Consider the following 72,089-nt stretch of genomic DNA (forward strand, 5'->3'; position numbering starts at 1 on the left):
ACATCTGTCTATCTGCAAAGTAGAGCAGGCATAAGCATTGTCCTAGCAACGGGGCGCCTCCTGGAGAACGCACTGATGTACTGTCAGGCCAGTGACACGTGACACGTGTCTATATAGAATGCAGAACATCATAGTTATTCGAATGAAATAAATGAATATACTGTATTGTTCAAGCATTTACATGTCTATAGCAAAACAATCTCTGTTCTGTCACGTGAGTCAGATGTTTCAGTGGCGTCATGATCCTATATAAAATATCATATCTTTCTTTTGTTTATCTGTTGTTTATTGTCGCACTCAGCAACGACCCGACTATATGACGACAGTCTGTAAATAATCGAGTCTGAACCAGAGAATCCAGTGATTGACATCATGAACATTTGGGATACGATGACATGCATCAACAAAGTCAGCGAGCCTGACCACCGATGCCTACAGTCGTCTCTTACAACGAGTATGGCTATTCACGGGTCAATCAGTGGTTTGTCTGAGAGAGAGTTGCTATTAGATTAACACATAGCTCAATTTTGCATCTTTAAATGTTGTATCTTCTATCTATAGTACTTACGGTTTTAACATCACTCCATGCTTGTCAGTATTAGTGATCCTCCGTGTGGAATATTAATGATCACTCCTACAATTAACACCGACGGTATTAAACTCTCGCGCAACGTGTCAACCCTTGAGGTCAGTGTTGCGTGACGACAAGTAGATTCAGCAGTACTCGGTGTCAATTAACGTCAATCTATTTGTGACAACCTGGAAATAGATCCCGTTAAGTATCAATGTACAGATCACACAGCCATCACTGTCAGTCTGGCTGTGACATAATCCGTTATATTTCCCGCCCGGGACACAATGGGGTATATATCAGAGCTGTCAATCAGCCTGTCAATCATTGTGATATATACATGACCAGTGATGTGACTCTCGTGGGAGAAGAGTAGCCACTATAGTGTCGGCAGATTCGAACATACACGCAGACAAGGCTAAACGCCGCATTGTTGTCGAGTCTGGACCAGATAAGCCACTGATTGACATCCTGAGCATCGATCTACGAAATTGAAATACGATGACATACATCGACCACGTCAGCGAGCCTGACCACCCGATCCCGTTAGTCGCCTCTCGGGACAAGCATAGTCGCCTTTTACAGCAAGCATGGGTTGCTGAAGACCTGTTCTAATCCGGATCTTCACGGGAACAGTGACGATTGACCCATTGACGATATGACCTGTAATATGCGTGTATTGTATATTTAACATAAACAGTGTTTTAGAGATTAAGGTCAATCACTCTATAAGATCTGTTTAATACTCGAGGCACCGAACACCTGTTGCAAACAATAGTAGTGTGTATTTTGTATTTACAACTGATGTCACTATCGCCACCGACAGTGTCGGAAATGCGAGTTATAGTGATTGTTTAGCCATCAACGTTCTGTAGCGAAACCAAAGTTTGTGTTGACGTTCTATGGTACAGGAAACTTTGGTCAGTGTGATGTCAAAATAATGTTACAAGCTGTCTGCTTTACAAGAGTGAGTGAGTGAGTTGGGTTTAACGCCGCTGTTAACATTATTCCAGTTATATCACGGCGTGTCAGCTTCATGTGGGAGGAAAGCCCGAAGTGATGGAGGTCTCAGACGTTTACCACTTCGGTGAAAACCACGAGCACGGGTATGGTGTTGACAAACCTAGAAACACAATCGGGGCGAACTGGGATTCGATCCCACAATCATAGGTTTCTGGCGTGCCCAAGGAACGCAACTCTGCACAGCGAATCGCGGCGCCTTAGACGACTTGGCCACCCGTGCCCAAAAGAGACAAGAGACTTGTTATTGTACAGATTCATTCAAAAATTGCCAAAGATGTCCAAAACGGTTTTGAACTTTCTTTTCAAAGTGTTATTATTTAAACAAAAACAAGCTGGAGGAAGCGATGTGTGGTGCGCGGAAACACTGTGTGCACTGCGCCGCTAGGAGGGGCGCCACCCAGGGAGAAGTCATTGGATCCAAATTCCAAATCAACTGTGCTCAGCCAATGGCCTTGGAGGCAGCGACCAATAGGATGACGACACGTCACTGACGTCTAAGAGTACACATTTTGGGCACTGATTGTTACTGTTTGAGTGGCCTGGGTTAACAAATGTTACAACGCTTGTAACAACCAAGCTGACTAGATTCAATCTGAGTGAACCAGTGGCAATCAAGCATGACGTACAACAAGACCAGCACCCGAAACAACCCATATCACGCAACCAAGATAAATCTAAAATAAATACACTCTAAAAACAAGTGTTTCTGTTTAAACACAGAAACAAACACTGATGATGCAACACTTTATAGACACGTTCACGTGTATATTTATAAACATACGTGTTTATGTAGATACAGGGCCGCTTAAAATTAAATGCACATTGAGACGTTTATAAATAAACAAAAAAACATGTTTATACTCCCTCAACACTTTATAGACACTTATACATGTTTATGTTAGAATACATGTTCAGTGATAAACACTAATGACTGAGTCAGTAAGACTAGGGAGAGTCCAGGGTGAGACGTTTCACGAAAGTGATCCATTTTGTTCCTTTAGGTCCACTGTAGGCGTCTTCCACCACAAACTGCTGCAGCAATCCAAGAGCACGCGTATATATGTCTGGGTAGCTCAGATCAGATACATAATACGCTGCCAGTAGCACAACTGCTGCATCCAAGATAGACGCAGCTTGGCAAACTATCTTCGTCCTGTCCACCACAATGTAGGCTGTCATGAAACTGTTGTCGTCCTTATTGACGACTTATCAGGCGTGGCGAGGTGAATTCCTTGGATTCAAAAAATGTTTCTTTGACAGAAGCCCCACCATCCACCTGAAAGTTTAACATTAAATTAAAGTTTTGGTATAAAAAGCTTTGATAAAATTGTGAAAACGTCTGTATTTTAAAAAAATGATATGATATTTAACTGTTAAAAGCTAAAATTTTAGGGGTCACAGCATACTTTAACCACAGGTGGAAAACAATCCTTAAGGCCCCAGACCACCTTATTATTCAGCATGCTGTTTGAGGGATTGAGAGACGAACCTTATGGACACTAATGATTGACTTGGACTTCTTAGCTCGTCCTTTTTCGACTGCCACAGCCTTTTCCATGCCCACCAGTAAGTCAATTTCTGTTATGTCATCTTTCTGTAATAAGATTCGTAGTTACAGTTAAATTACCCTAATGTCCAGCATCAACATGCTTCAATGTTCTATATTTATCATTTACTTGAAGTGGAGAAAGAACAATAACGATATATCTTGTGGGAGTGATATCGTCACAGACCATAACAATGTTATGAACGTCGTGAAACTGTACAGTGTTTTGATAATAATATTTGGAGACATCATGGACTACCAACAGCATGTTCCTATCATCTGTCACTACTCAGTACTCACATGTTGGCCTTCTGAGAAACAGGGATACGCCTCAATTATGGGCTGGATCGTTCCGTCTGGTAGAGACGTCATCCACCTTTTTCTGTTCTGACGTAGGTGCCGGAGAAGCAGCTTGATGTGAGTGTTACTTGGTTTGGCCTTGTCCCATTCAGCTTGAAGTTCTTTGAGATTGACAGAATATTCTTCTTCAGACAAGAGATCGTCATTAGAAACAGTGACTTCTCTGTGTCGGAAATATTGTGTGAAGGGAGACATACCCACATGACAGTAGACCTGCCTTCACTGAAGACGGAAGGTGAACCTGCAGTTGTTTAGAAACTTTAGGATACACACAACAACAATCTAGGTAGGCCTATATACCAATCTAGGTTCAAACAAGACTTGCGTGAACTCTGATATTGTGTTTTCCACTAGTTAATATAATGTAATTTCACTTCAGTTTTGCAATACTAATTACGTTGAGTAATCTTGCGCAGGAACACTTAGTACAAAATGGCGACAACCACTCAGTATATTGACGTCATCTAGTGACGTCATATATTTTACACCACTGCTGATAGTATATAAACACTGGTGTTAATAAATCAACTCATGTGACCAACCATGAGATAAAGGACCTTACGGGTTAAAAATCACATTTGACTTCTCAACATATATTGATGTATGCGTGGATGTGTTGTTGGATAGATACATGCGGCATGAGGCACACGAAGTAAATCTGCCGATATATACTATTTATGTTAGATACATACCATTCGTAAGAGGTCCATGGAAAAGTATTCAGCTTTCAGATGAGAGATAGATCTAAATAGATAAGCTTAATAGTGTAAATTCAGTTTGTTTATAATAAATTAGAAATAATAGTCGACATAACTATTTCTATTATTTTGATCAAAAATGTAATATCAGTAAACGGATGTACACTTAAAAATACGCGTGTGTGTATCTTGTATCTCAAACTTGTTTTACACCAGTGACATAAAATATGCATTTGCGTCCAGGAACAAACACTTCAACATGTCTGTACTAAAAACTTGTTTGTGGTGGGAAAAAGAACAAACGGGTGTGCATTTATGAATGCACATGTGTGTGCTGGCTGTATGGCAAACTGTGGTGATTATTATGAACCAGTGACGTAAGATATACACTAGCGTTTAGGAACCAGCACTTCAACATGTCTCTACTAAACGTTTGTTTTTAGAGTGTACAATTTTAAATAGAGCAAGCAAAATTTCATGTACCTAGTTTCTACACATCGGCGAAATTTATGAGCAGAAAATTGTCATAAAGTCGCGAAATATATGCACTTCATTCCGAAGGCGACTATGCTTGTCGTAAGAGGCGACTATGCTTGTGGTAAGAGGCGACTATGCTCGTGGTAAGAGGCGACTATGCTCGTGGTAAGAGGCGACTGTGCTTGTGGTAAGAGGCGACTATGCTTGTCGTAAGAGGCAACTATGCTTGTCGAAAGAGGCGACTATGCTTGTCGAAAGAGGCGACTAACGGGATCAGGTCACGCTCGCTGTATCCCTATTGCGAGGATCGACGCTCATGATATCAATCACTGGATTGTCTGGTCCAGATTCGATTATTTACAGACTGCCGTCATATACCTAGAATATTGCGGAGTTCGGCGTTTAACAACAACTTCATTCCGAATACCAGTTTCTACCTTCTGGCCGACGTCTGCGCACGTCACACATTTAACAGTACTCATCACATTTGACAATACTCATCACAATTGTCAGTACTAAACACATTTGACAATACTGAACATATTTGACAGTACTGAAAACATTTGACAATACTGAACACATTTGACAATACTGAACACACTTGACAATACTGAACACATTTGACAATACTGAACACATTTGACAATACTGAGCACATTTGACAGTACTGAACACATTTGACAGTACTGTACACATTTGACAATACCGTACACATTTGACAGTACTGAACACATTTGACAGAAGTGCACACATTTGACAATGCTGAACACATTTGACAGTACTGAACATATTTGACAATACTGAACACATTAGACAATACTGAACACATTTGACAATATTGAAAACGTTTGACAATACTGAACACACTTGACAATACTGAACACATTTGACAATACTGAACACATTTGACAATACTGAGCACATTTGACAGTACTGAACACATTTGACAGTACTGTACACATTTGACAATATTGAAAACGTTTGACAATGTTAAATACATTTTACACTACTGAACATATTTGACAATACTCAACACATTTGACAATATTACACACATTTGACAGTACTGCACACATGACAGTACTGAACACATTTGACAATACTGAACATAGTTGACAGTGCTGCACACATTTGACAATACTGAACATATTTGACAGTACTGAACACATTTGACAATACTGAACACATTTGACAATACTGAACACATTTGACAATACTGAACACATTTGACAGTACTGCACACATTTGACAATGCTGAACACATTTGGCAGTACTGAACATATTTGACAATACTGAACACATTTGACAATACTGCACACATTAGACAATATTGAAAACGTTTGACAATATTAAATACATTTTACACTACTAAACATATTTGACAATACTCAACACATTTGACAGTATTACACACATTTGACAGTACTGCACACATGACAGTATTGAACACATTTGACAATACTGAACATAGTTGACAGTGCTGCACACATTTGACAATACTGAACATATTTGACAGTACTGCACACATTTGACAATACTGAACACATTTGACAGTACTGCACACATATGACAATACTGAAATCATTTCGCCAACGTTTAATGTCCAGTACAACATCCGATGAATAAAAAGAATAATTTGCTGTTTTGATGCTTTTTTTTTTTTTTTTTCTGTTTTGATGTAGCGCAGCAGGCATATAAGACGTCGGTCTGTAAATAACCGAGCCTGGACCAGACAATCAAGTGACTGACATCATCAGCATCGATCTAGGCAACTGGGATACGATGACATGCATCAACCAAGTCAGCAAGCCCGAACAGTTAGTCTCCCCTTACGACAGACTGGGTTGCTGAAGGCCGATTCTCACCCGGACGGAGTTTGACCACGAGTAAAACAAAGGTAAGCATAAGAAAGTGTCACGAATATAACTGTAGAATTAGTTATACAAATACTAGACTGTCGATAGTTTCGTAAAGAAATAAGTACATGTATATACGTACTTAGGGTCCAAATCATTTTTAGTAAATTGCAATGTTATTTGTTTCTTATATTATTTCATATCTATTTCTGTAATCTTTTAAATTGGAATAGCAAAGATACCTTTTTGATACAGAGTTGTACTGGCTTTTGTGCAATCCTATGTGATGTATCATGTCTTGGCTGGTACACATAGCTCACACCATGTTGGCATCCAGAGTGAGAATAGGTTCCCAGCAACAGGTGACAGAATTGGATCGAATAGACAGTGACTTGAGTCTCGCAAGGCTATGCTAGCGTTAGGGCCATCGTGAAGTTTCCAGTGTTGATGACAGTCGTAGCTCAGAGTGGAACGGTGCTCAAGACATCAATTACTGGTTTGTCAGTTTCCAGCGTGACGTATCTAGAATAGTGCAGACATCAAACCAACAGATATTTTACACCCACTTCAGCCAGTAAGTTGTTTCATCGGCCAGGGACTGCGACAGTGTAGGAAGCACCTGTAATACATCTATATATGACAAGGTGAAACAACACTGACCGACGGTACCCGAGGGCGTTGACTTTGTTTTTAACCGTTTGTGTTGTTGAGATTCATATCGACCCGACCCATAAGTCTAGCACAAACAGGCAGGTGTTTGAGACCACGTGATTACGTATGCGCAGGAGTCACACCACAACTGCCATCATGACTAACAACATGGGCGTCAGAGGTGAAACTGTTGTTACATTGAGATCAATTAGAAATACAAAATAAACAACTCTAGTATTTGTAACGCCGCTCTGAGTGAATGGTGTTAAAGACCTGTGACGATCCGGGGTAGAATAGGTCTTCAGCAACCCATGCCTGCCGTAAAAGGCGACCATGCTTGTTAAGAAGCGGGTAACGTCATCAGGTGGTCAGGCTCGCTGACTTGGTTGATGTATGTCATCGATCTCAATTGCATGGATCGATGCTCATGATGTCAATCACTGGATTGTCTGATCCGGACTCGATAATTTTCAGACCGCCGTCATATAAATTGTTTGATAGGCATTAGCTGTAATATGCTAAGTGTGGCGTTAAACAACAAAGAAAAAAACAAGAAGGGTGTTAAACAAAAGATGGTTCGGAATCCCAGATTCACACTGATTATTACTGTGGGTTTGTCAGCACCATACCCGCTCTCGTGGCTCACAACAAAGTGACACACAATCAAGATCTGTATCACCTCCGGCTTAATTATTTCCACATCGCTAATACCCAACATTATCAAGTATGATCTATCGTTGTGTATACTCCGGTCACGTGGCAGTAGAAACTGTGGTAATAGAAACTGTGGTAAATACAAGTGTAGTGACTGTCGGTGGCAGTAGAACGATTGAAGCGCTGTAAAATGCCGTGTGTTGTCGGCGGCAGTGATACGAGTTATCCACCCCTCGTTATTTACAAACATGACAGGCTTGATCTTTCAAGAAGTTTCGGGATGGGACAGTTTCTAGAAAGCTGGCTGTACCGATATTAGAGCGACAAGAAGATAGTTTGAGACATTCTACGACCTGAACTGCGTCTGATGCTAAGTGCGGATGTTTCTGTGCATCAGTTGGGAGAAGCGGTTAGAAATAAGTCACAGCAAAGTATTCTTGTTGCTTATATTTTTGTGTTTGTTTGTTTGTTTGTTGTTTAACGCCGCACTCAGCAATATTCCAGCTATATGACGGCGGTCTGTAAATAATCGAGTCTGGACCAGACAATCCAGTGATTCACATGATAAGCATCGATCCACGCAATTGGGATACGATGCGTGCATCAACCATGTCAGCGAGGCTGACCACCCGATCCCGTCAATCGCCTCTTACGACAAGCATAGCCGCCTTTTACGAGGAGCGTGGGTTGCTGAAGGCCTATTCTACCCCGGATCTTCACGGGTGGAGTATTGTATTGTCACGTCTTAACAAAAAAACGAAGGTAGTTTTCGACAAGCGAAACCCACGTAAGTGTATTATAGGACCAATGACAAATGTTACTACAGTAAGGGGCTTTATAGCTTTGTACATTTCCCCTGATACCTCGAACAAACTGATAATTATTTGTGAACAAGTTCGCTGTGAAAAAAATAAAAATCCTCTCCGTTTCCATTTTATTCCACATTTCTGAAAATGCCTGACATCTCTGTAAACAACGTGTTCAGGAAAGCTGACAGTAAGATTCACATCTACCATGTCAGTCAGAACGTCCTCCAAGTGAAGCGCACGTAAAATGTCTAGTCAGTCAGCAAGTGTACCGGCCTGTCACGCACTGCTGACGTCACGGTGTCACTGATGTGCCGACATCGTAGTGAACAGCCTATAACGTTCTCAGTCTCCACACACTGTAAACAACACTGTAAACAACTTAACAACACGTGTAACGTCATGTGAAACAGTTCTAAAATGTTTTATGGCAAGTGCCACTTCCATTGAAGATTGAGCGGGAGATTATTTGACTTGAATTTATAACACAATGTTATTGGCACAGATAGATTATTCATATGTAAGTTACAGATCCGGCAACTATAAGCGAAGAGAGGTAAGGAGTGCTTTTAACGCCGCACACAGCAATATTCCAGCTTTATACTGGAGGCCAATATAACAAATCGAGTCTGGACCAGACAAACTCGTGGTCGGTATCGGTAGAAACGTCCCACACCGTGAACGACATCACCGCATTAACCGACTAAATTCAGTCGACTCCTACAATAGGTGAATGTGAACCATTTCTACACGAAATCTCCACGGGGCAGGTAACATTCATCTTCCCGAGGCAAGAGCGTCAACTAACCTATTTATCAAAGTGTAAAATCTTGGCTTTGATATAGGCTACTGGACACGCTTGCCTCGGGGAGATGGGCAACTATACACACACACACACACACACCACGTGTCTGTCTGTCTGTGTGTGCGTGCGTGCGTGTGTGTTTGTGTGTGTGTGTGTTTGTGTGTGTGTGCGTGCGTGTTTGTTTGTGTGCGTGTGTTTGTTTGTTTGTGTGTGTGTGGGTGGGTGCGTGTGCGTGTGTGTGTGTGTGTGTGTGTGTGTGTGTGTGCGTGCGTGTTTGTGTGTGTGTGTGTGTGTGTGTGTGTGTGTGTGTGTGTGTGTGTGTGTGTGTGTGTGTGTGTGTGTGTGTGTGTGTGTGTGTGCGTGTGTGTGCGTGTTTGTTTGTGTGCGTGTGGGTGCGTGTGCGTGTGAGTGTGGGTGGGTGGATGGGTGCGTGTGCGTGTGCGTGTGCGTGTGTGTTAAACATCAGCAGAAAGCCGGAGGCATGTAAAGGCAGTTTCAATATTTCAATATATTGATAGGCAAACTATTTCCTCAATACACTTTATGTTGCCATTAGATAGATTCCACGCGTCACTTGGCTGTTGTAACAACAGGTATTAATAGTAACAATGGTATTGTATACAACTTGAAACGTGCAAACACAGAGAAATACTCGGCTTAAATCTCAAGGAAAAGTGACTGTACGTAATCTCTACACATGTACAAGGAAGCTGCAGATTACACAGCTGATCAAAGAACACATTAACACTGCTTTACGGTGTTATCAAACGAATGAATATGAAATGAAACGGGATAGTCTGTGAACATATAAAGCGTCAATGTTGATAGATTAGATCTGCCAGTTATTGTTCATGTCATCCGGCACTTGACAGTTCCGTTCAGAAACACGTCCACGCCTCTCGCCGTACCGTACTTCCTGCAGAAAACATTCATCAACGATTAGCATTTCACATGCTGCTCGGCCACCACTCACGACAATGTCCAGTCAGCGACATTTGAGTGTACGAGTCCGGTGGCTATACAGAACGTAGTGTCTATATGAGGAGCGGACTTCCATGCTACTTTGAGCAGTATTTCAGTTCATGCACGTCGTCTGTCTGTTTGTTTGTTGTTTAACGCTGCACTCAGCAATATTCCAGCTATATGACGGCGGTCTGTATATTATAAATAATCGAGTTTGGACCAGACAATCCAGTGACATCATGAACATCGATCTACGCAATTGGGATACGATGACGTACATCAACCAACTCAGCGAGCCTGACACTCGATTCCCTTAGTCGCCTCTTACGGCAAGCATGGTTGTCTTTTACGGCAAGCATGGGTTGCTGGCCCAGACATTCACGGGTTTCAGCTGGTCGTACATGTATCTAACACCTTTATGTAAACCTAGGAGCATGGTGCCACCAAAACAAGACACGCATTATACAATTATGTGGCAAGTTGCAGCTCATTAAGTGTCTCATCAATGGGCGACCAGTGCCCAGAACCGCACATCAGCCAGGTTCATCCACATCCAGTATGTGTGGGTAAAATGGGGTTCCAACCAACCATCAAACTGGGATAAACTGGGGTTCCAACCAACCATCAGACTGGGATAAACTGGAGTTCCAACCAACCATCAGACTGGGATAAACTGGCTGCTTACCCACTATCAGACTGGGATAAACTGGGTTCCAACTCACGGTCAGTCTGGTATTTACATAACAAGAACCAGTATTGCATTTCAGTTTTTTTTATTATACACAATACAAATCAATACTAAATGTCTAAAATAGTCTATATGAATTACACAAGATTACAAAGCGCTGATAGAGCATCCAGCACAGGCAAGCACAAGTCATGGACTAGCACACAGCACACTGGCCAGCCCATCAGAGTTACCTCCCCTGACAGGAAGCCAGCTAACGTCTCACCAAGCTTCTATACATTTCCAATAAAACAGATGTACCTCGAACATTTCCGGTACATTTAAAATAGACTCCTGTTCCAGACCTGCAGTGAACTCTGAGTATCAAGAAACTGTTGCTTGTCATCTAACAGGTTGCAACTAAAATCTTTCCCCAATGCCACTGTCAGACTGAACACTGGGCCTGGCCGAGGTCCGCCAGCCTCCACATCCAAGTCTGCTCTATGACACTATTGCTTAGTGTTCACCAAATCACTTGATATACCGCTGTACTTTTGCCATACCAAGGTATATTTGTTTTTCAGCGGTCTGACACATATTTTGCAAACGTTAGAAACATTTTTAAAAATCTATGACGATACAAATCTTTTTTCTGGAACTTTAAAGGAAAATAACCCAGATATTAAAAAAGAACAATTCATGTATTTGTCTCTTCGTAGTTACTCTGAAATTACTTATTATATACAAAATATTTTCCTTTCTTCATTTCGGAACTTTTGTCTAAACATTTCGTGAGAAGCCAGCTGGTATTATTTCTATACCTGTATTTTCATTTTAAGTAGTGGCTCACTGTCTCACTTGTTACCTAATTGCTCCACTGTTTATGTCAAGGATACATCCACATCCTCCAGAACACAGTTTACAACACGACACAGGGCCACTTCAGGGTACAGTATACACTGTTGGATTACAAAGCATTTCACAGAATCATATTTGTTCAACTGCAGGTCTGGGTACAATGTCTGATATCTAAACAACTTTTCACGAAAATAGTCTCAGAATCAATTGACTAGAAAATTTAATCTCCTTCCTGAGAGAAAATACAAAATTTAAGAATTTACAAAATACAGATCCAATAGTTTGATCGATATGGAAGCACAATATCGCATGTGATGAATGACCCTGATGACAGAAGACCAAAGAACAGCAAGTACGTATCTTCAGACTTCAAAATATATTCCAAGGCCGTAAACAAGTTCAAACATCTTTATGAGTTAAATGATATCATGATTTTTTTAAACAAAATAATATAAGTATAAAATATAAAGGTCTAAAATAATAAATACAGTATGAATCAAAACATTGCAAACAGCTGTTGCCTTGCCGTCCTGGAGGGCCTGAATTACCAGCAGAAAGCAGCATTCAATGTTAAATCATAAAAGTCTGTTTATGAAAATAAACAAATTTTACACAACAAATAATCACAACATAATATGAAAAAAAAAATTGACTTTCGTAAATTGTGAAACTAAAATAATTTCAAATTTGAAATTAAAAAGAGGTGACCTTTACAAGAAATATATCTGGTGCAGAGGAATCTCATCGCTGTGTGTGACTAGACGTGTGGCAGAAGATGGCTATCATCATGGAACAATGTCTGATAATCTAACACAAGAAATGACCGCTAATGGTTCCGCTGCGTGTATTACAGTTATATGATGATGAATATATGTACATAAGTTGCCATGGTAACCATCTGGGGGTGCAAGTCAGACCAAAAAGACCACAGCAGCACAGGACTTCCCCCATTTCTCATCAAGCCCCATTTCCCCATTTCAATAAACACAAAGCACCAGAATTTATTTTTGTGGAAATCCCAGACAAGCATATCATGGTAGGGGTGTTCCAGGGACCATTTTGTGAAGCACTTTTGTCAATCGAAAGACGTAATTAGCATCATTATGCAACATGAAGTTTTTTGTTTTGCTAAACTGGACAAAAATATTTTGAAATGTAGCTGCTTCAGACAAATCTGATTTTTATTTCCTGTCTCCCACAATCCCGGACTTGCTCCACCTGATGTATGACAACACATTGTGTCGATACTGCCAGCAAGGGGATTAACACATTGTGTCGATACAGCCAGCGTGGGGTGTAACACTTTGTGTCGATACAGCCAGCATGGGGTGTAACACATTGTCGATACAGCCAGCGTGGGGTGTAACACATTGTGTCGATACAGCCAGCGTGGAGTTTAACACTTTGTGTCGATACAGCCAGCATGGGGTGTAACACATTGTCGATACAGCCAGCGTGGGGTGTAACACATTGTGTCGATACAGCCAGCGTGGAGTGTAACACATTGTCGATACAGCCAGCATGGGGTGTAACACATTGTCGATACAGCCAGCGTGGGGTGTAACACATTGTCGATACAGCCAGCATGGGGTGTAACACATTGTGTCAATACAGCCAGCGTGGGGTGTAACACTTTGTGTCGATACTGCCAGCGTGGAGTGTAACACATTGTGTTGATACAGCCAGCTTTGTGTGTAACACTTTGTGTCGATACAGCCAACATGGGGTGTAACACATTGTGTCGATATAGCCAGCGTAGGGTGGAATCTCTCTGATATATATGGCCACTGCCAAGGTGGAGGACACACCTGAACACACGGCTCCAGTGGCTGGTATAAAACACTGACATCCCTCCCAGGCAATCTATGTCAAACTGTTCACATTCCCACCTGTAAATGTCAAATGTGTTCAACAGGAACCTTTCCCAACAAGTACCCCCAAAAACATATCAAACTTGGCAGAGACAGTGAATTGTCTGCCAGGTACTACATACCAGCCATGGAAAATGTTTTAAAACAACAGAGGATAAAAATATCATTACACATTTTGTAACCATAATTATTTTTTAAAATCATTCATTTCTTCAACTGATGCTCCTTCACTTTGAGCAAACATCTATGGATGAAATCTCCAGGATAAGCCAGGCAGACTCTGCAGCAGGTAAAGGCAGTAAGGCAACAAGTTTCATAATGTCGTCGTTGTTGTCTGGTTTTGGGGGGAGGTACCGCCAGTAACCTCAATGCTGTTGAAATCTGAATAATCCAAGTAAGGGTGATTGTGACTCTACTTAACCATGGTAACTTGCATTCTTAGCATCTATCACCCTGATCATGTTACCATAGTTACAGTTTCCAGGCACCATCATTCAACACTTCATGAAATTTAACAAACTGAAAACATTCTAATTAAATCTTAAAAAAACTGGAAAAAATCCCAGACTGGATAAATTTTCACAAAGTTAGTTATCACAACACAACCAGGTTAAAGGGGAGATAACCCAATATAGGACATAGTGATAAAAAACACACAACTCTTCATGTTCTGCTCGGTAGCCAGGCACAGGCATGGATGTTAATTTTCTACAATAGTCCGTTTCAACCCCTGCCAAACTAGGCTGGAATTCCCAGGCTCGATCATAGTGCCACCAGTGACTATTACGAGTTATGTCCCCTCTATGTCCCTTCTATTGACCAATCAGATTCCTACTCTCACATTACTTGCATTTGCCCCAAACAAAATGGCGGCACCCAGTCAAGATGATCTGGTTGATAAGTAACAATATCATAATAAAACGGGCCTTATCTCACGAAGTGCATTAAACCATTTGAGCACTTTGATTAAAAACATGAAAAGATTTGGAAAACATCTGTTGATGCCCAGTTGACGGTACACATCCTTTTCAAATTCTGCAATTGATCGAAATCCGCATGTTGAAATCCATGTTGTTTACTAACCGGATGTCTAGTTCATTGAGGGATTTTGATTGGACTATGCACAGACTTGTTAGTCCAGCTAAAATGTAGCTCCAGGATTCCAGCTTAGCTCAGGAAGGGTGGAAAGTGGACTTTTACAGTCCGTTAATTCCCTTGCCTCAAGAAGATGCCTTGGCAGCTATTGTGAAGTTTCTGTGGGGTGATGCTGTACATACCAACACAAGATTACATGACACTAACCCAGTACACAGCTACACGGGCCAAGATACAAAATAGTAGAAAGAAAATGTTATAAGAATATTTCATAGGTAAAAATAAGTATCAGCCATAATGCCGATGATGCGTGTTTACAAATGATGACGTGTGTATATAAATGATGATGTGTTTACAAATAATGACGTGTATACAAAGGATGACGTGTGTTTACAAATGATGATGTGAGTATGTTTGTAAGTGAAACATGATGTCATGAGTAGAAAACATGGAAATATGACACCAGGTGTCGCAGGATGTGCTGGTCGGCCAACATAGGGTCAGTAGTGAACGACCCGGTGAGGTTGGCCAATCAGAAATGCGGGTCAGGAAATGCATCACAGTGGATGACAAAAACTGCTGTATTTCTTATCTATTACTGACAAAAAATTAGGTCCTTAACTTGATCTGAGAAGTATATGTCAGGCAGCACAAGTGACGTGTAGGTGTCATGTTGTTATGATGACTCCAGGCAAACAGGCCATTACAGGATGCAGATGTCACTTGCTCCATGTGTTCGTGCATAGGCGGATCCAGGGGCGGATCCAGGGGCGGATCCAGGGGCGGGTGCAGGGTGGGGTGGGGGTGTCCAGTGGGGTCTGGATATCCCTTTTTGAAAACCAAATGTAGGATGTTGAAGGTAGTAAAATTATCTGAGAGAGGATTTTGTTATTTAGGACTCCTCCTTTTATAAATGCTGGATTCCCCCTTGTCGTGTATTGCTGAATACACTGTCTGGGACATGTACACCGTGGGAGTGGCAACATCGTGTTGTGACGGAGTGGTACACAGTGCTTGATTGAAGGAACGTGATTTAACTTGCACCAGGTGCTTGTTGACATGAAAAACTAGTGTGAGACACCAGTGTGAGACACCAGCGTGAGACACCAGGGTGAGACACCAGGGTGAGACACTAGGGTGAGACACCAGCGAGAGACGCCAGCGTGAGACACCAGTGTGAGACACCCTGACCCTTCTCTTAACACCAGTGTGAGACACCAGCGTGATACACAAGTGTGAGACACCAGCGTGATACACAAGCATGAGACACCAGCGTGATACACAAGTGTGAGACACCAGAGTAAGACACCAGCGTGAGACACCAGCGTGAGACACTGTGACCCTTCTCTTAACACCAGCGTGATACACCAGAGTAAGACACCAGCATGAGACACCAGTGTGAGACACCGAGACCCTTCTCTTAACACCAGTGTGAGACACCAGCGTGAGACACCAGCGTGAGACACTGTGACCCTTCTCTTAACACCAGTGTGAGACACCAGCGTGAGACACCAGCGTGAGACACCAGTGTGAGACACCACCAGTCAATGTGTCTCCTTGTCCTCCATGCACAAGGAGACACAATGAGCCAGTTACCCGCCACCCTCCAGACACCTGGTGTCGAGCCCAAGCTGCAGACACATGAGTGCCCAACTAGGAAACAGTGGGAGGTATTTTCAATTTGTACAGACTGTCCTCCTCAGACAGAAATTCATTTTACTTGACTTTTGCTTAGGGCTTCAGCTACACATGGAATCTATCCCCACTGTTGACCATCATGTTCCGTGGACCCGACATACACTAGATACTCTGTCACCAGGTCTACTAGACCTGTGCTCCATCCGATCACTCCACAGCCACGCGGTCTGCTGGACAATGCCAGGCTTACAACAGTGAAGACATGAGTGTTTAGATAAATACAAGTAGCACAGTTTGATGTGCGTTTAAAGTCAGGGTATGTTTGTGAATCTCCACAACGAAATCACATCCCCATATTCTTTGAGCTGTCAAATGGGTAAAATGTCAAATTTCAGTTAAAATCTGTTTAAAAAACTATAGTTTTGTTAGCTGTTGGAAGAACGTTATCCCCGTCACGGTGGAAGGCAGCCCAGATGACAAAGGTCACCGAACGTCGAACTTGACCTTCAGACCTTGACCTCCCAACCTTGACCTACATGGCGACCTCCTCAGCATGAGTAGTCGTCGGCGCGCCCCACACAGAAGTAGAGGACGCTGGAGATGAGGGACATCCCAGTCGCACCGACAGCACACCAGAAGCTCCAGCTGAAGAGAGGGTCCTTTGAGTTGGCGTCTGCCATTACCTGCGCACGCTCGTCCATGTGCGCCTTGGCCCCGAACACACAGATACCTGCTGCCAGGAGCAGGACTGAAACAGGAAGAGGGAGAGTTACACAGAGGTACACAACAGCTACTGTTGACACACACACACAACAGCTACTGTTAACACACACAACAGCTACTGTTAACACACACACACAACAGCTACTGTTAACACACACACACAACAGCTACTGTTGACACACATACACAACAGCTACTCTTGACACACACACACAACAGCTACTGTTGACACACACACACACAACAGCTACTGTTGACACACACACACAACAGCTACTGTTAACACACACAAACAACAGCTACTGTTAACACACACACACACACCAACAGTTACTGTTGATACACACACACAACAGCTACTGTTAACACACACACACACACCAACAGTTACTGTTGATACACACACACAACAGGTGAGATTAAGGTGTAAATACAGGTGAGGCTGTGGTGTACGTACAGGTGAGGTTGTGGTATGCGTACAGGTGAGGTTGGGGTCTACTTACAGGTGAGGTTGTGGTGTACTTACAGGTGAGGCTGTGGTGTACGCACAGGTGAGGTTGTGGTGTACAGGAGAGGTTGTGCTGTACTTACAGGTGAAGTTGTGGTGTACGTACAGGTGAGGTTGTGTTGTACGTACAGGTAAGGTTGTGGTGTACTTACAGGTGAAGTTGTGGTGTACTTACAGGTGAGGTTGTGGTGTACTTACAGGTGAGGTTGTGGTGTACTTACAGGTGAGGTTGTGGTGTACGTACAGGTGAGGTTGTGGTGTACTTACAGGTGAGATTGTGGTGTACAGGAGAGGTTGTGGTGTACTTACAGGTGAGGTTGTGGTGTACTTACAGGTGAGGTTGTGGTGTACTTACAGGTGAGGTTGTGGTGTACTTACAGGTGAGGCTGTGGTGTACTTACAGGTGAGGTTGTGGTGTACTTACAGGTGAGGCTGTGGTGTACTTACAGGTGAGGCTGTGGTGTACGCACAGGTGAGGTTGTGGTGTACAGGAGAGGTTGTGCTGTACTTACAGGTGAGGTTGTGTTGTACGTACAGGTAAGGTTGTGGTGTACTTACAGGTGAAGTTGTGGTGTACTTACAGGTGAGGTTGTGGTGTACTTACAGGTGAGGTTGTGGTGTACTTACAGGTGAGGTTGTGGTGTACTTACAGGTGAGGTTGTGGTGTACTTACAGGTGAGATTGTGGTGTACAGGAGAGGTTGTGGTGTACTTACAGGTGAGGTTGTGGTGTACTTACAGGTGAGGTTGTGGTGTACTTACAGGTGAGGTTGTGGTGTACGTACAGGTGAGGTTGTGGTGTACTTACAGGTGAAGTTGTGGTGCAATTACAGGTGAGGTTGTGGTGTACAGGTGAGGTTGTGGTGTACGTACAGGTGAGGTTGTGGTGTACTTACCGGTGAGGTTGTGGTGTTCGTACAGGTGAAGTTGTGGTGCAATTACAGGTGAGGTTGTGATGTACTTACCGGTGAGGTTGTGGTGTACAGGAGAGGTTGTGGTGTACGTACAGGTGAGGTTGTGGTGTACAGGAGAGGTTATGGCGTACGTACAGGTGAGGTTGTTGTGTACTTACAAGTGAGATTGTGGTGTACAGGAGAGGTTATGGCGTACATACAGGTGAGGTTGTGGTGTACTTACCGGTGAGGTTGTGGTGTTCGTACAGGTGAAGTTGTGGTGTACTTACAGGTGAGATTGTGGTGTTCGTACAGGAGAGGTTGTGGTGTACGTACAGGTGAGGTTGTGGTGTACAGGTGAGGTTGTAGTGTACTTATAGGTGAGGCTGTGGTGTACAGGTGAAGTTGTGGTGTACTTACAGGTGAAGTTGTGGTGAACGTACAGGTGAGGTTGTGGTGTACTTACAGGTGAGGTTGTGGTGAACGTACAGGTGAGGTTGTGGTGTACTTACAGGTGCGGTTGTGGTGTACAGGTGAAGTTGTGGTGTACTTACAGGTGAAGTTGTGGTGAACGTACAGGTGAGGTTGTGGTGTACTTACAGGTGAGGTTGTGGTGAACGTACAGGTGAGGTTGTAGTGTACTTATAGGTGAGGCTGTGGTGTACAGGTGAAGTTGTGGTGTACTTACAGGTGAAGTTGTGGTGAACGTACAGGTGAGGTTGTGGTGTACTTACAGGTGAGGTTGTGGTGAACGTACAGGTGAGGTTGTGGTGTACTTACAGGTGAGGTTGTGTGGTGTACAGGTGAAGTTGTGGTGTACTTACAGGTGAAGTTGTGGTGAACGTACAGGTGAGGTTGTGGTGTACTTACAGGTGAGGTTGTGGTGAACGTACAGGTGAGGTTGTGGTGTACTTACAGGTGCGGTTGTGGTGTACAGGTGAGGTTGTAGTGTACTTATAGGTGAGGCTGTGGTGTACTTACAGGTGAGGTTGTGGTGTACTTACAGGTGAGGTTGTGGTGTAATTACAGGTGAGGTTGTGGTGTACAGGTGAAGTTGTGTACAGGTGAGGTTGTGGTTACTTGCAGGTGAGGTTGAGGTGTACAGGAGAGGTTATGGTGTAAGTACAGGTGAGGTTGTGGTGTACTTACAGGTGAGATTGTGGTGTACAGGAGAGGTTGTGGTGTACGTACAGGTGAGGTTGTGGTGTACTTACCGGTGAGGTTGTGGTGTTCGTACAGGTGAAGTTGTGGTGTAATTACAGGTGCGGTTGTGATGTTCTTACCGGTGAGGTTGTGGTGTACAGGAGAGGTTATGGTGTACATACAGGTGAGGTTGTGGTGTACTTACTGGTGAGATTGTGGTGTACAGGTGAGATTGTGGTGTTCGTACAGGTGAGGTTGTGGTGTTTGTACAGGTGAGGTTGTGGTGTACTTACAGGTGAGATTGTGGTGTACAGGAGAGGTTATGGCGTACGTACAGGTGAGGTTGTGGTGTACTTACAAGTGAGATTGTGGTGTACAGGAGAGGCTGTTGTGTACGTACAGGTGAGGTTGTGGTGTACTTACAGGTGAGGTTGTGGTGTTCGTACAGGTGAGGTTGTGGTGTACTTACAGGTGAGGTTGTGGTGTTCGTACAGGTGAGGTTGTGGTGTTTGTACAGGTGAGGTTGTTGTGTAATTACAGGTGAGGTTGTGGTGTGCAGGTGAAGTTGTGGTGTTCGTACAGGTGCGGTTGTGGTGTTCGTACAGGTGAGGTTGTGGTGTTCGTACAGGTGAGGTTGTGGTGTACTTACAGGTGAGGTTGTGGTGTGCAGGTGAAGTTGTGTACAGGTGCGGTTGTGGTTACTTACAGGTAAGGTTGTGGTGTAATTACAGGTGAGGTTGTGGTGTAAAGGTGAAGTTGTGTACAGGTGAGGTTGTAGTTACTTACAGGTGAGGTTGATGAAAGCGCCTGCAGCCTGGTGGGGGTTGCAGCACTTGCAGCTGCAGCAGAGGGAGAAGAGGCCGATGAAGAGCGAGATGAGAGCACACGCCACAGCACAAGACATGAGGCCCTGCACAGCCTTGTACCAGTCTGAAACAAACACAGCAAACAACATCATTAACTAATTCCATACACCATTATGAATATATATACAAGAGTCATCAGAAGATGACAATCCCCCAGGCCTCAACATATTCGAAAGCACAAATCATCTGACTGTCACATTAGGTCCAACTTGATGAGAGTATTTCTCTCTAATCTGTCTGTCCGTATACGACAGTAGTTATTGTGCTATCAAAACAATACCATGGAATTGGGATTCGAAACTTTGTATTTCTATATCAGGTACACACCAATATGAACAGTCAAAATCAAAGTTGTTGCCATGGAAACAGACTTTTTTTTCTTCTAAACACCCCTAAGTAGCAAAAGGCAAACTGGTCTTTGTGTGTGCAAAGTGTCATGAAAGAATACATATCAGTTTTAGAGATATGGTCTGGACAAAAACACTACTACGAACAGATGTAACTAATGTTATATTTGGGATAACACTTTCTTAGTTAAGTACAGATTCTAGTACTTTCATGGGTTGAGTCCCGTCCGGGATTCGAACCCACACCTGCCAGGGTGAGGCACCTAATTGCCAGCACACAAAGTCAGCGATCTAACCCACTCAGCCACCGAGGCTTCCAAAAATGAAAGTCCGACAACTGGTAGTCTAGATCACGTACTTTGAGTACCCCCTGACAAGTGTAAATTGGCACGGCTCCCATGGCATTGTGTATTCGTGTTTTCATACTATGAACAGAGCCCAAGACAAACTCGTTGCCATGGAAATAGGAATTTTATTTCTTTTCTTAAATTCCTAAATAACAAAAAACACCACTTCAGCCCTTTAATACATGTACCAGGTTAGTATGACAAGTCTTTCACAGTTTTCAAGTTGTGCTCCGGAAACGACACCTACCACTACCTTTGTTTCCAAATTGTTTCCATGGAAAACAAGAAAAAGAAAAATGCCAAAAATCCGCAAATAACAAAAGGCACCACATCAGGATCTGTTTCATATATCTGCCAAGCTTTGTTGAAAAATATAGAACGGTTTTCGAGTTATGCTCCAGAAACCAAAAACAAGTCGCACAAAATTATTCGCAAAACTAGCAATCGTGTCCTTGTCCACCAAAATTTAAAAAATACAAAATAGCAAAAGGCACCACTTCAGCATGTGACTGATATATCTTTCAAGTTTTGATCAAATATACTGAATGGTTTTCGAATTCTGCCCCGGGAACGAACCCCATCCCCAATGGAGTCTACGTCCAACCTCTTTCCATAAAAAAAATTAAAAATAAAAATTCGAAAAATCCCAAAATATCAAAAGGCAACACTTCAGTAGGTGACTGATAGATTTGCCAAGTTTCGATCAAATACACTGAATGGTTTTCGAGTTCTCCCCCAGAAAAGGAAATGATTGTATGCTGGGGGATAAAAAGTATGACAAAAGTATTCAAAACTGTGAGGGGCGGTCGGGTAGCCAAGTGGTTAAAGCATTTGCTCGTCACGCCGAAGACCCGGGTTCAATTCCCGACGTGGGTACAACGTGTGAAGCCCATTTCTGGTGTCCCCCGCCGTGATATTGCTGGAATATTGCTAAAAGCGGCGTAAAACCATACTCACTCACTCAAAACTGAGAATTGAGACAGCATGAGAGTCTGACAAAACCTACACTAAGTGACAGTCAAGGGGTCCCTGTAGTCCTGCACCATGACCGTGGAATATATTTATTTTATGAAAAAATAATAATTTAGATATGCATACAAAAGCAAGTCTAGCCAGCTCAAGCTAGCTCTAAATCAGCATGCAGAGGGAATTTTTTTTTATTTTTGGAGTCAAGATGGATATTGTGTAATATAAGATTTCAGAGACTAAATGTTAGTCTAGGGTCCCTGTGATATCCCTAATGACAACTATACATTCAGTTAGCTAGGAGCAAACCTCACACACCCCCAGGGCACGGCAGATCTGATTATCTCGGAGTATAAACACATCAACCACCGCTGTTCATTCAGGGTTTCATCTCTGATGTAGCCATGTGAACAAAGTGCCCCTGGCCAGCAAATTGGGGAAATAAATTCATTATTTGTTTCAGAATTGGGATTTCAGTCAGGCCTTATTTTTTAAATTCAGAGGCTCAACATGTTCACAAGAATAATGTACCACACAGCATGAGATCCTCTTCTCTACTGGTCCTGGGCCCACTTGCACAAAGCGATCTTAGCGCTAAGACTATTGTAAGCCTATGGGAGTTTCATCACATTTGTAAATATTAACTGTCATTTGTTGCTGACTGAGGGCCAAATATTGACCTCCGACCTCCCAGCAACAAAAATCCATCTCACAACTGATATCCTAACTTTGTTTAGGACTTAAATACTCTCTCAGAGTTGACAGAAGTCAAGCAATAAAAATTGTTCATCCTTTGATGTCATGGTGCTACAGGTCAAGGTTGAATGATGATCCACTGGACTTGGGCAAGGTTGAATGATGATCAAATTGTTTGATAGGCATTACTTAGAAGTTGACGGATGACAAGATAGACACAACTTTTTATGGATAACAACTTCTTTAATACTGTAAAAGGCGACGTTTCGGTATAGATCCTTATATCGTTGTCAAGCAAGACTGTCTTGCTTGACAACGATATAAGGATCTATACCGAAACGTCGCCTTTTACAGTATTAAAGAAGTTGTTATCCATAAAAAATTGTGTCTATCCTGAATGATGATCCACTGGACTTGGTCAAGATTGAATGATGATCCACTGGACTTGGTCAAGGTTGAATGATGATCCACTGGACTTGGTCAAGGTTGAATGATGATCCATTGGACTTGGCTTGGAGCCAGACTTCGATACTTTCAGTGAAACGGCAATATTGCATGTCACCATGGTCTGTTTGTTTGTTTGTTTGCCTATTGTTGTTTAACGCCGCACGCAGCAATATTTCAGCTGTATGACTGGGGTCTGTAAATAATCAAGTCTGGACCAGAAATCCAGTGATTGACATCATGAGCATCGATCAACGTAATTAGGATAGGGTCAGCGATCCTGACCACCCGATCCCATCAGTCGCCTCTTACGACCAGCATAGCAGGGATCCGGTGGTCATGCTCACTGAATTGGTTGATGCATGTCATCGTATCCCAGTTGCATGGATTGATGCTCATGATATCAATCACTGGATTGTCTGGACCAGACTTGATTATTTACAGACTGCTGTCATCATGGTCATGTAGCTGGAAGGTTGCTGAGTGTTGCATTAAACAACAAACACAATGTACATGCAAGTAAATATTACCACATCAAAGCCAGCATGGTCATTTGCTACCATCTTGGCCACAGAGAGATGACAATGTGAGAAGAAGTTCACTTTTGTGTTTCCACTGTTTTGTCAATCAATTTCAAAGGGAAACATCGCTTGTGAATGAATTTCTGTGTATACTTTAGGTTAAACAATACAAATAATACAAAACCTTGTTATATTTTTTCAACCTTCTTACCCAATACACCAGAAAACAGATGATACTTGATACATCTGTAAAGTAGATTGCAGTGTAGTCCCATCGGCTAGATGCTAAACCCAGGGGATGAGGAAGGTGGAGACCACGAAGGTAATCAGCGGTAGCTCAGTACATAGCGAATACAGTAGGTGGCAGTGAGTCACCTTGCTGCAGGCCAGGAGGGAGGGGGAGGAGGGGGGACTGGGAGTCTTTGATGTGTCAGATAAAGCCATCAGAAACAGGTACTGCAGCTAGCTAATAGAGGAGGCAGTCGGTATCTCGAAGATGGGAGTCCATTTTTCCTTTTAGCTGACAGTTGCTGAAAGTTTATTTGAAGAACAAAAACCAACCTGACAGTTATCGTTAATCGTGTTGCGGAAGAATGAGTGGCTCGCTTAGAGTGGGTGGGTGAGTGAGAGTGAGGTGGGTTGATGCTGTGGTGAGGTGGTGGTCGTGTAGCACAAGCCCTTGAGTGTGGACACAGGGCTTCAGGACACGGCGGTTTGGATATGCTGTTTGCGGGGACTGACACTGAAACTACTTTAACCTTTCATGGCAAATGTTTGGCCATCTTGAAAGTCATTTCACACACCAGCTATCGGTCCTCTCTAAATCTCACACGTAATAGACAGTTGTCGATGTCTGTGAAGTACGCGGACATCCCCATGTTTTCCGACTCTTTTAAGCGAATGGTAAGTCCCGAGAGAGGCAGGATGACACTGGTGCCCAAAGTAAACTGTTATCTACTCGTTGTGGGGCGATACACCGATGCACTGGTGGATCATGATTTTTTACTTCTCAATACAAGTATCGATCACAGTCGCACTCTAAGCAAAAAATATTGATTTTGACCCTAAATGTGAACACTTATCAGTAGTGCAAGTTAATAGTGAAAACATACATATTTTCATTTGTTGTGCCATACTTGACACTGCCAACGGTGAATCGGTAATTCGTCAGTGTGCCAGGTATTTGACCATCCTCTCTATGAAAAAGATGGCTTACGCACCACAGATAAGAGCACATACAAGTATCGTGATACATATCGGATTGTGAGTAAAGTATTGTGATACGTATCGGATCTCACAGTTGGTGTATGGTTCAAGCCTATTATCTATTATCTACACAATTTAAATGTCCTCAAAATATGTACGTACAGCTGACTTATCATTCTGTCCCTGTCAAGAATGAGGTGCGGGCTGCAGAGTTAAGCCAGGGTATGTCTACCATCATCTCCCACTTTGATATTCAAGGAATATCGATAAATCTGTCACACATGTGTTTGGTAACTTCAGTCATAAATGTTGAGGGTCCATGGATGCATAAACATGAGGGTCCATGAATGCATTAACATGGGGTCCATGGATGCATAAACATGAGGGTCCATGAATGCATTAACATGGGGTCCATGGATACATAAACATGGGGTCCATGAATGCTTTAACATGGGTTCCATAAATGCATAAACATGGGGTCCATGAATGCATAAACATGGGGTCCATAAATGCATAAACATGAGGGTCCATGAATGCATTAACATGGGGTCCATAAAAGCATAAACATGAGGGTCCATGAATGCATTAACATGGGGTCCATGAATGCATAAACATGGGGTCCATGAATGCATTAACATGGGGACCATGAATATAAACATGGGGTCCATGAATGCATAAACATGGGGTCCACAAATGCATAAACATGAAAGTCCATGAATGCATTAACATGAGGGTCCATGAATACATTAACATGAGAGTCCATGAATATAAACATGGGGTCCATGAATGCATAAACATGGAGTCCACTAAAGCATAAACATGAGGGTCCATGAATGCATAAACATGGAGTCCACGAATGCATAAACATGAGGGTCCATGAATGCATAAACATGGAGTCCACGAATGCATAAACATGAGGGTCCATGAATGCATAAACATGAGGGTCTATGAATGCATAAAGATGGATTCCATGAATGCATAAATGTGGAGCCCATGAATGCATAAACACAAGGGTCTATGAATGCATAAAGATGGAGTCCATGAATGCATACATTTAGAGGTCAATGCATAAATATGAAGGTCCATGAATGCATAAACATGAGGGTCCATGAATGCATAAACATGAGGGTCCATGAATACAAACATGAGGGTCCATGAATACATTAACATGAGAGTCCATGAATATAAACATGGGGTCCATGAATGTATAAACATGGGGTCCATGAATGCATAACTTTGGAGCCCATGAATGCATAAACACAAGGGTCTATGAATGCATAAAGATGGAGTCCATGAATGCATACATTTAGAGGTCAACGCATAAACATGAAGGTCCATGAATGCATAAACATGAGGGTCCATGAATGCATCAACATGAGGGTCCATGAATGCATAAACATGGGGTATATGAATGTATAAACATGAGGGTCCATGAATGCATCAACATGAGGGTCCATGAATGCATAAACATGAAGGTCCATGAATGCATAAACATGAGGGTCCATGAATGCATCAACATGAGGGTCCATGAATGTATAAACATGGGGTATATGAATGCATAAATGTGGAGCCCATGAATGCATAAACACAAGGGTCTATGAATGCATAAAGATGGAGTCCATGAATGCATACATTTAGAGGTCAAGGCATAAACATGAGGGTCCATGAATGCATAAACATGGGGTCCATGAATGCATAAACATGAGGGTCCATGAATGCATAAACATGAGGGTCCATGAATGCATAAATGTGGAGTCCATGGATGCATAAACACAAGGGCCCATGAATGCATAAATGTGGGGTCCATAAATGCATAAGCATGAGGGTCCAAGAATGAATAAACATGGGGTCCATGAATGCAGCTACAATTGCCAAGGTGACTGTATTGTGAGCAGTTTCCGTGGTGATGGTATTGCGAGTGGTAGCCATGGAGACAGTATTAAGTGGTTGCCATAGTTACTGGATTGGGAGTGGTTGCCATGGCAACTAGTGTTGCCATGGTTACTGTTGAGCGGTTGCCGTGGTCGCCCTGACCTGGCATGTGAGAACACAGAGGAAATGTCACAGTTGAAATATTGCATTAGTAATTGAGACCGGCAGAGACAGGTTGACATTATACACTGGACAAGGCAACTCATGGTAAATATAGACTCGGACTGCTGAGCTCAGATATATCGGAAATTGAATTATTGATATGAGCATCCAGTCATGACCCAGTGTTGGACTTAATCACAATAGAATAATGAATCATAAATACTTGCATCCAAAATGAGGTTGAACAATAAACTGATATCAAACAGTTACCAATAGCAACGAAGCAATGACATATGTTAGGTTATTCTTTCCTACGACTCCAACTCCTGTTGTAAACGCTTGGTTTATTTGCTGTTTTCCAGTGAGGAGAACAAGACACCCTGCCCCATTACTCCTGGCTGAAACCAAACATGATGGGAATGTCCCACATCTGAAGTTCCCTGGACATGAACACCCTGGGGGTGGGGGGAAGGACAGGAGAATGTCACACATCTGAAGTTCCCCCGACATGAACACCCTGGGGGCTGGGGGAAGGAGAGGAGAATGTCCCACATCTGAAGTTCCCCCGACATGAACACCCTGGGGGCTGGGGGAAGGAGAGGAGAATGTCCCACATCTGAAGTTCCCCCGACATGAACACCCTGGGGGCTCGGGGAAGGAGAGGAGAATGTCACACATCTGAAGTTCCCCCGACATGAACACCCTGGGGGCTGGGGGAAGGAGAGGAGAATGTCACACATCTGAAGTTCCCCCGACATGAACACCCTGGGGGCTGGAGGGGGGGGAGAGGAGAATGAACTGGCCGCCAGTCATTACGGTGAAGTATGTGTATAAACAGGGCCCCACCCTGTAGTATCACTGTTATACACCGGCTTCAACGACACCTCATTATTGAGGTCTTATCTCCCCACTACTTCCTCCACACACACAACACTACTTCCTTGTAGGATCAATACACATCAACAGTTGGTGCACTTGGGATAAGCAGATCTTGTTGAAAGTTTATATCCTGCTTGACAACTTCACTTGTGTGATCTACCGTAAATCTTGAAATTAACGTGAGCGTGAATAAAATGTGAAAAATGCGAGTGGTATTTGCTCGCATTATTAAACATCGCTTTTATATCGACAATAAGACATTTTGGATAACAGAAATACCAACTTAGACATACGCTGAAAACAAGCAACTATGTATTCCACATCACTGTTTATTGAGCAGCACTTGTAACAAGTATATAAACAATGTCATTCAAACACTAATTACATCCTGTGAATCGTCACTGCAGGGGTCAAGACAAGAGTTCTACTCACTTAGGTCATCACTGATCACATCTGCAAGTCCAGACAGACGCCATCCACACAACGCAGTGTCTTTGTTCTTTGCGACTGCGTCAAAGGCCGACACGAGCCAGCGCGCATGTATTGTTTTAGTGGAAGTACTCTACTCAGCGCTAAAAACCGGTGCTATTTGGTGTGTGATTGGATTAATGTAAGGTTGGATTAAGGTGAGGTAAACGTGACAGAGGACATTTTCTTAAGATATAAATCCACTGCTGCTTGAGAGGAGTGGGCGTCGCATTCATTTCGAGTTGCATTTGGCCGATACACCAACTGTGCGATCTGATAAGTATCACGATACCTTACCCACGATCCTATACGTATCGTGAAACTTGCATGTGCGCTTATCTGTAGTTCATAAGCCATCTTTTCCATTATTTTTATTATTGAAGGTCATTTTTAATACAAGAGTCATCAGAAAGATGACAATTCCCCCAGCAGCTGTCTGTAAAGTCACCACTAGTAAATGTGCAATTCTGTATGTAATGAGTCAAGAGTTGAATGTTCTTGAAAACATTTACCAACAAAAGATCCACCATGGTCGCATCCATATGAAATGGAAAGTAAAACAAGTGTGTTTCTGTGGGTTTTTTTATGCAAACAAATGACGAATTTCAAGAATCAATAACTAAACAAGCGTATAGTTGACGAAGTCATCTATATCCCCCGCCCATTTTAACACGTTATGGTCCCAAACCAGGTAACTGACCAACATTTCTGTTAGCCCATGTCAAAATAGCTGAAATGGAAATTCTAAAATAAACATTTCTATAAAACTCCTTAATATCAAATGGCACCAGTTCAGTATGAACTTTATATATAGACATGCAATGTTTGGCAAGGAAATATTTAACAGTTTATTTGTTATACTCCATAAGTGAACCCACCCTATCTTAAAACTTAAATCCAACTTGTTGCCATGGCAAAGGTGGAATATGTAAATATCAAAAATTCCTTAAAATCAAAAGGCACAACTTCGATTTCGATCAAATACACTGAAGGGTTTTCGAGTTCTGCCCGGAAAAGGAAATGAACAGACTGACAGACGGACACACAGACTGGCTGATCGATACATCCCCCCGAATTATATGCAGGGGGAATAATAATTAATCAAATATATTGCAAACATTAGTCCAGACAAACAATGAACAATCTTTTTATTACCAGATATCATAATAATAGGATCAAATTGTGTCGGAATTGTTGACTGATATTTCCTGTGTTACGTGATCGCAGTGATCAGCTGATAATGTTTTCTGAGATGGGGGAAAACATTGTGTCATTGGAGTTTATTAAAAATGTTAGTAAATTTTAGGAGCCATGTGCGCTATAACCGAGTTAGTGTTATATTGAAGGGCGGAATAATGAGGGAACATTGTAGCACTTACTCCATACATGATATTCTTCTAGGAACTTGTAGACTTATCTGCTCCTGTCTGCCACCACCTAGACTTGCACAAGTCTCTAAGACATTAATTACCAGTATTAGTTTAAATCATAATTTGTAGATTATGTAAGCACTAAGAACAGGTTGTTCCTTTAACAGAAAGGAGAACTGTCCACATAGAACAGGTTGTCCTTATAACAGAAAGGAGAACTGTCCACATAGAACAGGATGTCCCTATAAGAGAAAGGAGTACTGTCTACATAGAACAGGTTATCCTTATAACAGAAAGGAGAACTGTCCACATAGAACAGGTTGTCCCTATAAGAGAAAGGAGTACTGTCCACATAGAACAGGTTGTCCCTATAACAGAAAGGAGAACTGTCTACATAGAACAGGTTGTCCCTATAAGAGAAAGGAGAACTGTCCACATAGAACAGGTTGTCCTTAAAACAGAAAGGAGAACTGTCCACATAGAACAGGTTGTCCCTATAAGAGAAAGGAGAACTGTCCACATAGAACAGGTTGTCCCTATAAGAGAAAGGAGAACTGTCCACATAGAACAGGTTGTCCCTATAAGAGAAAGGAGAACTGTCCACATAGAACAGGTTGTCCCTATAAGAGAAAGGAGTACTGTCCACATATCTAGACTTGCCTATTAGGAGGATAGAATTTCTACACATCCATGGACTTATATTTCTATACAGTCTTGGAGCAAGGCTATCCACCACCTCTCTCTGTATAGACAAATCTGTCTACCCAGGACAAATGCACGGAAACAGGGCAAGAAGCCAAGAAGCTGACTTGCTAAGTACAGATGTTTCTGAGTTTCCTAACAATGTACCTGTGTTTCAGATTCTTTGAAAAATAAACATTCAATTTAAATCACAATAAATGAGACAGTTTTCTAAGTAAGACAGCATTCAGTAAGGCACACAGCAAGAAGCCAGGCACAGCAACCAGCAAGAAATACAACCTAGCTATGGCAAGATCCAAAGCCAGTCAGGTAATGTATTCTTGTTTGCTGGGAGGAATGACAGACGTTCAGGACAAATGTCACCAGCTCAACACAAGCAGGCCTCCTGTCAGAGTCGCGACAGACCCGTCATGCTGGCTAGTTGCAATGCTGAATAAGCTCACATAAGCATCCAGTTTTACATAGGATGCTGCTCCAAGTCTTGTCTGTAAAGATGTGACCATTTACAGACTGACGTCCTGTATTGAGCACATTCTGTACATAGGCATGACTCTAATCACTTGGATGTCAGAATCTGACCTGGGAACTGTCCAAGAACATCAGACAGACGCTGACAAGTTCCACCTTTCCAAGAGTGAGTGAGTGTGTCGGGTTTAAAGCAGCTTTGAACAATATTCCAGTTATATAACGGTGATTCAAACCCACAATCACAGGTTTCAATGACACATATAACAGACTCATGTGGTGGTCTGACGTGGACTGGAGCAATCCTCTACTGCCACTCATCGCCATGGTTACAAGAAAAAACTATGAAACATTAAGTGGCTTGCTTATTAAGGACACATTGCCTGTCTTCACAGCGCCCTCACGACAAGCAATGTTACAGCTTTCATGGGATAAACATCAACGACATTCTCTCATATCACCATAGTAACGTGAGCCATATCAAGCATTGTTAGAAGCGATGGGGATACTGAAAGTTACTACTCGGGGGTAGAATCTAACATGTTTAACACGATAACAAAAAGCAAAACCCCTAAATATGGCACATTTCTACTCTTCCTTATGATACCTTAACTGCAAGAGCTACAGGACTAGAGCCAATTTCTAAGGCTGTGTAGTATTTTCACCTGGGTCTGTAAGGTTTAAGAATTATGACAAGCTTGATGCAAACTGGGAGCGATGCTCAGTGAGGGGTCACTAAACTGGAACAGACTATAGGCTGTCTTGACAGAGGGAGTCTACAACTAACCTTTCCTCACAAGTAGAAAAACATGTTGAGCTGGCCCTCCCTCTGCATGCAGCAGCCCCAGTGCACACAGTCCGTTAGACTTGCACAGTCTCTTAGGCATTAATTACTAGCTCACATCATTATGTCTAGATTATGTAAATAATAAGAACAAGTTGTCCCTATGAGAGACTGGAGTCCATGTGTCTAGACTTGACAATGAGGAGGATAGAATTACGACACATTCATGGACTTTTCTTTCAGTACAGCCTTGGGGCAAGGCTAGCAGCTGGTCTGATTGGGTGGATCTGCTCATATCCTGGCTATTTTTAACTTCAGGTCATAAAAACTGGCATGAATGTTGTAAGTAGGCCCCCCCCCAACCCCCCTCGTGGGTCAGTGAGACTAAACCTGTTACTGTTTTAGTGTTTAAAGAGGAGGCAGGTCTCTGTAGAAATGGATTCCCTCACCCCTAACCCAACACACACACCTATCTGTGGGTCAGGGAGACTACACCTATAGAGGATACCCCACCCCACCCCACCACACACAAACACTTATTTGTGGGTCAGAGTGACTACAGCTATAGAGGACACCCCCTACCTCTCCCTCCGTCCCCAAGGACCAGGCCTTGGTTATCAGTGGGATGCTGCCTTCAACCTGCACTTCCGTAGTCCACAGAAATCCCTGCATAGTGTATCAGACCAATGCTCTCGGCCACACTAACATCGCTAGGAACAAATGGTGTCAGGGCATTGACATGATGTCATAAGCTCTGACTGGGATAGTCTTCAATATCATCACCAAAGGTGAAAAAATACTTTGGACATTTTGGATGCAATTCGTGGATGTCCTAGAAACTGGACTGATCTGCAACTGTGTTGATGTGGACGAGGCTGAACTACTTCCCCGCCACAAGGAACAGACGGAGCAGCTGCAGAGAGCTATTAAAACATTTCAATCAAACCACAGATTTTTAAACACATGGAAAAACACACTGAAGGTTTTTGTCGCTGATATTTTACAATATGAATTCCTTTTGATGCGCAGCAACAGGTGGTTATCCAGAATCCCAAACATGTTCAGAGCTGCGTGTCAACAGGAAACACCTTCAATATTTACATTTATTCTGGTTTTTTTACTATGTAACATATGTTATATTTACAATTACCATGATGACAATTTAATTCAGTGCAAATTCTAGTACGATGTTAGTTGGAGCCCCACTCTGCAGTATTCCTGCTGTATGACAGTGGACTTGGCTTGGAGCCTGACTTCCATACTCTCAGTGAATTGGCAATATTGCAGCCATGTGACCATGGTCTGCTTGTTTGTTTGTTTGTTGTTTAACACCACACTCAGCAATATTTCAGCTGTATGACTGCGGTCTGTAAATAATCAAGTCTGGACCACACAATCCAGTCATTGATATCATAAGCAAAGATCCACACAATTGGGATACGATGACATGCATCAACCAAGTCAGCGAGCCTGACCACCCGATCCCATAAGTCGCCTCTTTCGACAAGCATATTCGCCTTTCAGGGCAAGCATGGGTTGCTGAAGACCTGTTCTGCCCTGGATCTTCACGGGCCCCGGACCTGGTAGTCAAGATCACATACTTTGTGTACTCAACTGTGCATCAGAAAGTCTTCAAGTTGGTAGTGACAGACACTTTGCCATCTCGACAATGATGGTTGTGGTTGTTGATGATGTTGTTGCCAATGATGGTTGTGGTTGTTGATGATGTTGGTGTTAATTATGTTGTTGATGTTGGTGTTGATGTTGTTGCCAATGATGGCTGTGGTTGTTAACAATGTTGATGATGTTAACAATGATGGTTGTGGTTGTTAACAATGTTGTTGATGTTGATCATGTTAATATTGATGTTAGCCGTAAGGTATCAGTCTGTCTTGATGCTGGATTTATGAGAAAAACATCAATTCTGTTCTCAAAGAGACGCTACAGTTGTCTCACGGTAATAACGGAAATCAATTACCATAAAACCAAGTGACATTCAAATCAATTCCACTCAGCCGGAGATGGAACAATCCCGACTTGTGTCCCGGGAATTCCTGGTGAGTCCCAGGCTCGGGAGACACAACTAATTGGCCGCCCTTGTTAACATGGTTAAGATAGCAGTTGACCCCGCCACTGACTGACAGATGCTCTGTGACAAAGTCTGACAAACGCGCTTGTTATGATCTGCATGACAGCACACAGGATAATCAGGATAATCAGGATAATGACAACAAGACGTTGTCGGTAACACACCTGGGATAATAGCCTTATCCTGAGTATGGGAGGGGCAGAGGGCCCATGCTGGGAGAATTTCTTACAAGCAGTTACAACCTGGACAATTCCCATCAAAATTCCAAACAGGTTATGGTTAATGTTGCATAATTCGTCAAGAAATTCTTCAAGAAATCCGACTAGATATTCTGCATGTTAAGCTAACAGAATGTGCGACAATATACACCAGATCTAGTGAGGACATCTACCTGGTATTGTCTGTCTAACCAATGGTATTGTCTGTCCAGTCAAAGGTATTACTTGTGTTGCCAATGGTATTGCCTGTCTAGGTAATGGTATTGCCTGTCTAGGTAATGGTATTGCCTGTCAAGGTAATGGTATTGCCTGTCTAACCAATGGTATTGTCTGTCCAGCCAAAGGTATTACATGTGATGCCAATGGTATTGCCTGTCTAGCCAATGGCATTGCCGGTCTAGCCAATTAAATTGCCTGTCTAGCCAAAGGTATCGCCTGTTATCCAATGGCATTTTCTGCCTAATTAATGGTATTACATTTCTAGCCAATGGTACTGCACATACAACCAATGGCATTGCATGTCTAGCCAATGGCATGGTCTGTCTAGCCAATGGTATTGTCTGTCTTGCCAATTGTATTGCCTGTCTAGCCAAAGGTATTGCCTGTCTACACAATGGTATTGCCTGTCTAGCCAAAGGTATTGCCTGACTACACAATGGTATTGCATGTGTAGCCAATGGTATTGTCTGTCTAGCCAATTGTATTGCCTGTCTAGCCAATGGCATTACCTGTCTAGCCAATGGTATCGCCTGTCTAGCCAATTGTAATGCCTGTCTAGCCAAAGGCATTGCATGTCTAGGCAATGAGGCGTGAGTCAAAACACACCCAGTAAACATGTCACGCGGACCCTACACACCAGCGTGTGCTGTCACCAGCATGTTTATGCATGTAATGCTCAAGGAGAATGCTAAAACACACCCAGTAAACATGTGACGCGGACCATACACACCAGCATGTTTATGCATGTAATGCTCAAGGAGAGTGCTAAACAAGCTCAGCAGGTTACACCCATCATCTCCATCAGACATCAGGCCGGACAGCTCACCTGGATGGTCCTCATCACGATGCGGAGGCTGCAGGTCGCATACACGTTAGATAATGATTTCCCCCCGACCGAGCAGTGCAGCCACACAGCTAATGCCATCAGGCTGAGCACTGTAAGCATGTAATAGGCTTGTAACCACATCAGGCAGTCAGCTGAGATCCGCCCTTACACCGACTCCTAAAGCTGCATGGTAGAGTCTGCCAACAACTGATAACGCTTCTGTGAAGGCAACATCAGCGTGGTCCTGTTTTCTGTGTTTATGAAATATGTGTAATAAAATGTGTCATCATGCAGTTAATTTACATATTTAACAAAGGCGTCAAACTGAAGACACTCAAGGACACCCTTGTTGTATTACAGAACCTTGTGAATGGAGAGTGTCAATGTTGTTTAAAAATCAGCAATACTCAAGCCATATAATGGTGCCCTGTGACTGGAGCGGTGATTTTTCTGTCCGTCTGCATGAAATATGCCTTCACCTGTCCGACTGTCAGGCAGATAATTTTAAGGTTACTTACAGATTCAGTTATATCATAACTCCTTGTAGATTCTCAAGTAATTGTTTGCACTAATTCAACTGAATCAAGACATGATTTGTCTCTTAGTGTTCGTGATTTTTCTCATACTGTCGTCAGTGATCCATTATTAATGGTGGAAGCTTCACTTAGGCAGCACCGTGATGGAGAATGTCAGGTGATGATGGGTGGAAACCTCAGGACCCCCTCTCCTTAGACTTGCACAAGTCTCTTAGGCAATAATTATTAGTTCAATTTCATAATTTCTTGATCATATAAATAATAAGAACAAGTCATCCCTATAAGAGACTGGAGTACTGCCCACATGACTATTTATAATTATAAGGCTAGAATGACTGTACACCCACGGATTGATCATTCAGTACAGCCTTGGAGCAAGGCTAGCCTCTCCTGCTGGGAAGACAAGATCACATGCACCCTTTCTAGTCACGAATAAGAGATGTGGGATCTCGGGTCAGAACAGGTCCCCAGTAACCTGTGTTGGTTGTATTGTAAGAGGGTACTGATGGTGGACACCATTGGTCAAATCTATCCAGACCACAGCCTGATTCCGACCAGTGGCCGTGTCTAACTGGGCACATGGAGCCGGCGGTCAGACTCGATGACAGGTTGTATTTTGAAACATCAAACAGAAGGAGTCACCTCATTGAAATTGCTCTAAAACCTCTGATGACCTATTTCTAGTCACCAGATAACAGTTTTGACCCTGCCTTCTCCCTCCACCCACCCCTACTGGACCAGTCATATCACTCACAGACACTACGGTAGAGTTCAGTTATTTCAATTGCCTTCCTCAGTCATATATTACAAGAGGAAAAAGTTGAATAAATATTTGAACTGACCCCTCCCATGACCTGTGACAACACTGAGTGGGCACAATGCACACACTGCTTGACCGCGACGTCCACACACAACACTGACCAATGGTACACCATGACCAGAATCCAGAGGCTACTGTCTCCACAAGCCAGGAAGACACTCTACACTTGACCCAACCCACAGATACATCACTGAGTCTCTTAATGTTGCCTGAGGCCAACACACTGTCTGCAACAAGCACCTGCTTAGGCCGGCACACTGTCAGCAACAAGCACCTGCTTAGGCCGGCACACTGTCAGCAACAAGCACCTGCTTAGACCGGCACACTGTCTGCAACAAGCACCTGCTTGGCCGGCACACTCTTGAAAAGTCTTGAAATGGACTAGCGTACTTTACTGACATGAACTTGATACAATGAATATTATTGTGTGCTAACATATCTATTCTTTTTGCATCATTCTAAACATATGGGATGCACATTTCTGTGTCGCGTATAAAAAACCTAATGACGTACAAACACCCCACACCACACAGCACCGAGGAAATACCCACTGCTACAGTCCACATTAATACAATAACACACACAATGCCTTACAACCAACTTCCCATATCAGTTCTGTTTATGGCTGTTTCATACTTCCAGTGTTGACATATTCATTATGTTTGTATGGTTATCAAAACACAGACGTGTAGATTCAACACTTGACACCACTCCACCCAATTGGGCTGGAAACAACTACTTTCCTTGTATTCCTAATATCATGGAATTTCTAATTCAGACAACTCAATGTGACGGTCACCTTGCATGTCGAAAATTCCATGATCAAATTCATGATCGATTTGAAAACATAAGCACTCCTTGAATCATCAACTGAACATTGACCATGATGTGGTGATTGGGTACAGAAAAACATGACAATAAACATGTTCACCATCACCATACTTGACTTGCATCTCTAATGTTTAGGGATGACCACAGCGTTCGTGTTTACCGGTAATTACCAGTTTTTTAACCAGTAAAATTAGGCTTGGACAAGTAATTCATGTGACTGCCAGTTCCTGTGGACCGGCAAACAGTACCTTATAATATAAATTTTTGTTGTTACACAAATATTGGTGATATTCATGTAAGTACATTTTTCGAACTGAGTCAGCTTGTCTGTTACCATCAGGGTTTCCCCTTGTCTAGTTCTAGGTTAAATATCCATTCGTAGGGACTTGGTCCCAAAATATAAAAAAAAGAGAGAAAATTGTGACTGAAGTTTGTGTGAATGACGTATAGATCTAACTAAGCTACTTCAGAGATGACATCTCTGCACTGAACATGATGTTGAAAGAATTAAAACCAAATAATTTTCATACCTTTTTTTTATTTGTTGAAAGTTGGGACTGGCAAAAATTTGGGGGGACTGGTAATTTTCAGAGTTGCCAGTCCACAAGGACTGGCAGTTACAAGAGCCAGCAGGAACGCTGATGACCTGACCCATATGGTTCCCTCTTACGACCAGCATAGGATGCTGGAAGGCCTCTAACGAGTCAACGATAACTATGATGTCATTAATACTTATATACACATGATTCTTGAATCGTCAGTTTGTGAGACTGCGATACACAAATAATAGAACAGGAACTAATAGAGTCCCAATAATGGCAGATGTAGCATAAGGCCACCTATAAGCATGGCAGAAACCTATGATTGTGGGTTCGAAACCTGGTTCGCCCCGATTATGTTTCTAGGTTTGTCAGCAACATACCTGTGCTCGTGGGTTTCACCGAAGTGGTAAACATCTGACACCTGCATCACTTCGGGCCTTCCTCCCACATTAAGCTGACAAGCCGTGATATGAGTAGAATACTGTTAAAAGCAGCGTTAAACCCAACTCACTCACTCATTCATAAGGCCACCTATAAGCATGGCAGAACACAAGGATGTGGAAGCTGAGGACGTGTCGACTAACTGTTACATTTCATAACCATCCCCTGATGTAAAACTGTTCTGTTCTGGTGGTTTTCTTTGTTACAGTTTTTGAGATAACATTAAATAAATGTACCTAGAAAGAGGTTTTAGATCTGTATTTCAGTACTTTATCAGTTCTTACTGTTTGATGCAGTGTATCACGGTACTAGTCGTATCGTCAGTCCATATCATGATACAAATCTTATCACAACATACCAGGCGATACTCAGCTCTAGTTGCTGGGGAACAAGTCTAACTTAGAACCCCCACGAGAGAATTCGGCCACGCAGTCTGCTACTTTGGCCACTAGTGAGTGAGTTGATTTCAGTAAAGAGGCCACCGGCCCATTATACGATACGGATACAGTGGATTACAACAATAGCACCTTTGGCCACTAGTCCGAAGCCCGATTCTAGTAAAAATCTGCTCGGTCCATCAGCTCAGCTAACAGTAGTCCGTACTATAGCACTAAAGTTCAGTGGCAGAAACTAACATGTTTAGTCCAATAGTCTGTATAATGATAACATATAGCAAAACCCTAAAAGATGGCAAATTTCTACCAGTCCTTATGATACCTGAGCTATTGGACTGTTTAGTAAGGACTACAGGACTAGTGCCATAACTCCGACTAGAGTCTCATGAAAATGAATTTAAGATCATTCGAGATTGTGGACTCCAAATGTTGTAGAACAGACTGGGCATAGACAGCAACGTCAACTCACCTGGCAAATCTTTCTCAATTAAATTATCGTTGGCAAAGAATGTGCGGCAGTTGTCAAGGGAGGCGGAGTCAACGGCGTAGTTGCCGGCACAGTTCATCCACAGTCCACAGTCACACACGCTACATTTACACAGGCTGGCCGAGATGTCCACGTTGCCACGGAACTTCATCCAGTTGGGCGTGGCAAACGCAACAATTGTTGCCACGGTGGTGAGCAGGACACATATTATAGCAGTCACAACCACACAGGAGGCCATGGTCTGAAACAAAACAAAAATACTATTACCATGGTGACCAGTTGTAGGTGCCAAGGTCCTATTTATCAAAACTAGAAACAAAACAAAAATACTATTACCATGGTTACCAGTTGTAGGCACCAAGGTCCTATTTATCAAACCTAGAAACAAAACAAAAATACTATTACCATGGTTACCAGTTGTAGGCACCAAGGTCCCAAAAAGCATGCGGCCCTATTTATCAAAACTAAAAAAATGTTTGTTCAAGTGTTGTGTACTCGAGTCTGGACCAAACAATCCAGTGATTGACATCGTGAGAATTGGGATACGATGACATGCATCAACCAAGTCAGCGAGTCTGACCACCCAATCCCGTAAGTCGCCTCTTAAGACAAGCAGTTGGGGTGTAGTATGAAGAACAATTCTAACCCAGAATTTCATGGGGTCTTCAGATTAAAACTAGTGCCAGTCTCATGGATGTCTGCAGACCCTGAGGTACCCCATCAACATGACACAGTCACAACATAATCAGTGTCCTCAATAATCTTAAGTCCCAACAAGCCAGGAAGGCAGGGGACTCACTCAGAAACGTGACAAGCTTGTCTTGGAAGCTGCAGACCTGCATTAGTAACGACATACTGAGGAAGACTGACATTGTACTCTATGTCTCTGACATGGACTGCTGCATTATAATCACACAGACAGCCCTTGCTGCGTCACATATCAATGTCGGACTCCAAATTGTCCAGGTACAGCTAGCTTAGAAATGTGCCAAACTGCCCAATAATTTACATGATTAAGGTATCATAAGGACCAGAAGAAATGTGCCCTTTTTAAGTGTTTTGCTAAGCGTTATCATCATAAGAATATTAGTTTCTACTGCTGGTTTAACAATAAAATGTTCTACTACCCTGCCACACTTCACCAATCAGAGTTTCAGGGAGGCTGTTGGTCGCCGGTCATAGATCGATCAAATTTCAATGTACCGATGGTTTGTTTAAAGCTCTGCACGCTAACGTCGAACCCATTCGACAGAGGTGTCCATCCCCGTGCATCTGATGTCGAACCCATTCGACAGGCGAATAGCATAACAACACCCCAAAATAAAACTCGCCATATCTATTTACCAAGAAGGCTTTGCGTAACATTTAAATTACGTATGACATGCATAAATGCTCAGCTTGCTCAATATCAAAACGTTCAGTCATTTATTTACCTCAAAAAGAAAATATCGCGAGTTAAAAAAGTTTCGGCCAAACTTCTCGGCACACATCTACCAGGAACGGCCATTGTTGACTTTTGGCACTTCACGTTGAGCGGCATGCAGTCCGATATTTTCTTTATAATTTCATCATTTTTCCTATTCGATCATAATTTTTTGTTTGCTGACGAAAGGAAAACACTCATGTTCCATTATTTCTAAAAATTAGCAACTTTCGGTGTAATTAATTGTAAACAAAAACAATCTGAATCGTAACATCATCGATTGGATGGAACTTGTACGATCATGGCAACGGCCGTAAACAAACAACTCCACATGCATAGTTATCCCGTTAGACTATTACAATCATTTTGTTACATCTAACTTAATTTTCTAGAATTATTGACACGCATGTATAAATCTTTGTAAAAAGAATTTCATTTTTAAAGAGTTTGCAAATGATTTCGTTTGATAAACTTTCCGACACATTGCCAAGCCGACAAACGTCAGCGATACGTTTGGGCGTGGCCTAACTCGCGATTTGTTGAGTCGAACAAAGTCAACAAACACTGCGAAAAATGACAAATATTGGATGATACGCAAAATCTGAACTGATATACATTCTAGGTAAACCATTCAATAGCAAAATAATGCATTTTACGAGAAATAATCAAAATACTTGCAATTTTAGCTATCATTTCTAAAACCGGAAGCACGTACCGCATGTGACACATGGAAGCAAAATATGCAAAAGTTGGTAAGCTATCATAAAGAAATTCCGAAATAGATTCAAATTCAAAAGAAAATACATAATTTACTATTTTTCGTCAACTATTTACTATTTATTGATCTGGAGAGCAGTCTTCACTCTTATTTGTTTCATATTTCTTCGTGATTGTCGCCATAAAATGTGTAAGTCTAAATCCGAAACCGTAATGGATTTCACGCTCGATGATTTTAATTTTAAAATATTTTCTATAAACGAGCTCAACGGAGAGCGATCCAACGTATTGATATGCCATAATAACATAATATTGTTATTGGTCTAACATTACAAAAAGAACAATTTAAATATTAAAGATGTTGTTGAAAACTTTCTGAGAACCTCCCGTCCTCTGAACCGATAACATTTTGGTACACAACGAGGTAGTGTAAATATATATAGATTCTAGGCTCCTATTTATATATATGTGTGATTTTGTACCCAAAACAAATTAAATTGTACCCAAAATACTTTGTGAATTTGTACCTAAGAAAATAAGACAATAGATCTATAATTATATTTATGTTTTAATGTAGATGAACAGAACACATAATAAAATATTTCATCAAGTTCCAAATATGATTATGACTGTGATCCTTGAAATTGATTGTTTAGTTTTGAGAGAAAACTGACGTATTGTCACTGAAGGAGAGGCCAGTTAAGTTGGTTAAACCTAAGTTAGAATGAATTGTTTTGATAGGAAAGTGATATTATGTTAAGTTTAAGACACCAAATTAATGTATATCTTTGAAATAATTCTAGGTAGATCTACAAAATCACATACCCATTTGGGTAACAAATTACTAGAAATTTCGGGTACAAAAGTCACCACTGTACATTTCAACTGATTTTCGTGAATCAATGGGATAAAAAAAATTCGTCTGAATGATTCCTTTTCTCATTTTTTAAGACAAGAAATTGTTTTACATAACAAAACAGGCAGATCTACACGGATCACGTTTAGTCCTAAAAATGTGAAAAATATGGACACCTCAGAAATGAGGGCTTATAAGGTTATAATTCTACCTAACTAGTCACATGGTTTGACTTAGACCTAGGTCTATCTAAGAAAAGTCCTTATGAAAAAAAAATTTTAATTTTTTTTATGACACTTACATTTCTGGCACTTAGACAAAGAGTATTCAAGGAAAGACAGATATGTTTTTGAATGAAAATATGACTTTCCTTTATAATTCTTTTTTCATGATGACAGGGGAACTTTTATACACACCAGCTGAGGAAGTTGTGATACTGTGATTGCATACAAAGAAAAAACAGTTTGGAAGCAGTACCTGTATGTATAAAATAGACCATATAAGGTGAACAAAAGTAATGGATTGGCTGACTGGAAAAAATACACCTGGCAAGGGTAAACATGTACACAGGCATGTTTCTTTTCATTCCAACCAGAAGACTGAGATAGCATTTTCTAAGAAACCTATGGCAAACTTACCAGCTTATGTGCCACCATGGTTCTTGTGATTAAACAAACAAAAATGTCATGTACTGTTACTGTATTTAAATTAAATTAATTCCTATTAAATTATATTTCAGAATTGTTTTATTTGGAAACAAACCACATAATGCACAAAATTAATGTCCATATGAGTTTAGTATGTATATGTTAAGGATCTGATTTAATCATTATTCATGGAATACTAAAATTAAAATGATGACATCAGAGAGTTACTTATTCACATAGTTGATTTTCAGAGTGCAAGATAATAATTGTTGAATAAATATGTTTAAACTAAAGATAATAATTGAAGTTTGATCAGTTACACTGTGTTGATGCAAAGACTAATATTTACTGTCCCCACACACCATCATTGTGGGAAAAATAACTATTAAATATAACTTAAAATTTTAAAACCTGTAAAAAGCTGTAAATAATTAAACAATTACAAATCTATCATCAATGCGCAATCATGGTGGTCTTCATTTTTTGGGAATAAATTTAGAAATCCTTCGTGAAACTGTTCTAAAATCATGCTAGAATCTATGAATGTATTCCCGAAAGGAAAACTATCCTAAATGTAATGTGGAACTAACACCGAAAATATGTACGTAGAATTTTATTGCTTATATATACCCTATCATTTTCAGCAACGCGGGGATGTTATTTTGAAACACGTTTTGTCAAGCCCATTTTCGCGCACCTGTTGTTGAGGGTGATCTTGCTGATCGACGATATCCATAGACGTATTACGTGGGATACACTTGTTGTAGTGAAACTTATCAGCATGTACATCGCAGAAATATGAATCATGTCCCATTTATATTCACAACATTGAATGGTGATTCTTAGATATCAACAGAAGTTCAAATAAAAGATACCGAGAAACTTGCATGTGGCATGTTGATTTATCGTCTACCGTTTCCGGGTCACGGGAGCATGCAAGGTAAAACGGATTAACTAATACGCGAATTATATCGTCAAAGTCACATTTATATTTCATGTTAGTGGTGATTACTGATACTGTGTATCGACTTATATTTTTGCTGTATGTGATAGGCGAACTATTTCAAAATTTACTGTAATTGTTTTGTTTCGAAAGCTTATCAGCAGACTACCCCTGTCTGTGACATCACATCCGGTGACCTTTGCACTAATTGAAATAGTGCTGTCAGAATTCACGATCTTTATTTTCATTTTTCTCTCGTCATATTTATTGGAATATGACGAATAAAACATTCTTCGATTGAGAAGATCGTCAACTTTCGCCAAATTATATTTATAAAGGCAATGTAAACTTTGTTGATATTAAAATAGCAATAAGTTAAGCGGAGGTTGGGCGAAGCGCGCCATGTTTGATTTTAGGACGTCTACTAGCATCATGACACGGGTTGTTTATTTTTGTATATCGTAAATATTCAACCAAAACGCTTGAAATTAGGATTAGTGAATATTTATAAGTCATTTAATGTTTCCTGCAAATTTTATAACATGACACGTCAGATTAACCCGAATATTCGTATTTCTGCAACCGACATGATGACCTCGAAAATTAAGTTATTTTTCTGTTTAACGTTTAGATAATAAATTCACTGAAATGGTTCATAATTTACCATCGCGCTGATATATGCCGATTATAAATCCCGAATTTTTACTCAATTAAAATTATGATATCGGAGATATGATTATTGAAATCAATTTGCAAAAATGTTACGATATTAGAGGGTTCCTAGCATGAAATGCAAACCACCTTCAATAACGCAATTCAGGTAAGTTCAAGAAAATTAACAAATTTTGTGTTCGCTTTGGTCTTAACCTTGGTATGATTGAAAACACCAGGATATTTTTATATAGAATTGTGTAGTTTTCTATCAGGAATAAATGTGCAAAATATTTCTTCAATTGGCCCTTGTTTAATGAGGCACTGACTGTTTGAAATCACCCACCCTCTTTAGAGCGCCTTATGCTAAAATTAATCCAGCAGGCAGGGGTAAGAAGTGTGAAAATAATTCAGCAGGCTAAAGGTAGTCAAGACTTTTGACCGATAGAAATGCTAGGCAAGGTGTCAAATATAACATAATTTCATAATAAAAAAGTAAACAGTAAGGGTTAGTCCTACTTACAGTATCGATCTAATAAAACAATGCACAGCCATCAAAAATTGTCAATTTAATTCGGAGCAGCGCGTGTCTATGCATCGTACTTTCTGTATCATAGGGAAACGCTGCCAGGACCTATAGTGGCTTAGTCAGCACTTTTCTTATTGTGACGTTCATATATATATTCATTCATCCACGAACGGTATTGCATTAATCATGTTGACGTGTTGTTATGTTTTGTCCCCCATTTTTGTTGATTCATGAGCACATGGCATAAGTAATTACCGGTATGTTTCTTGTTTATCATGTTTATTTGTTATAGTGACTTTTGTTGTTGACTTATTACATTTCTTAGGTCCAACCCATTGACCTATATACAGCTTTTGTGTCACATTCACTGCCATCCTGACAGAAATGCTACCAGTCACTGGATAACGCCCGGCAGCTATTTCAACACACTGAACAGAATATTGATAATGACATTGACAGCCAGGTACAAAACATTCAGAAACATTTAGTGGGCAAGTATACATCCCCTACGTTCACTTTCCCAGAGTCAGACTTCACTTGCTTCACTCTCCCTGTCACTCAGTCATCATGGTCATGAGATATCTACTGTGGTGTTGGCCCAAGGTGAGTGAAAATTCATAAGGGCTTGTAGTTGTTCGTGCTTTTAGACACTATCTCAATTAAGTGAAATTATGCTAGCATTTTCTGTCACCCACCACCGAATTCATTAACTATTTCAGTCTGTGCCCAACCGTTTGTACTACTTATTGGTGTAAAGTTATATCGATGCCTAATAGTCATTACCAAGAAAGAGGTTAAAAATACCTTATATAAATTTGGTTTTGGCTAAAATTTGGGCAAACCTGTTTCTTTTCCGTATTTGAATTTGTATCACGATTAAAAAATATTCATGAACAAGAAAGGCATTCAGATATTGCTAGTAGACCTAAAATGCATAGCTAGTGTTGAGCTTCTAAATATCAGTATTGATAAATGTTATACTGCACTCTCTCGATATCTTTGTAGTTCTCATACACTCCATATTAAAGTGGGTAGATGTCACAATGTCACAAGAGACCAACGAGTTTGTCACCTCTGTAACATTGGTCTTATGGAAAAGGAATACCATTTCTGTTTATTTGTAAAACATGTAATGATCTTAGACATAAATACATTCAGGGAAAATATTATGTCCATCCTACATTAGATAAATTTAACATATTGTTGTCATCATGTCATCATGGTCATGTTGAAGCCCTGAAAAACCTTTCACTATATATTTTCATGCCATGAACATTAGAAGCTCCTTAATGTCCATTGTGGATCTGACTATCTAAACGTACAATGGGCTAATCATGCTAATGGCCTACAGTGCGAAATGAATAAAGACTAAAGACAGCACATCTTACACTACAAGCTAAACATGCTTTTCCCACAGAATGACCATTCTGAACTTGAAGGACTATCAACAAATCTCTGCCTCATCCTGGCTCAATCAGTTTCATATCTCTATTCCTATATGACAGATAACATGGGACCCGTGAAGATCCGGGGTAGAATAGGTCTTCAGCAACCCATGCTTGCCGTAAAAGGCGACTATGCTTGTCGTAAAAGGCGACTAACAGGATCGGGTGGTCTGACTTGGTTGATGCATGTCAACGATCCCAATCCCGTGGATCGATGTTGATGATGTCAATAACTGGATTGTCTGGTGCAGACACAATTATTTACAGACCGCTATCATATAGCTGGAATATTGCTGAGTGCGGCGTAAAACAACAAACCAACAACAACAGATAACATGGACCCACTCCCACACACCTTCCTACAGAGTCCCACTAGAAAGGCACAATGTCAAAAACATCTAATGCTAAAAATAACACCTGCTCAAAATAACTGTAATATGAAATACCTGACATTTGTGCGAGCGCATCAGTGTGACGTTAGTGATAGCGAGCATGGCGAGATGGCAAATGGGTCCAGCACAGAATAGAATGGACATATGTATTAACAGGACTTAATTTTAGAAACTTGATTTAACATGAATACACAATGCCATACACCATTGATTTAACATGCCCTGTACCTATGAACATGATGAAATATGCATATCAACTTAGTGCTTACTACAGACAAACATGGACGTCCTCAAAGACACCACTCTGGTCATATATTTAATTTGACAGAAATCATTGGTTATTGTCACATCTGAGCAGATACTAGTACCTAGATAAGCGCAGCATATAATAATAAAAATAAAAATAATAATAAAAAATAAAAAATAAAAACACTGTCAATATGGTCAAACCATGTAAAAAAATGTGTTTTGTTTTTGTTTCACTGAATATAGTCAATAACACATCAAGCTGATCAACTGTTGACTTGTATCTTTGAAGAAATGTTCACATTTGTTACCATATATTTGTGATATGTATCGTATTCACTGCAGCCATACTGTACATGGACGTCTCCCAAAATGTCCGTAATTTCACGAGGTACAGAAATGTCTAACATTAGTATTAACTACTTCCTATTTCACTAGTTTGCCAAACATGGCTGCAGCATCCTCTTCATGTTCACATGTTAATTGTGCTGCGGGGATGGATCTTGTTTTAACCGTTCAAAACCAACACATCTAACAAGGTCGAAACTGATCATTAGGGTAGGGTTGGCAAATAACTGTGAAATGGGCTGATGGTCTACAGTGCGAAATGAATAAAGACTAAAGACAACACATCTTATATCTTATATTATAGCTCTTTCTTAGTAACAACCATTAGTCTTCGATATAACCTTACACCAATAAGTAATACAAACGGTTGGGAACAGAGTGAAATAGTTTATGAAATAAGTGGTGTGTTTGTCAGAAAATGCAAGCATAATTTCACTTAATTGAGATAGTGTCTAAAAGCACGAACAACTACAAGCCCTTATGAATTTTCACTAGCCTTGGGCCAACACCACAGTAGATATCTCATGGCTGAGTGACAGGGAGAGTGAAGCAAGTGAAGTCTGACTCTGGGAAAGTGAACCTAGGGGATGTATACTTGTTTGTAGGATTTTGTAAATATAACCTGTCTGTATAACTGTGTAAATATAACCTGTCTGTAGGACTGTGCAAATATAACCTGTCTGTAGGACTGTGCAAATATAACCTGTCTGTAGAACTGTCTGTAGAACTGTGCAAATATATCCTGTCTGTAGAACTGTGTAAATATAACCTGTCTGTAGAACTGTCTGTAGAACTGTGTAAATATAACCTGTCTGTAGAACTGTGCAAATATATCCTGTCTGTAGAACTGTGTAAATATATCCTGTCTGTAGAACTGTGTAAATATATCCTGTCTGTAGAACTGTGTAAATATAACCTGTCTGTAGAACTGTGTAAATATAACCTGTCTGTAGAACTGTGCAAATATAACCTGTCTGTAGAACTGTGTAAATATAACCTGTCTGTAGAACTGTGTAAATATAACCTGTCTGTAGAACTGTGCAAATATTTCCTGTCTGTAGAACTGTGTAAATATAACCTGTCTGTAGAACTGTGCAAATATTTCCTGTCTGTAGAACTGTGTAAATATAACCTGTCTGTAGAACTGTCTGTAGAACTGTGCAAATATATCCTGTCTGTAGAACTGTGTAAATATAACCTGTCTGTAGAACTGTGCAAATATATCCTGTCTGTAGAACTGTGTAAATATATCCTGTCTGTAGAACTGTGTAAATATATCCTGTCTGTAGAACTGTGTAAATATAACCTGTCTGTAGAACTGTGTAAATATATCCTGTCTGTAGAACTGTATAAATATAACCTGTCTGTAGAACTGTCTGTAGAACTGTGTAAATATAACCTGTCTGTAGGACTGTGTTAATATAACCTGTCTGTAGAACTGTGTAAATATAACTTGTATGTAGAATTGTGTAAATATAACCTGTCTGTAGAACTGTGTAAATATAACCTGTCTGTAGGACTGTGTTAATATAACCTGTCTGTAGAACTGTGTAAATATAACTTGTATGTAGAATTGTGTAAATATAACCTGTCTGTAGAACTGTGTAAATATAACCTGTCTGTAGGACTGTGAGGCCGTAACAGCCTGTCCATACTGTCATTGTTCAGGTGATTAGTGAGGGAACCTAGTTGTTCAATCTGTCAGTGTCTACAATGGTCACAGCACTGTGAACATATGTATATGACAGAAGAATGCAGGGTGAGGAAGTGGAAGCGGTCCAGAAGAGGGCAAAAGACCCTTGAGGTGACAAGTTAAGAAATGAAAACACGCCCTCATACACACACTGTAGCGGAAACTGCACACAACAGGCAATATTGATGTCAAGTACATCGGTGAAATTTGTAACTATTAAAGCTGATATAAGAAAATTACCATTCCACATTTCAAGAATATATAGTACTGACTGTGCTCACTGTTTTCATTTTATTAGTGTAGGTATATACATCACAACGAGTTCTGACAGTCGTTTCAAACCCACTGTGGTATTCAACTGGATTCCCCAGAGCACTTATAGAAAATAGGGCTGGGCCGTGTCCAAATTTACTACCAGGGTACCATACCCTACCTGGGTATCCACCGTAGGTCTCAAGAGATGTCCCAAAATGTCTGATTGGGATCTTTTTTTAGCATAACCCTGGCTAAATGTATTTAGATACATGTATTAAACAATCTGGTCATGCATACACTGAAGTTGACTAAGTTATATCTGTATTCAACCATAAGAAAAATCAGAAGGAATGGGTGCATAATCAGAAAAAAACAAAACATTAATGACTTGTAGTGTAACCATAGATTTCTAGATAAGTTTAGTCATTAGACAATATATCACGTAACTAACCACTGGTCCGAGTAGTCCTGTTGGTACCCGGGTCCTACTCAGTACTCACCCGACCCAGGTTAGCCGTCCCAGCCCTAATAGAAAAAAGATTCATACTTCATTTTGTTCAAAGAACACAGGTGTACTCATGTGTCTGATTATACACACAAATATTTGTAGTACATCAGCAACAACACAAGAAACAACACAGCTGTATGATCGGAGTAAATATCCACGAAAAACGAATACACCTTGACCCAAGTCGGAGTGTAAACAGCTGGTCAACACACGCCAGTGTCACAAAACAATCGTGTTGGTGAACTGTAGTTTAGATAGATCCGACGAACAATAAAACACATTTTAATTAAACATGCCCATAAATGGCTACCCTACGCGATAACGCCACACACAAACCCCCTCCCCCTCCCAAGCGGAAGGGTTGCCGTATCGTCCCAGTTCGATGCACGCGATCCTGAAACGGACTTTAACGAATGGACTCCTCTCCCTACACAAATCTAATTATTTTCATAACAACGTCAAACTAACTTCATTAGTTCATGTGGATGACAGGTAGTGACATGATAAAAAGTAATAACTCACGTACGAGAGTAGAAATCCTTTGTCTATACCCGTCTGGCGATACTGAAACCCAAGAAGCCAGCCACACGCCTTCCAACTTGAGCCTGAAGCTTCTAAACCAAAACACTGGCGATCAACGAAAAGCTCCTCTTTGTTTAAACTCCAAATTCAGCAAGAAGGCACCTCAAGGACTGGTGAGACGTATTTCCACACAGGTCGACGTATGATCACAGGTTCAGGACGACACTAGTATATTCCTCCAACACACAATCCGGCGTTATCCGCTTGCCGCTTCCTGCATTACTCTGCTTGACAGATCACTTCACGACACTGAATGCTCCCCGCTTGTAGGGAGACCTCATTATTTCCTGGCTGTAGGTGTGCCCGACAGTGGATGGGAGTGGCTGCACCCAGCTAACACATAACATTTTCAAAACATTTTCAAAAGGTTTCATTATAGTTTTGCAAAAACATTTTCGCCAAAACATTTTATTGACGTTTTAGAAATGTTTTACAACTATTCAAAATGTTATTGAAATGTTTTCAAAATGTTTTTCAAGAACATCATGCTATAACATAGGCGAAACTATTTCATAACATGTTATTACAATGTTTTCAATACATTGCAGAAATGTTTTGCCAGAACATGTTTTATGAAATGTTATCATCATGATTTAAATACACTGTGTACACATATGTACAATCATATGAATAAGGTGTAAATGTTCAATAATTATTAAAAATGTTATTGAAATGTTTTTAAAATGTAATTCAAGAATATCATATCAGAACATAGGCGAAACTATTTCATAAAATTTTATTACAATGTTTTTAACACGTTGCAGAAATGTTATGCCAGAAACTATTTCATGAAAATATTATTGAATTGTTTTTTAAATGTTATTTAAGAACATCATTCTATAACATAGGCTATACTATTTCATAACATTTTATTGCAATGTTTTCAACACATTGCAGAAATGTTACGCCAGAACATTTTTCATGAATAGTTATCACCATGTCTAAAGTGAGTACCTATTACGACTCCAACAGCCTATAGTTGAACACAAGTTTCCCAGCTAGCACACTATGTTTCATAATGTTGTAGATTGGTACCGCAGTAATATAACATTTTCACAACAGTTACAGTCTTATCTGTAGACTAAATGTCTAAGGTAAATATAGCAGACATGAGTAAGACAAAACTTCACATGATTTGTTTGTTGCTGATCACAGATATTGTCACAGGCACATTTAGTCGCGCATATTTTGCGGGGGCGTGAGAGAGACCGTTGATAAGTGAATAAATATAGATCTACGGTAAAAGACATTCTCTCACATTTAACCATTTTTCATGACTAGTTATTAAAATATCTTAAAACGTTTTTTGAAAATTTATGACAAATATAAAAATTTTTTTTGATGTTCTTAAAACGTTTGTAAAAACTGATATCACACAAACGTTTCTAAAACATTTGTAAAATGTTGTGACATAATGCCTTGTTGTCGCGGGAAATGACGTTGGAATGACGTCACACTATTTCGTCATATTTTGCACCCGCCATCATTAGTTCAAGTTTACTCTGCATCTGAGTGACGTGCAGCAAGCGGAACAGGATCATCGAACTGTGATTTCTTAGAGGGTAAGTTCATTTTCAAAAGCAGTATCCGCTTGTTGTTATATTTATGTACATTATGATATTTACATGATTAATGTATCGCGTTACTCAGAAGTGGCGGGGGGTAGAAACTTGTACTTTGCCGTCACTAGGCCTGCCTTGTGGGCTTTCGGTTTTCGATCGTAAGTGTAGGGCCTACCAGCCATTTCGTCCGTGTTATTTCTGAAATGTATTATTTAGAGCTTACTGTACTACTAACTTTGATTCTTTTTAAACTATCAGCAATTTCGCTCATTTCAGTCCGTGGGAAAGGTTGAGTTGATTTCTGTTTTACTGCAAAGAGGAGCAGTCAAAACAAAGAAAATATTTTTCGGTCGACGGTAGTTATTGTCTACGTGTAAAGCGTAATATTAGGTTAATAAACCCGTATTTTCGTGAAGAAATGAGACACATTCTTGTGAATTGGCACTGACTGAACTAAGTGTCGATCATCTGGTTGTGTTTATTTTTTATTTATTTATGCATTCGAACATGAGTCACGGTAACGGTATAGTCGGTAATTGAGCTGTTGGTTGCGGGCGAAGCTGCGTCCTGTTAACTGCATTGTTGCAGTTACATTGAAGCAAGGTGCTTACACTATGTATTTATAATATTCCCCCAAAATAGTCAATTTATCATTTTTGGATCAAAATGTTTCGATTCCAATTAAAACGAATCAGGCGCAGTAACGTGCACGCTTTAACGGGGTTTTGTTCCTCAGCGACAACATACTGGCCGTTTGCTTGTCAGTTGTCAAAAGGTATCACACTATATTTTCAGTGAGTTGGTTATCGTTTGTTGATTATTAACATCAAAATATTGATCGTAAATGCTTTTGTTACGAGGATATTGGTGTAGACAATTTTGGCTTATGACGCCAATGATTCATTAAAATTGATTGCGACAGTATTCGTTCGGTTTTCGATCACCATGTTTTGTCACGATAGATTTACAGAATTATATTGAACTTGATTTAGCTCTGTTCAGTAAATGTTGGACGAAATAAAGATCATATACTTGATTCACTGTTTTTGACAATGAGAGGAAAAAAGATATGAAAGACTGAACGAATCTGGTTACCAGCTGGTTATAATGCTACGAATTTGCTCTCAAGATCTACCTGTACCACGATGACGGCGTGATTCGTAGCTAGGTTACAATGCGTGTTTAATTTACATCTATTTCCGTTTGGATTTCGGTTAAGAATGTCTCCAGACCCTAATCCATGTTTATCGCAAGGGGTGACAAATGGCTTGGTTGATTGACAGTGAGAAACATCCAATTGAACTCGAGGCACCTAGACACACAGTCACTGGTTTGCCTCGTCCAGGCTCGATTATTTACGGGACGACTTGGAGTATGATGTGGAAAATATATGTTAGATTATTTCTTAATTATAGTAATTGCTTTATACATTACTTATCTGTAGGTTGATGTACATGTATTATTTTTTCGACCTTATGTATGTGGATATCAAATGTCCACAAACATTTTTCCCCAGTAATGTTATGAACCTATATAATACATTTCATCTTTCGATTACCAATATAATGCTTATTGAATATAGTTCAAGTTATAACCTTGTTACAATGTGGGACATTGTTGATTTCGCTGCAGCCAGGAAAAGGAGACACCTGCATTCCAGAACATATTGAGGAATACACCAAATACACCAGGGGCTGCGAATGATGCAAACGTAAGCGCAGAAACTGTTGTTAAATACCATGAGCTACTAGATCAAGCATCTTTTGATGGGTTTTGTGGCTTTAAATGAATGCTAAGAATTGGATTAATATCTGCACTAAGCCACTGACCATTAAGTGAGTTGGGGTGTACCACCTTTTGTATTCAATGTGATGCATGATACCATTATACTATTATAAATTTAGTTACTGCAAGCAATTATCTGTTTTTAAAATATGTTTCCAAACACCTACAAATATATTATTGTTAGAATACTGATAAATCGTTATCCTAAATTGAATAATGTCTCTACAGTAAAATGTATCTATACTATATATTTTTAATACCTGCTTTATATTTATTTGGAATTTGTTTTATGTTTCAGAAAAGTGGATCAAGGCAAAACCCCAAAGAAAGTAGATTCTGACAATCAATAATTTCGAAAGATGTAATTGTTTTCCAAAAAATATTAAAATCTCCACAGAACAGAGTCTTGAAGTTCTTTGTTGACTGCATGTTGAAGACATGGCATGGATTACCATGTCGGTCATTGGTATTGTGTTTTCTGCAGTACATGCCTGAAGGGCATACAGTCCCTGACCATTTGTCATAATCATTTGTATCTTGTTAAGTCTTGTTAGTTGGTATTGTATGTTTAGAACATTGGCATCAAAACGTTTCTGGAACCATACAAAATCACGTGAATAAAACATTTTTTAAAAGCATTTCTGGAATATTTTACGAAAACATTTTAGAAACGTTATGACCAAATGTTTCTGGAAAATGTTTCTAAAACGTTTATGGAACCATACAAAATCACGTGAATAAAACATTTTTTAAAAGCATTTCCCTGAATATTTTACAAAAACATTTTAGAAACGTTATGACCAAATGTTTCTGGAAAATGTTTCTAGGACGTTTCTGGAACCATACAAAATCACGTGAATAAAACATTTTTTTAAACATTTCCGGAACATTTCGTGAAATGTTTTAGGGATGTTTTTATAACATTTTCGTGTTAGCTGGGTGATACCTAACCACGTGTGTCGCGTAAGCCATGGGAATAATGCCAGTTGATGATTGAAACAATGAATGGCATTTACAAGTGAAACACATGAGAGAAAGAGTTTATGGATGGCAATTTCTTCGTTATGAGGAACACTCCCTTGTTAAGTTTCCACCTTTAAAATTGTTTATAATCTTTTTTGATTTATATGTACATATATACGCTCTCTGCATCCTAGCATCCATTGACCTGATGAAGGAGCAAGCATGTTCCTCTTAATTAAACGTTGACATCCATATATTCTCTCTCCAAACTGATAACTGATGAGTGAAAATGGAAAGGTGGATTGTTAATCGTGGTATATGAATACTATACACAATAAAAAAAAATTTGAAACAATGTAAGCGTTAGAAAAAACAACTATTTTCTGTTTAAATATGTTTATGCTAGTTGTGTATTTTTAAAGTGCTTTTGGCCTTCTGCTTTGCAAATCATCTTAAATCGAAGTGGTAAAACTTAACATAAAAGTCATCGCCACATCTAACCCTGTTATATGTCGGGTTAACCGTATGTCGAGACAAAGGGATCCCTGAAACTGGATCATTGTACCTGGAATATAGGCCTTTAACGATAAGTCGAACAATAGGAGTTCGAGTTAAAGAGTATAGGAGTTTGAGGTAAAGGAGATTTTTTGTTTTACGGTACATTTCAAATTAAACCCAGGGTTAATATTTTCTCACTGTTCACTAAAACAATAATTGTACAGACGTAGGCGATTTTGGAACATAACAATGAAAATAGCAGTGTAATAAACCATTTCATGCTGGACATGTTTGTACTCACACCTTCCATTTACTAAGGGGGCGGTCGGGTAGCCTAGTGGTTAAAGCGTTCGCTCGTCACGCCGAAGACCCGGGTTCGAATCCCGAAATGGGTACAATGAGTGAAGCCCATTTCTGGTGTCCCCCGCCGTGATATTGCTGGAATATTGCTAAAAGCGGCGTGAAACCAAACTCACTCACTCACTAACTCATTTACTAAGATGGACATATTTATAAGTAGCATAACTTTTGATGTCAACTGACGAAAAACAGAAACGTTACAAAACTGAGTAGTGTTACACAATGCTTGAGAATCAACCACCCAAACACAACCACAACACGTGCTACAGTACCCAGATCAGTGGAACTGGAGTTTGGAGTGAAACATTTGCTGAACTTGTAGCATGCCAGCCTACAAAGATTTTGTTTGTTTGTTTGTTTGTTGTTTAACGCTGCACTCAGCAATATTCCAGCTATATGACGGCGGTCTGTAAAATAATCGAGTCTGGACCAGACAATCCAGTGTTTGACATCATGAGCATCGATCCACGCAATTGGGATCGATGACATGCATCAACCAAGTCAGCGAGCCTGGCCACCCTATCAATGATATGGATATAAGAGGTGTTCATTCACCACCAAACCTTTGGATAGTGAAACAACATTTTGAGAATACCGTATTCGACGTAGTAAGCCCCCAGGGCGCTCTCAAAATTAGAGGGGGCTCTTATTTGAATATTAATTTGGTGTAAAAACAGAGTTGAAAGATAAATACGGTAACGGTATTGGAAGAACAAGCCATTGGTATGATACATCAAGAAGCAAAGCAATGCAAGCTTAAGGAGTTTTGGCTGCAGCCGGATGACAGTCATCAGGCTTATGGTCCGTTATAGGCAAACTGGATGGACGGAAGACATGCGATACTTTATCGTCGACGTCGTTGGTGAGGAGGTGGCCTCGGCCGACGCCACAACTAGCCATCCACCATAACAATACCCCTGAACGTCGTGGAGCTTTTCTCCCCAAGAGCATTTTAAAAATATTGAAAGTCCAAGTACACAGTAAAATGTTTCTTCATCGTTTTCAGCTCCCCTTTATAAAAAAACAAAGCACTGCCGTCTAGGAAAACCCCAATTTTCGTTTCTAGAGGGACCTCATCCCGACCTTACGTCACAATAAGATACAAAAGACGTCAACAATGCCGCCCGGATGATGTAAACAAACGACTGGTGTGCGTAATGTGATATTTGCACGAGAGCTCACACGCTTTTTATGAAGTCGGTTCTTTCTATCACTATGTAGTTCTTATTTAAGTAATAAAAGACGAATGGGGTTGTTTATTTCCCATATTTATCGACATAATGTACAGTCTCTTTTAGGGGGATGATAAAGGAGTAAGCTGATAGAAATATTTACCCGTATTCTAATAATGATGATTCCCTGAATAGAATCCGACCTCGGCAATGTTGGACAAGTCAATTTTACGAACAGGTCGGTTTAGTATTGGTATTTCCCGCATATTCTCACAACCCTCCCGTCGATTATCTGAACCATTCTCCCAATACCGATTGTCGTATCTCTCCAACTTTTGGATGCGGTCGTTCGACATCTGCGTTTATCTGCGTTGCCCAGCTAAATCTGTCGGAAAAACACACAAGACACTTCCCTCTAAAAAATAACTTCGCCATATATACGACGTCATCAAGTTGTGAGCGCATGTTCGAATCTTCAGAAATGATGTCATGATAGAATAATGTTTTATCGTGAAATGAAACAAGCTTCGTTCTTCATTTTTCTTTGCAATTTATCGCATAGCTATCTTATATGCTGGGTTCCAGTCAAGTTGTCCATATCAATCACTGTATTTTTTCACCCATAGTGGCATCATAATCCTACTCATGTACACCAATCAGGCTTGATATCTTGTTGTGTAAACATTATCGTGTATGAACACCAATCAACCACATATAAACAGCCCCCCAACTTCCATACACCGACGCATTCATTGTAATAAAGAAGTTGTATCTCCACGGCACAATCTCCCTCGTTCACCATAAACGCCACAAAGAACATTTATAACAGTGAAGTCATCTCCACGCCATTCAACAAAAGAACATTAACGTTTTGATCGGTTTGATGTCACTTTACATAAATATACAAATTACTTTTTTTCTCCTTTTTATAAAGACTGCAACGATGTAATATTAGATTGTCTTCATAATTATTTTATCATGTTTGCAGTTGAAAAATACATATCTTGACCTGCCGCCCTGATAGTGTGCGGACGTGAGATACTTTGCAGCCAGAGACTGCTGTGATTGTACCCAGCGCATTTTGATACCGGGAAGAAAATCCCATAATCTGTTTGATAACATGTACATTCAATACACTTTGATAAATGGCGTGCTATCCACGCGTGAATGCATCAATGCAGACGACCAGGGGCGATCGATAAGTCTGATAGCCAGACCAACACCACCTGTTGAATTCCGTTCATAATAAGTGAAAATTCAACACAGCAGGTAAACCAATGCACAGGATCAAACGGCGTACATATAGAACACTGTACAGGATATAACAGTATATATAGAACAATGTACAGGGTATAACAGTGTATATAGAACAATGTACAGGGTATAACAGTGTATACATAGAACACTGTACAGGGTATAACAGTGTATATAGAACAATGTACAGGGTATAACAGTGTATATAGAACAATGTACAGGGTATAACAGTGTATATAGAACAATGTACAGGGTATAACAGTGTATATAGAACAATGTACAGGGTATAACAGTGTATACATAGAACACTGTACAGGGTATAACAGTGTATATAGAACAATGTACAGGGTATAACAGTGTATATAGAACAATGTACAGGGTATAACAGTGTATATAGAACAATGTACAGGGTATAACAGTGTATATAGAACAATGTACAGGGTATAACAGTGTATATATAGAACAATGTACAGGGTATAACAGTGTATATAGAACAATGTACAGGGTATAACAGAGTATATACAGAACAATGTACAGGGTATAACAGTGTATATAGAACACTATACAGGGTATAACAGTGTATATAGAACAATGTACAGGGTATAACAGTGTATATAGAACAATGTACAGGGTATAACAGTGTATATATAGAACAATGTACAGGGTATAACAGTGTATATAGAACAATGTACAGGGTATAACAGAGTATATACAGAACAATGTACAGGGTATAACAGTGTATATAGAACACTATACAGGGTATAACAGTGTATATAGAACAATGTACAGGGTATAACAGTGTATAAAGAACAATGTACAGGGTATAACAGTGTATACATAGAACACTGTACAGGGTATATCAGTGTATATAGAACACTGTACAGGGCAATCAGTGTATATAGAACAATGTACAGGGTATAACAGAGTATATACAGAACAATGTACAGGGTATAACAGTGTATATAGAACACTATACAGGGTATAACAGTGTATATAGAACAATGTACAGGGTATAACTGTGTACATAGAACACTGTACAGGGTATAACAGTGTATATAGGACACTATACAGGGTATAACAGTGTATATAGAACAATGTGCAGGGTATAACAGTGTATATAGAACAATGTACAGGGTATAACAGTGTATAAAGAACAATGTACAGGGTATAACAGTGTATACATAGAACACTGTACAGGGTATATCAGTGTATATAGAACAATGTACAGGGTATAACAGTGTATACATAGAACACTGTACAGGGTATAACAGTGTATATATAGAACAATGTACAGGGTATAACAGTGTATATATAGAACACTGTACAGGGTATAACAGAGTATATATAGAACAATGTACAGGGTATAACAGTGTATATATAGAACACTGTACAGGGTATATCAGTGTATATAGAACAATGTACAGGGTATAACAGTGTATATATAGAACAATGTACAGGGTATAACAGAGTATATATAGAACAATGTACAGGGTATAACAGTGTATATAGAACACTATGCAGGGTATAACAGTGTATATAGAACACTATGCAGGGTATAACAGTGTATATAGAACACTGTACAGGATATATTAGTGTATATATAGAAAAATGTACAGGATATAACAGTGTATATATATAGAACACTGTACGGGATATAACAGTGTATATAGAACAATGTACAGGATATAACAGTGTATATATATATAGAACAATGTACGACGTCAAACCACACTTACTCACTCTTATAATAAAATACGTTTCATTTTAAATGCTAATGTGGAACTTGTTGAATAATTTAGTGAGTGTTCACGCCGACATAAACCAAAGCAAGTTTCAATAAATGAAAGAAAAGCCCATAAAGTATTTGAAGAACATTAGATAATCTGTAGGAATGCCCAACAATCACCATGTGACGTCACCGCTTCCTGCTAGGGCATTTGCCCGGCTCCCAGAAAGGTATCATACACATTGTAATTATTATGAGTTATACCTCTGTCAGTTATTTTACATATTTGTCGAGAAAAGAAGAATGTGCGTCCCGAACGTCAGATACTTGCACTGACTGTGTCCGTCCACCGAGGTCACCGTGTTAAGTCCACCGAGGCCACCGTGTTAAGAACGCGCGTCTTCAAGAGTGAGTGAGTTGGGTTTAACGCCGCTTTGAATAGTATCCCAGTTATATCACGGCGTGTCAGCTTAATGTGGGAGGAAAGCCCGAGGTTATACAGCTCTCTGACGTTAACCACTACGGTGAAAGTCACGTGAATGGGTATGTTACTGACAAACCTAGAAATGTAGTGAAGGCGAACCGGAATTCGAACCCACAATCATCGACTCCTGGCGTGCCCAAGGGACGCAACTCTGCAAAGTGAATCACGGCGCCTTAGACGAGTTGACTAATCGTATCTCCCGATTCTTTTATAGCAGGTCTTCTTTTCCTAGCCCCTCCCAGTACACCACACAAGCACACGCACGCACGCACGCAAGTAGGCACACTCTCACAGTGGATTAAGTTGAGTTCATAATTATTTTATTATATATATTCCTCTGTGTAACAGCAATCTCGCGGTTACTGTTTCAGCCGAATGTGTTATAACCACACTGACAGTAACAACAACCAAGTCATACACAATTACAACACGTGACATTCCTGCAGGGAGTAAGTAGTGTGGTCCCCTGCTGCTGGCGAGGCAGGGCGACACGATCTACCGGCTTGTCAACTTCCGTCAGTCCAGGAGCTCCTGTCCACGCTGTGACAGTAATACCGCTGGATGCAGTCACGTCACGTCCACAACCACATTCCTATGTCACGTGGAATTCAGCCAGCAGGAATTAATCCGAAAAGAAATCGAACTTTTATTTTTTGTAACTGTTTCAATTTATCTGTCACTCGTTATAAACACTATGGCTTACAGAAAAAGGTTGACGCATTATTGAATGCGATTTCTTGTACATATTACATTACACTAAACATAATTCTGACCAGCCTTGATCTTCAGCAACCCATGCTTACTGTAAGAGGCGACTATGCTTGTCGTAAGAGACGACTAACGGGATCGGGAGGTCTGGCTCGCTGACTTGGTTGATGCATGTCATCGTATCACAGGTCCGTAGATTGATTCTCATAATGTCAATCACTGGATTGTTTGATCCAGATTCGGTTATTTACAAGTTATTGTTTTAAGGGCGAACACTTTCATCACAAAAGTTCTGTATAAATGTATAATGTAATGATACCATTTTTGTAAATGGTCTTTGAAAATGTTCCTTTGGCTTAATCAGCCGTTTAGTGGATGTTCAGTCACTGTAATGTGATGTGAATACTGGTACAATAGTGTTGTGTGTTGCTCATGGTGGAGAAGGAGTGGGTAGTGTTAGCTCATTACACTGACCCGACAGGGAGGACCAACAACAGGTTGGCGAATGTCGGCTGTCTGTCCACACAGGGCGACGAATTAAACTCCCCGGTAAACCACACAGCGGGACAGTGACCCCCCCCCCACACACACACACACACACACACACACCACTTCCCCCTCCCAGACATCGACCTCCGCGCTACTGTCCGTTCTCCATACCAAGGTCGCATCTTGTTCCTCCCTCATTGCTGTGGGCGGCGTGTGACGACGGCGAGCGAAGACCAGAGTTCGCATCTCAATCACTCAGACAATGTGTCTCTCGTCACTGACATCACTCTATCATTCCTGAATCCCGTCCAGACGTCATCACATTACGTCTAGCAAGATGCGGGGCGGTGGGGTAGTATGTGGTTAAAGCATCCGCTCGTCACGCCGAAGGCCCGGGTTCGATTCTCCACATGGGTACAATGTTTGAATCCCATTTCTGCTGTCCCCCGCCTTGATATTACTGGAATATTACTAAAAGCGACGTAAAACTCACTCACTCACTCAAGAAAGCTGCAGAGTTTCACTATTTCAGATTGAATGTCAGTCAGGCACACACATCCATGATAAAAACCTATAATTTTGTCATGACATGGTCACTGTTATTTAGTCTAGGAGAGCCGTGGTTACTAAGTATACAAACCAAGATTAAATATTTCTTCCATGATCGTCCAACACCTACTTTCACATTTTGATAACAATGCCTTAGATGTGCGGTTTTACACAGTGTGCGCTACGATTTTTAATTTCATACCTCCATAAACTAAAAACATATGATCAAAGTCAATTCTAAAATAATAACTTCAAACAAATCTTTGCCAGGGGGTGGGTTCTCGCACAACCAACAAACTGAGAAAGTGTCTGCTTTAGTAAGTTAGGAGTTGTGTCCCGTTCTTGTGGTTGTGAGTTGTCTGCCCTGCCAAGAAAGTGGATATTTTCCACTCATCAGCGTGATAGAGTGGATGCTGAACCTGTGAAGCCTGAGTTGTGTCCCCTTCCTACGGGATGGGTTGTCTCCCCTACTGATAATGTCCGGCAAGCTCTTTCCCAGCGCGCGACACCATGGTAACACCCTCGGTAAGATCGGCACCTTTGTGGGCGCTGTCATTACAAGATTCTTGTTTGATCGGATTGGTTTGAGATTGCAGACTAACTGAAAATCAAACAACTTCTCGCTTACATTCTTACTATGCCAATTACATGATGGCTGTAATGAAACAGATATTCATATTGAGAAAGAAAATAATTTAGGAGGGGTAAGAGCATTCGGGGTCACGGCAGTCATCACGGTCAGGCGGTTGCTAGTTCAACTCCAAGCATGGTTGTAGCCACCTATCTCAGTGGGGAGCTTTGACTGGTGGCAGCGATAGTATACAGAGCTCCGCGAACGGGCTATCGCTGTGAGGAGCTTGAAAGTGCGGCAGTAACCGTGTCAAAGTGACGTCAGTTCAATCAATGCGGGCTCCGGTCTTGTAAAGATCTGGGGCAAAATAGGTCTTCAGCTACCCATGCTTGCCACAAAAGGCGACTATGCTTGTCGTAAGAGGCGAATAACAGGATCTGGTGGTCAGACGCGCTGACTTGGTTGCGTGGATCGATGCTCATGATGTCAATCACTGGATTGTCTGGTCCAGGCTCGATTATTTACAGACCGCCGTCATATAGTTGGAAAATTGCTGAGTGTGGCCTAAATAAACAAACAAACAAAACAAATCCAGTGTTGTCAGCCGTAGGTGGCTGTAGAGAAACAGTAAAGGTATAATTCACTCGTGTTAATTTATGCGTCTATCAACGTCCATCAACGGCACTCAACGCAGGAGAAATGTCAACATTTGATCTCATACTACTATGTGGGCATATCCGACTGCAGACGACGCCACCGTAGACGACGTGAGACTTCTGAACAGTGGCATCTTGAGGTACCGTGTGCCCGCATCACTTCCTGCTTCAGTATCAGTTGTTCAGTCTGTCACCGAAGTCAGCGCTGCGGGATTTCTACTTCTCCGAATGGCTACGAATAATAACTTTTGTAAATAACATATTTGTAAGCACCAGCCCATTAATACGAACAGAGTATAAATATGGGAAACAACTTATTACGGAAGAAATTGATTTAAATACATATATTTATATATTTAAATCACGGGCTGGAGCTTACAAAAAATACTATTACCAGTACAAATCTTTAAGTCGAGTCCATGATATCGAAAGGACTATGCAAGGGAGGCAACTCTGAACTCCCCCCCCCCCCCCCACCCCCCACCCCCCAGACGGCATGGATTTATGAGAACCCGGACACACCCGTGAAGATAATTATTTTGGAATGAGACCTGGAACAATACGTGTATTATAATAGCTACTATTGTGTCAGTTGGAGTTGTCCTGTTCCTCGACCTACTACTTCCGGAACCCCTCCCCTCCCCTTGATGTCCCAAGCCGCCAGAGGGCATGACGTGGTGGCCGCTGTCAACGTGGTGATTGATGAGGGCGATTAGGATCACGTCGATCTCAAATTTATAAGTACTGATGACATCATCGCGCCGAGCTAGCAAGATCCAGATGAATTAATACAATCTACAACTCATCAGATGAACTGCTTCGGTGACATTAATTCTGTTGATAGACAGATGACTGAATGACATGTGTTGCATTGATTGTTTGCTATTAGCCACTAAACTAGGTGCAGAGTTGCGTCCCTTGGGTATGCCAGAAACCTAAGATCGTTGGTTCGAATCCCGGTTTGCCTTCTTATCTGATACGTTTAATGGCCTTTTTCTGTTGTAAACACACAACATATATTACTGAATATTTTTTTATCTTGTGTGGTTTGATTTCTCAGTTAACAATTTCTGGGTTAACCTCGTCGTTTCAGTTTGGAAATCACATCGTAATCTTTATATGATTAAAAGTTAAAATAGAGATTTTTTTAGATAATTATTTTCAAATGTGAACCTCGTCACATATATGTCCCCGAAAGTACATATGCCATTCAACCCGTGAAGATCCAGGATAGAATAGGTTTTCAGCTACCCATGCATGCCGTAAAAGGCGACTTTGCTTGTCGTAAGAGGCGACTAACGGGATCGGGTGGTCAGGCTCGCTGACATGGTTGATGCATGTCATCGTATCCCAATTGCGTAGTTCGATGCTCATGATGTCAATCACTGGACTGTCTTGTCCAGACCTGATTATTCACAGACCACTGCCATAGAGCTAGAATATTGCTGAGTGCAGCGTTATATATATATATATATATATATATATATATATATATATATATATATATATATAAAACCAACAAAATAAACAACAAATGCAATTCAACAGGGTGTCGTGCAGTCAGGTGACGTATGGCTGAGTCACGTGACATAAGGTCATTATGACGTCATACTTGCCGTGGGATCTATGTTGACATAACGGGTGGTTTCCTCGTACAGTCACTAGTATATACCGGACCTGTCTAAGTATAATATACATACCCGTTATAACACGACGCACGCCGTACAGACACCTTTATAGTAACTTAGTCAAGATATACAGACATATTTCACAGTATCGCTAAACTGTAAATAATGCTGACGAGTTGTAAATATAGATACAGGTGAACCATGTATACTAAAACCGCGTTATAGTGAATATTCCCCGACATTTGTTCACACCGTTACAACGGTAACCACGACAGTCTAAACACTACACAGTAGAATAACACCGACCACAGCGTCTTAGTCACGCTTATAACATACACATTAACTTATCAACGCATTAGTGTCGAAAATAACCCAAGGGAACAGGTAACTGTTATCATGTGACAAGTCCTTAATCTGCCCAGTAGTCACGTGGTCATGCTAAAAGGCTGTGGTGGTGTGGTAGCAACTCACCCAACTCACCCAACTCACCACTGATGCCAGCAGACTGACACATTCGCCAAATATCGGAAATACAAGCATGAAATACTCATTTCCACCGCAAATACCGCCATTTTTAGTCAAATCGTTGCCATGGAAACTCGAAAAGTTTTAAAAATCCCAAACTATCAAAAGGCCCCAGTTCAACACAACAGCTATCTATGTGTCAAGTTTGATTAAGATACCTCTCATGGTTTTTGAGTTCTGTTCCCGAAACGAAAAGTGACGGACGGACGGACAGCACCCATATCCCCTGCCACTTCGTGGAACACATTTACGTGGAACACATTTACGTGGAACACATTTACGTGGAACACAATTACGGGGAAAACATTTACATGGACATATGTTAAATATTGTGTACATTTCACAGAAATACGTTAAGATGTTAACCGGTCCACGGAGTACAGTCTGGTGTCCATGACGACGTGTCCATGTGTTCATGCAGGCACAAATGGTGGATTTAGTACATGGTTCCTGACACCAGGTGGAGATGCAATCAGGAACAATTAAACGCTCATTAACAATATCCCGTACTCGACACATGGAAGTCACGTGTATATACCTCATCCGCCGTGCACTGACTGTAGGTATGAACGTCACCTGTGATCTTACAGCGAGACTGACAGACAGTCTACCTGGGACCTAATGGGGCTGCACGGGGTTGAAATGATGTGAACATAGAACACTCAAAATTCTAAATAGTTCCAGGTATCACGAATTTCATGAAACGAGTGAATATTTCTCGTATCTGACGAGCGAAAGTTTACACGATAGCGAGTTTAGTGCTTTATGTATTACTTGACGTTTATAACTTCTTTAGAATTTCACTGTCGTGTGTAAATAGGCAGACATCGACGTGATCAACAGCATAATCTAATTGAGTTTAAAAAAAAAATAATACTTCAATCAGGTCAAAAGATGATTCTTATTAATTCAATACCATAAAACGGCACCCCCTTTAGAATTCAGGGGTCCGTTTCACAAAGGCTACCGTAGCATTATCCATTACTCCCATATATACATAGACGTACATAGACATCTACGGTCGCTTTGTTGAACGGGGCCCTGCAAAGTTTACACTCAGGTCACAGTAGTGTCCATACGTACAGGCTGCATGAACCATGTACACAGCCAGGCGACATATACCTGCAGGCATCAAAGTGACTAGGTCCCCTCTGTGTTGGACAAGCTTGGCTACGGTGTTGTCATATTCATTCCAATAGCCATCCATGAAGACATGCTGTCAACTTTGGGGAGTTATGTTCCTCCCAAAGTCACTGTTAGGTGGGCAGGGTAGGAAGAGATAGCTTCGAAGATGATCTAAGATCAGGAAGTCATTCAACTGCTAAAATATCTACATGAACATGTTTCCATATTGTGATTGATAAGACCATGCCTCAAGCATTTCTTATGATTGCAAACGGATCGATTAAAACTTCAAAAGTTTGAACAAATCAAGACGTAAACAAAACGATGCAAAGTGCGGTTACCTTCAATCTCTCACACGGATCACCATTGCGTAGTTATTCTATGTCTACATTGGTTGTACGGCTCCACGTGCTGTCATCGAAGCCGTACGGAGAGCTAGCGATACGGTCACTTTGATATGTAAATATGTATTTTCATGCAACTCGTAGTAGCATATCTCTATAATTATGCAAAACAATATGTAACACACCCCAAAATACTTCCATTAGTCTGTTCTATTCTGATTTCTGAAAAAGCGCGTTTGTTTAGAAACAAGAGAAAAAACCGGTCACGTGATATGCAAATTAGCCTGTGGCAGTGGTGTTATGGTAAGTCAGCACGCCGCCGGAGTGTGGGTAATGTACATATACCAGAGACTGCACGAGGAAGAAGGAGGTCCCACGGCTACAATGACGTCATAATGACCTGCTGTCACGTGACTCATCCCTGCGTCACCTGGCGGCTTATCCATGAAGCTGTCTTAGCGCTACGATTAACGTAAAGGTGTCGCAGCGAACTATATCTCAGCTTAAGGTGTAATCATGCAAACTGATTGGATATTACCGCCAGCTGGGTACAGAATATACGCGATCATTTTATTAGTTGTGGGGAGACTTGTGTTGTATAGAATAATACCTGGATTCCATGTATGTCAAGGGTATGGCTAGTGGGGCGTGTCAAGCAACCTTGATTTAAAGTGAATTATATAATTTGAACATAGTACGATATTTTCCTTTTCAATCTTGACCGCCTCCGTGGTCTAGAGGTAGAGCGTCCGCCCGGAGGTCCGTGGTTCGATCCCCGGCCGCGTCATACCAAAAGACGTTAAAAAATGATACTATTTATTACCCTGTCTGGCGCTCGCCATAGAATAATACCTTAAACAAGGACTGGTCGGCTCGGAGTCAGTATACTGTGTCTGAGTGGGGTATTCATGTTAAACTACGGCATGGTATCTCAGTTGGCTAGCACTATAAATCGGCATGAGTCCGGACTAGTACAAGCAGCCACACACACACACGTGCATGCAAGTCGCTATATAAGTGCAATAATCTTGGACGCGACGTTAAACCCAATTTCACCTCACCTCACTTTTCAATCTTATTGACAGCCCCAACCCTCCCATCAATCCTAGCCCTTCTAAAGATAGACATCGCTTGGACAGAAATCACCAAGTGATCTTCCCAGAGACGTTCATATTCCATGATGACTTGTAGACCAGTGGCACTGTCAGAGTCGGGCATATCGGGTGAGGTGAGGTGAAATTGGGTTTAACGTCGCGTCCAAGATTATTGCACTTATATAGCGATGTGCATGCACGTGTATGTGTGTGTGGCTGCTTGTACTAGTCCGGACTGATGCCGATTTATAGTACTAGCACACTGAGATACCATGCCGCAGATTAACATGAATACCTCACTCAGACACAGTATACTGACTCCGATCCAACCAGTTCTTATTTTTGCCCCTTAATGCCGAGCGCCAGACAGGGTAACAACAAGTACCACGTCTTTTGGTATGACGTGGCCGGGGATCGAACCAGGGACCTTCCGCTCTCCTGCCGGACGCTCTACCACTAGACCACGGAGGCGGTCCGGAGATATCGGGGAGTAATGATCTATTTGAGCTACAGATATTGCAAAAAAAGGAATGTTTTGTTTGTTTGTTTGTTTGTTGTTTAACTCCCCACTCAGCAATATTCCAGTTGTGTGACGGCGGTCTAAAAAAAATCGAGTCTGAACCAGACAGTCAGTGATTGACATCATGAGCATCGATCAACGCAATTGGGATACGATGACATGCATCAACCAAGTCAGCGAGTCTGACCACCCGATCCGTTAGTCTCTTCTCACGACAAGCAAAGTCGCCTTTTACGGCAAGCATGGGTTGGTGAAGACTTATTCTACCCCTGATCTTCACGGACGCAAAAAGGGAATGATCTTAGTGCTATGCCTCATCATTTTGTTCATTTAAATTAAATTTAAATGAGATGAGTACCGTTCCGCGAACAATAAACGCACTTGAAGAAATAACACGTTTCGCAAATCATTACCTAACCGAATATTGAACTCAGTTTGTGATAGAAATGATCTTTGTCACATTTCAGTTGTTGAAAGAAAGAGGAGTGAATTTAAATCCTTTAATCCCAGTCACGAAAAGGAAAGTCAAGTGTACAAATGGTCAGTGCTAATTGTGGAAAGGAGAATGTGTTCAGGTCAAGGATGAAGAATGGGTCAGCTGTGCCTAGAACGAGGTAGCTTTTATGCATCGATAGTGTAATTTTGTAGGTAATTTTCTCCGAAACCATACATGGAGCCTCTGTATTTAAAGTTTCCTCCTCCGCTATTTTTTCGTTTCAGCCTTCGAAATTGGCAGACGGGACAAAAGTGCAAATAAACCTTATTTACGTGCTGCATTAACGATGTTACGATCTTTCCAAATCTGCAGAGTTGTAGGCCTTATATGCCCATGAGCCTTGCACTTTTAAGTTTTCGACAAAAACTGAGACAGATTCGGTCCTGTCTAAAAAGCATCCGACAGGTAAAATGGCTCCAGATGACATGATGAAGGAAACTATACGACAGTCTGAGCCTGATGACAGAACTCAGCGTGTTCTACTTCCGCTTTCAACACACGAATAACAGATCCAAACAAACAACGCTGAAACATCGTATTTACCGATAATGGCTTAGCCTTACGGCGAGTCGATAGCAGGTGATAGCTTTACAGTCATTCCATACATATGGAATACTGTTAGGGACATTTTCGCGATCTCGACCTATGGAAACGAGCTATATATGCAATTATTTGGCCAATATCTCGCGTTTTCGCATTCTCGTGGTTTTGGTAAACAGCACTTTTTGTCAAAAGTCGACAACGCAAGAATGCGACATTTGGATGCGATGCAACTTCTCGCAATGTCTCGAAATCTCGACTTGTCAAAGTAGGTTACAAAAACACCAAATCCCGAGAATGCAAGAATACGACATTTCATTTTTTCGCGTTCTCGCATTTTCGACGCTGTCCGTGCATGCGTAATATCATAAGGTCAAAGCGCATGCGCACGTTAATAGTCATGTGGTTATGCTTCTTTCGCGCTCTTCATTATCATAGCAGAATTGAGTAAAATATTGATAAAGTTTGAACATTCTGTTATTTATTATCTATATGCTATAATATTTAACAAAAGAAACTGTGTACACGAATGTCCAATATAAGTGAAAACATTATACTGTCCGAAAGCTGGAAAAAATACACAGAGAATGAGGAAATTAGCTGAAAACAACATCAGCAGTATTGCAGCTATTCGCGGCTAAACCGTCTGTCATAGAAATAAATAACTACAGGCCAGGGAGTTTTCTCCATGAGGTAAAATATATTTTAACGGCTAGCATATTCATTACAACAAAATTCTCACAGACCGGCTAAAATGAGATTTCCGATGTTTTACAAGACACCATATTCGGCTCTTTAGGCCATACAAAAATAATGAATAGATTTTCATCCGCTCCCACCTGACTACAAAACGTCCCGCCTGACATTATTCTATTGCTTCCAAGTTCCTAGAAATAGAAATATCGCAAATATGAGTGTTCCTACTTTCCTTACTACATGAAATATTCCATACACGTAGCCCTACTGAGCACGCACCCTTCCACAGTAATTATACATAGATGCCTGAAATAGATCTATAAGAAAAAAAACCCAAAATGAATAAAATAAAATACCGCCCATGTTTTTAAACAAAGCAATCAAACTTTAAATATCAATTTATTGCGGCCTTAGCATCTACGTGCTAGGCATGCTTATACTGGAAATGTACCCCAATTCGCAGCCTGAGGCACGTGTATAAAATGGGACGAAACACACCATCATAGGTTTCTGTCACGGCCAAGGGACGCAACTCTACACAGATGACCGCGCCACCAGTGCTCCCGGCTCTAGATGACAGTGAGTATTCGTCACCACTCGCTCCTTTCCGTAACCTTAAAGGCTTGTCCCGGAATAACACGAGCTGGTCACGAATGGATGGTGAGGTCATAGGCAGAAAATGTCTCGCGATCTCGCATTCTCGTACTTTTGGCATATTTAGCTTTCAAAGGTCGAGATCGTGAGAATGTCCCTCACTGTGTTCCATACATAGCAAATCTTACGTCAATCTAACTAACGTATGCCTTTGTTACGGTGGAAACACCAGCAGCGTGTTTGCATGCTATCGCAATGACCATGACCTTTTCTTGCCAAGGGCAGTTAACTTATAGGAGAGTGAGAGTGGTTTCCCCTTGACTACGAATACAACGTATGAACTCTATAGCGCCTAATCGAATGAGCTCCTTGTTGATTATGTATAACTGGATGGCATGCTTTTTGAAAAGTATTTAGTCCATAGATAAATAGTTCATTGTTTCTGATAAATGAAAAGATTTCAAGTTTACTCTTCAGTGTTGTTCAAAGAAATATTAAAGATACAGAAGGTGGTGCATAATCAAGGTGGGCTGATTCCTGTACATCCCCGGATGTAGTTTTCCTACAAAATGGCAGTGGCTCACATATACCTTCAGGACATATTTCTGTCATAATTCTTATTTTTTTATGACATTCCCATTGCTGTTATAGTACGAGTATATCTTTACTTATACAACTTTTAAACAGAATTATTTATACCAGTTGTGAAGATGGTGACCATAGCTCAGGAAATACTATATCTATCCCCTCCTCCATGAGCGTACTGACCTACTATATGAACCTCTCCGACCACGTAGGTAACTGTGAGAGATTGTTTCTCAGGGGGCACAACATTCTCATTCATCTGGAAAAAGACGCACTCTGACCTCCGGGTGACCTTCAGCCTGCAGCTGGGTAATCTCTTTACATACCAACCTGCAAGTATACAATATTGTAGAACACGTGGAGTGTTGGCAACACACGCATCGCCCCTAACAACTTTAACGCCAAGCAGATGGGACTGATATGAGCTGGCGATCTAAATGTCAGGATAACGATGAGGACAACGATTATCTTCTACTTATTACTTTAGTCCAGGGTGAACATAGCCTGGAGTGGACAACATATCACGCCCCGCATACACCCCTCGTAAGTCTACATACACCCCTCGTAGGTCTACATACGCTCCTCGTACAGTCTACATACGCTCCTCGTACAGTCTACATACACCC

At 40.9% G+C, this 72,089-nt stretch overlaps 1 protein-coding gene across 2 annotated transcripts; it reads right to left on the reverse strand.

Annotated features, from left to right (window-relative positions):
- Positions 1-15,664: 15,664 nt before the first annotated feature.
- Positions 15,665-50,774, reverse strand: LOC139458129 (lens fiber membrane intrinsic protein-like). Of its 2 annotated transcripts, none has more exons than XM_071239435.1 (4): positions 50,484-50,774; positions 39,287-39,545; positions 20,592-20,735; positions 15,665-17,287 (listed from the first exon to the last, which is right to left on the reverse strand). In XM_071239435.1, exons 2-4 carry the CDS (start codon positions 39,540-39,542, stop codon positions 17,088-17,090), a joined length of 600 nt encoding a protein of 199 aa, XP_071095536.1. In that variant the 5' UTR covers positions 39,543-39,545; positions 50,484-50,774; the 3' UTR covers positions 15,665-17,087. The 2 variants fall into 2 exon arrangements, with proteins under 2 accessions (XP_071095536.1, XP_071095535.1); XM_071239434.1 differs by having other exon boundaries at positions 50,480-50,774.
- Between the last annotated feature and the right edge of the window lie 21,315 nt (positions 50,775-72,089).

Source organism: Haliotis cracherodii, unplaced genomic scaffold (genome assembly GCF_022045235.1).
Source record: "Haliotis cracherodii isolate W230 unplaced genomic scaffold, xgHalCrac1.p SCAF_12, whole genome shotgun sequence".
NCBI lineage: Eukaryota > Metazoa > Mollusca > Gastropoda > Lepetellida > Haliotidae > Haliotis > Haliotis cracherodii.

What these genes read in the sequence shown, in the direction of transcription:
- LOC139458129 (XM_071239435.1), bottom strand. Translation starts at nt 39,542, where the DNA reads ATGGCCTCCTGTGTGGTTGTGACTGCTATAATATGTGTCCTGCTCACC. An exon ending in AATTGAGAAAGATTTGCCAG is followed by an intron (nt 20,736 to 39,286) that starts GTGAGTTGACGT and finishes TGTTTGTTTCAG; the next exon opens with ACTGGTACAAGGCTGTGCAG. An exon ending in CGCTTTCATCAACCTCACCT is followed by an intron (nt 17,288 to 20,591) that starts GTAAGTAACTAC and finishes TTCCTGTTTCAG; the next exon opens with TCCTGCTCCTGGCAGCAGGT.